Source organism: Platalea leucorodia, assembly GCF_965183815.1.
Source record: "Platalea leucorodia genome assembly, chromosome: 1".
NCBI lineage: Eukaryota > Metazoa > Chordata > Aves > Pelecaniformes > Threskiornithidae > Platalea > Platalea leucorodia.
In genome coordinates this window covers 48,642,530-48,714,618 of record NC_138823.1, presented here as the reverse complement: position 1 = coordinate 48,714,618, position 72,089 = coordinate 48,642,530, and the positions used below count along the sequence as shown (strand labels likewise).

Sequence of the window (72,089 nt, the reverse complement as noted above, 5' to 3'; positions counted from 1 at the left end):
TTCTTCATTGCTGAAGCAATACAAACATGAACTAAAGTAGTAGTGTTTGGGGGTAGTATTTTTGTTAGAATACAGAAATCAGATTTAGGTATACATCCAGCCTCCAAATCACAGTAAGAGGATCTGAACAAACAACAGAGCTGCACTTTGCCTGTATGCTAGATATTACACTGTTCATAGCCTTTTTAACAAGCTTATTTTAGCCAGGAGTAAATAGAAGTTATTTTAAGCAGAAATATCAATGTCAAAATGCAGAAGTGTTTGCATGTTTTTGAAACAATCCCCAAAACCTTGTTTTGTAGTACTCCAACCCAACTGAAACTACATATGCAAGTTTATAGGCGGATTCATTCACAGTGGCATGACTGTATCTTCACCAATCAATGCTTTCCTCCATTTTGAAAATGTGAAATCCACACATATAAATGATGCAAAACTAAAAGCAGTCCATGAAGATAAGCATCCCAGTCTGGCACAGGCATGTGCCTCCAATGACAACACACATGATAAATGTTAAGATGATTACTCTTCCTTCAGGCCTAAAAAATGCACACAACCTGGAAGTGTAGGCTTCTGTGGGAAAGTTAAGTAACATGGCATCTGTGTATTTTCAAAGCACTGCCTGTTTTCGTTTCCCAGCCACCAGCGCTGCCACAAAGGCAGTTAAATAGCACAGCAACAATCTTCTCTTTCAAGAATCTTGTTCTTTAGCTAAAACAAAACAAAAAAAACTTCCAATTATAGAGATTAAACTCTTTCTCTTCTTGTGTAGCATTCCCTACCCCAAAGCCTGCATAATTGAAATTATCTATCAACATCTTTAAGTCTCACTCACAACAAAAGTAATTATGGGAGACAAGAGGAAAGGGTTTTTCATTTTGTTAGTGTTCTTTGGTTTTTTGTGGTTTTGGAGAGGGAAGAATACAAGCAGAAACAAGCTTTTCCTGTTTATTCTCTGAGTTGATAGCAGCCATGTGACTACGGATAGTACAACCCTGAACTGACTAATAATCTCTGTTAAAGAGTCAGATCTATTGGCTCTGTGCCATATGTATGTGGCTATATGGCTTCTGGTAGACTCAGGGCACAAGTCTGCCTATGAATGGCTGAGCAGACATATGTTAAACAGCATTACCTGGTAACATCTGCCATAATAATGAAATCCTGCCTGAAGACCAGCAGTGTCTCCTACAACAGCTGCTCTGATTCTATTCATATAGGAAGGCATTCATGCAGAGAAAAAGGTTACCTGATTTCTTTTACAGGTTGTCAGGGGATAGTAGGTTCCTTTAAGGGGAGCCAAGGACTATAAAAGCTTTATTTCATAAATCCATGCTGGCCCCCTGTAATTAGTTGCCTAGCAGCCTCCACAGCAGATAGTGAGCATCTGGCTCATAAAAGGTTACTTGCTGGTTAGAGCTGATCCTGGAAGGGGAAGCTCTAAGGAAACAGAGCAGGGCAACCTTAAGAAGGGATTCAGTCACTTGCTCCATGAGTAAAGCACAGTTGTAGGATAAAAACAAGGATGTAAGTGCTTGCAGCTAAAATGTACGTTTTTTTGGACAGGAAGCCAGGAAGAAGGTCTTTCTTTTGGTCCTTTGAACTCTTAATTAGTGAGATGCTTAAAAATGAAATTTGGTGACTTTTGTCCCTGCTTCTGGTTAGGATAGGAGGGTCAGTAGCCAGAGAGAGGGAAGTGAAGGCTTCTGGCAAAGGGAAAGCTATTGAACTAGCTGCTCTGGAGGATAGTAGAGCTGCAGCAAATAGAATTTCCTAAGAGATACCTGTAGAGATACACTCTGCATTGACTTCCCAGCTGGGCTCTTGGCTACTCAGGTTGTCTCAAACAACAAACCATTTTGAAGATGTATTTACAAAAATCTATGAATGAAGCCTGCATGGAAAATTTTTTAGCAAAGATCATTCTATTTCTAAAAAACTGTATCCAGATCTTCTAGTTAACAAGCTTCTCAGCCTTTTATCAACTAACACATATTCTTCTGTAGGACAGACACCCTGAATCAGTCTGGCAAGCCTCTTTTTAAATACCTCTGTCTGGGGTGTCTGTATTGCATTAATTATTTATTAACCAGTTTGTTAAAAATCTCTCCGCTCACAAGTTTTTACTTGCTTATGGCTAGCTGCAATGTACTGTTTTACCCCTTAATGAAGAGCAGGTTTTAATCTCCAGGTTCCTGACTTCGGGTTCTGTATAGTGGTTTTTTCTTTCCTCTTAATACTGATCTCTGAGATGTCTGCCTGGAAGCTATGATTACTGAAGCTTTGAGCCAAGAAGCAGACACATGTATATATAAAATGTTAAGTGTGTGTTCAAGTGCTATCTAGTGGGTTCTAGAGGACAGCAGGGAAAATTTGTGGTCTGACACAAACTTATTATTCTGATATCTTTTTCTTCCTACGGTCTTCTCTCTCGCCTTCTTCACCATTAGGTAACACTACAGAGCTAGTAACAGATGAGAACATGGGCAGGTTGGAAGGGGAAAAGAGAGAAAAGGAGTAACGACAATGAAGCAAGAATGAAACAAAGTATATATATATAAAGGAAAAGACCAAGAAATCAGGGTGAAATCAGAGGAAAAGTGAGCTGCTCTAGCCATCTCTTGCTACTAAACTAAGTAATTAGCAAATGAGACTGACCTCCACACCATTCCCCAGGGCTAAGTATTGGGGACAATTCTGTTTTATATCTTTATCAATGATCTCGATGAGGGGATCGAGTGCACCTTCAGTAAGTTTGCAGACAACTCCAAGCTGGGCAGGAGTGTTGATCTGCTGGAGGGTAGGAAGGCCCTGCAGAGTAATCTTGACAGGCTGTATGAGATTCAACTGTATGAGATTCAACAAGGCTCAGTGCTGGGTCCTGCTCTTGGGTCACAACTACCCCATACAACGCTACAGGCTTGGGGAAAGAGTGGCTGGAAAATTGCCCAGCGGAAAAGGACCTGGGGGTGTTGGTTGACAGCTGCCTGAACATGAGCTGGCAATGTGCTCAGGTGATCAAGGTCAACAGCATTCTGGCTTGTGTCAGAAATAGTGTGGCCATCAGGATTAGGGAGGTGATTGTCCCCCTGTACTCAGCACTGGTGAGGCCGCATCTCGAGTACTGGGTTCAGTTTTGGGCCCCTCACTACAAGAAGAACATGGAGGTGCTGGAGCATGTCCAAAGAAGGGCAACGAAGTTGGTGAAGGGTCTAGAGCACAAGTTTTATGAGGAGCGGCTGAGGGAGCTGGTGTTATTTATCCTGGAGAAGAGGAGGCTGAAGGGAGACCATGTCACTTTCTACAACTACCTGAAAGGAGGTCGTAACAAGGTGGGTGTCAGTCTCTTCTGCCAAGTAACAAGTGATAGGACAAGAGGAAATGGCCTCAGGTTGCACCAGGGGAGGTTTAGATTGGATACTAGGAAAAATTTCTTCACCGAAATGGTTGACAAGCATTGGAACAGGCTGCTGAGGGAAGTGGTTGACTCCCCATCCCTGGAGATATTTACAAGACGTGAAGATGTGGTGCTTGAGGACATGGTTTAGTGGTGGACTTGGCAGTGCTAGGTTAATGGTTGGATGTGATGATCTTAAGGGTCTTTTCCAACCTAAATGATTCTATGATTCTATGATTTTTGCTGTTCATATAGTTGCACCCAATGGTGTGATGGAGGGAAAAAACGCTGTGACTGGTTGGTTAATGGTTGGAGGCTGCAGCAAGTTAGAGAGCAATGGTGGGTATCCAGCTGGGGGGGTCCTTCCAGAAAGTGCTCAAAGCAGGCACTACGTACTTGCTTTTGCTCATATTACGAGTTCTAGGACTTGATAGAGGCTAGATAACAAATGCATCTAGCTGTTGCCTCTTATGCTGGTTTTGGCTGGGGTAGAGTTAATTGCCTTCACAGTAGCTAGTGTGAGGCTATGTTTTGGATTTGTGCTGAAAACAGCATTGGTAATACAGGGATTTTTTCATTACTGCTGAGCAGCTCTTACACAGAGTCAAGACCTTTCCTGCTTCTCACACTGCCCCCCCAGCGAGCAGGCTGGGGGTGCACAAGAAGCTGGGAGGGGACACAGCCAGGACAGCTGACCCCAACTGACCAAAGGGATATTCCACACCTTATGACATCATGCTCAGCATATAAAGCTGGGGGAAGAAGAAGGAAGCAAGGTACATTCGGAGTGATGGTTTTTTGTCTTTCCAAGTAACCGTTACGCGTGATGGAGCCCTGCGAGATGGCTGAACACCTGCCTGCTGATGGGAAGTAGTGAATGAATTCCTTGTTTTGCTTTGCTTGTGTGCATGGCTTTTGCTTTACCTATTAAACTGTCTTTATCTCAACCAGCGAGTTTTCTCACTTTTATCCTTCTGACTCTCTCCCCCATTCCACCGGTGGAGGGGGGAAGGGGGGGGAGCGAGTGGCTGTGTGGTGCTTGGTTGCAAGCTGGGGTTAAACCATGACATGGCTTCTTTTTTTCTTTCTTGTTTTTAATTAAAGGCAAATATAATATTTTTAAAAATGGTAGGAATGTTAATAGGCAGAACAGAAGGCATTTGATATAAAAAAAGCTTGATAATCGTTCTCCTTCACTGGTCTTTGAAAACAAGTGATGTGCACCTACATTTTTGCAAATTAAAAGGTTCTATACGCTGGCCTTAGTTCACATTTTGCTTTATTCCCTGAAGTACTGTTTTCTATATGATAATTTTCTTTCCCTGGGAATACATTATTTGACCTGAGATGCATACTCAATAAGGGACAGACAAGAATAAAAAAAGACCAGAAATTCTCAGGCACTTTGAAGGATAAAGGCAGATGTTCACCTATTGGAAGATGTCTGTTATGCTAGTCCTTGCTTATCAGTTGCCTGTAGATGTGTTGTCTTTGTCATCTCTGTGCTTACATTTAATTACTTCTGAACTCCTCAATGTTTATTTATTAAAACACCTAACCTCTTTTTTTAGATCTCCTGTTCAAATTATTTCTTTTAAATTAAGCCTAAGCCATGTTAGTGTTCCAGCATGTTGACCTTTAACTGCCTGCATTAGTGGTAATGAATGCATCAGCATTGCCAGTCACAAGAAACCACTGCTATAGGAGCAGGTAGGCTTCAATTTCCCCCCTGAAACAAGCGAAGTAGGGTGTTGGGGTTTTTTTTAATCAGAATAACAGCAAAAATAGCAGGTCTATAATTATTAGCTGAGAAGTGCTAACTACTATCTTTCCATACCCTTTTCTTCATTTCTTTTGGTTAGCTGTTTACAATAAAATGGTAGTGAAAAATGGCAGCATATGGCGGTGGGCAAGGGAGAGGAAACACAAGTGAGGGAATGTACCAAGACAAAAATAAGTAAAAGTCAAATCTGTGCTGCTGGGTCATTTTCTCTCGTCTCTCTGTGAGGTTAATTAACAGCAAAATATGCCTTACATACACTAATGTGCCCACTGAGTCCCACAGTAAATGATTTTGTCTTCATCTATTAAATTACAGGAATAGCTTGTGTTTCTCAGCCTTGAATTTTAACTGGAGCTGGTGAAACAGAAAAACAAATAAATGGGACTTCAAACTGAGCTTCAAAAGTATTTTGGGTCTTCAAAATATGTGACTTGGTGTACATGTGAGTCAACAATATTATGTTGTAGTACATGATTTTGACTGCAGCTGGAAAAGAGATGACTTGTACTCCCTCTTTTAAATTCTTTAAAAGACCAAATTCTGGGTACCATAAAAAGTTGTTTCCCTGGCCCAACCTGAAAGGGCAACAATGCTTTAATTCCCAAATTCTGTAGCTTTCATTTGTGTTATCTGCTCCATTTAAATAAATTTGTAAATAAATTATTTGGCTTATTACAAGAAAAAATAAAATGGGTTCTGTTTTTAATTTAATTTAAGGGAGCAAGGAGGGGACCATGGCTTTTAGTCTTAAATAGATGTTGTTTCTGCTGTTGACACGTGTCAGTAAAAGCAACAGTTGTGTTGCTGGTAGATGAGCTGCTGTGCTTTGACTAGCAGGTTACAAATAGTATTAGCAGAGTTAGTAAATGCGACATCAAGAGAATCTAGCTACAGCAGAGTACAGTTTGATAGGATGTAGTGCTAAATGCCTGAGAAATGACAGAGCATGCATTCAAGTTCCCAACAGAGTTTGGAACTTTTCTAGCACATACCCTGTAGTAGGATAAGTGCTGGAAAGGAGCACTCTCTTGAATGTGGTGCATAGAGTCTAGTCTCTTTTTTTCTCTCTCTCTCTCACTCCTTCCACCAAAAGGCAGACCATAGAATCATAGAATCATAGAATCGTTAAGGTTGAAAAAGACCTTTAAGATCATCGAGTCCAACCATTAACCTATCACTGCCAAGTCCACCACTAAACCATGTCCTCAAGCACCACATCTACACATCTTTTAAATACCCCCAGGGATGGAGACTCAACCACTTCCCTGGGCAGCATGTTCCAATGCCTGACTACCCTTTCGGTGAAGAAGTTTTTCCTAATATCTAACCTAAACCTCCCCTGGCGCAGCTTGAGGCCATTTCCTTTCGTCCTATCACTTGTTACTAGGGAGAAGAGACTGACACCCACCTCGCTACAACCTCCTTTCAGGTAGTTGTACAGAGCAATAAGGTCTCCCCTCAGCCTCCTCTTCTCCAAACTAAACAACCCCAGCTCCCTCAGCCACTCCTCATAAGACTTGTGCTCTAGACCCTTCACCAACTTCGTTGCCCTTCTTTGGACACGCTCCAGCACCTCCATGTCCTTCTTGTAGTGAGGGGCCCAAAACTGAACCCAGTACTCGAGGTGCGGCCTCACCAGTGCCAAGTACAGGGGCACTATCACCTCCCTGGTCCTGCTGGCCACACTATTCCTGATACAAGCCAGGATGCCATTGGCCCTCTTGGCCACCTGAGCACACTGCTGGCTCATGTTCAGGCAGCTGTCAACCAACACCCCCAGGTCCTTTTCCGCCAGGTAGCTCTCCAGCCACTCCGCCCCCAGCCTGTAGCACTGCATGGGGTTGTTGTGACCCAAGTGCAGGACCCGGCACTTAGCCGTGTTGAATCTCATGCAGTTGGCCCCGGCCCAACGATCCAGCTTGTCCAGGTCCCTCTGCAGGGCCTTCATGCCCTCCAGCAGATCAACACTTCCACCCAACTTGGTGTCACCTGCAAACTTACTGAGGGTGCACTCAATCCCCTCACCCAGATCATCAATGACGATGTTGAACAGGACCGGCCCCACCACGGAGCCCTAGGGAACACCATTCGTGACCAGCCGCCAACAGGATTTGACTCCGTTCACCACCACTCTCTGGGCTCGGCCGTCCAGCCAGTTTTTAACCCAGCGCAGAGTGCACTTATCCAAGCTGTGAGCAGCTAGCTTCTCCAGGGGAATGCTGTGGGAGACAGTGTCAAAGGCCTTACTAAAGTCCAAGTAGGCAACATCCACAGCCTTCCCCTCATCCACTAAGCGGGTCGCCTTGTCATAGAAGGAGACCAGGTTAGTGAAACAGGACCTCCCTTTCATAAACCCATGCTGGCTGAGCCTGATCCCCCGGTTGCCCCACACTTACTGCATAATGGCACTCAAGATGATCTGTTCCATGACCTTCCCCGGCACCGAGGTCAGGCTGACAGGCCTGTAGTTCCCCAGATCCTCCTCCCGACCCTTCTTGTAGAGGGGCATCACATTTGCTAGCTTCCAGTCATCTGGGACCTCCCCGGTTGACCAGGACTGCTGATAAACGATGGAGAATGGCTTGGCAAGCTCCTCTGCCAGCTCCCTCAGTATCCTCGGGTGGATCCCGTCTGGCCCCATAGACTTGTGAGCATTCAGGTGGAGAATCAGGTCGATGACTGCCACCTCTTTGACAACTGGGGCTTCATTCTGCATCCTATCCCCATCTCCCAGCTCAGAGGCCTGAAAACCCGGAGGATGACTAGCTTGACTATTAATGACTGAGGCAAAGAACGCATTAAGTACCTCAGCCTTCTCCTCATCTTTCATGGCAATGTTTCCCTCCGCATCCAACAAAGGATGGAGATTCTCCCTGGCCCTCCTTTTGTCGCTGATATATTTGTAAAAACATTTGATCTTGGAGTGCTTTCTGAAAGAAGCAAATCTAATGTCATTGCCACAAGTCTACCTGTACTTTCTCTCTATAAAACAGATTCTGACTTCAGGGACTATTTGCTAGTTTATGTTGAGCAGTGATGACCATATTTGTTCCTCTGTCTCTTAATTTATGAAATGTATTTGGAACAAAAGAGTTTACAATAAACTTTAGTCTATAATAACCTGTTACCTTCATTACTGTCTTATTTCTTTCTCTATTATGCATGTGTACAGACATAAATGTATGCTATTATCTGGGCATTTGTAAATATTCCTTCTTTACTCATCAACACAAAACTCCCATTAACTTTCTTCCCAGCCTCTGCTTCAGCAGTAACTGGCCTTTTGAGTCAAAATGTTAAGCTGTGTAAAGCAACGTATTTTATGTTCAGCTGTGACCGATGTCTGCAGAATTGGACTCTTGTTTGGTAGTATTTTGTGGCTGTGGTGTTATCTTCAGGTAATTGTTCTAATTGAGGTCTGACTTGATTTACTTATCTGTCCAAAACCACACTATTTTCTGAAGTATTTTATTTCTTAAGAAGAAATCGAACTGCTGAATTCCAGTCTCTCAAATATTGAGAATCTGTGTTTCTGAAACCGGGGGGGGGGGGGGGGGGGGGGCGTTGTTTAACACATGACCAAAGGGTGGAGAGGGCTTCCTACCACTCATCCAGTTCCCACATGTGGAACTGTTATGGACTTGCTCATCACCTGATGCTAAAATAGAGCAGTCCAAAGTGTTCTTAGGACAGGTAGATGTTTTCAGAAAGCAATGATTTGCCAGCATTAGGACAGGTAGATGTTTTCAGAAAGCAATGATTTGCCAGCATTTGCCTTATGCACTTTTCATCTCTATGGCTAAAAAGAGCAGAAATTGGTAGGGAACTTGATCAACCTGATGCCACTGGGGGGCAGTGGGAAAGTCTTTGCTGTGCTACAGCCTCCCTGGGTCAGCAAAAAGGTACAACAGCAAAAGAATAATATGCAATCTTTTAAACCTGAGACTGTTGTCATATAGGAAAATGGGGAGAAAGCCAGATGGCTTTAAATACTGGTCACAGATTCTTGACTATCTTACTTTTCAGCTACTAATATTAATACTAACATATGATAGACTTCAGCATTATGCTTTTGGAGTGTAGTCTATCAAAAGCTGTATTGGAGTCCCATGCTATCACTTGATTTAAGCATAATGAATAATAAAGGCAGATTTTGGCTTGGTCTGACTGATCTATCTGTCTCCTAATGGTGTAGCTGGGTAAGATGAAGACTAAAGGCTAGTTTCACTCCGTGCATGTGATGATTGGACTGATGTAGATTAAATACAACTTTCCACTGGCACAGCTATTGTGATTAGGTGTATGGGCAGGGTGTGATATCCTCATTTCAGTCTATCAAAGTCTCCACCCAGGTTGATTAAGCCATTATGCTTCTTATTTATTTGTGGCAACTTGAGTTGTAACTGTAACCCCTTGCAGAGTAACAAATGTACTGATAGAGCTAATAGCTGCCAGGTAACTCTGAAGAACTAGGCCTTAATTGCCATTCTCTAATGAGGACAGATCTCTGGCGATGGTATATAAGTGTCCATAAAACAAGTAAATGAAAACCAAAACGTGACAGACTTCCCACTTCATTTGGAGCTAGCTTCATTAAAGTTGGTGGACTTGAACTGGAATAAGGCTGATTCTCTTGCTTACACTTTCTTAGCTGTCTGAAATGAATATTTTTGCTGTTCTGAGACAAAATTTCAGGTAAATTACTTCTTTCAGTACTGCTTTAAATACTACTAGCTCTGAACACCTCACTTACCTGTGTCCTTGTACTTTTCAGCAGCTGCAAAGTGGAGAACAACATGCATGCATTGACCTCAGTATCATTGTTTTGCCAAAAAAATATTTTTTTTCTGATTTTCCCTTGAATTTGGACAATATAGTCAAGTAACAGGATTTCTGTCCAGTAGAGCAATATTGCTATGTTTTCTGACTTGTTCAGTAAATTTAATTGGGTGACACTGATTCGTTCTTCCTATTATAAATGTGAGGCATGCTTTTTATTTTTGCTACCAAAATTGTTTAACAAGTAATAGAATGGCAGATTGCAAAAAAAAAAAAAAAAATCCTCTTTAAAAGCATTGATTTTTTTTTTTTTTGTGTGATTTCCCCTTTCACCTCACTACCCTAAAACAAAACCACCTTTTATTGTAAAGGTATGAGTATACATATCCAAACTTACAGACAACTGACCTCTAAAGTGAAATAGGATAGGCAGGAAAAGGTTCTTTATAGAAGAGACATCTAAGTTCTGTTTTATTTTCACATCAGGACATATTTATTTTACAGTTTGTGGGAGTGCCAATAGATATGTTTGTCTTTGCTGCAGAATTGTCTACATCTCTGTAAATAATTTAATTGAGCTGTGAATATTCAGTGATTGAAACCTAATTACTTGGTGGCTTAATTTGAGAACTGCCTGACTGCTCTGGAGTTGCGGGCAATTTAACAATGTAGATAGTACGTGAACATGGAATGTTAAACAGTGACTGGGACAGAGTTAAAAATTAAAAAGTAACTCTTCTACAGTTTAAAAGTACACCACTGACTGGGCTGTTTGTACCATCCAAGGGCTTTATGCAGACAGCTTTATGCATAGTGCTTTCTGAAATATCTATGGGAATATTTTTATACATCATTAAGTAATTGCTTTCCCCTCCCCATAGAATTTTGTAATCATTTTGCTCATAAAGATTAATGATGTAGCACAATGAATCGCATTCACTCCTGTGAGCTTCAGCTTTCATTTTTAATAGCAGGTTAGGTATCATGCAGTTATCTTTCCTATGAGTTTCTTTAAACATTTCCACCAACAGTCTCATTGTTTCTGGAGGGAATGTGAAGACTGTGCTTTTCCTGAAGAGGAATTTCAATCATGTTAAATTGCACGGCATGCAGTGCTTCTGCGGTATGTGTTTCTGACACCTGTAAAATGCAGCCATCATTGAATATTCTTCCTATAGAACTTTAATTCCTGTCGTCTGGGGTCATGACAGATCAAAACTGTTATTCCTATTATATATGATTCTATGCTTCTAGTTTTCATCTGACTTGTAATAAACTCCTAATATGAATGCCTACTGTTAAACTATATATAGAATTAATATTTAGCTGCCCATGAAATAGTATACTTCTAAAGAAGTCTGCATTTTAAATTGTATTCTCATTTTTTAGAAGTGATTTGGCAAAGTTCAAGGAGTGTGGGGGAAGAATTCGTTTGTAAAAAAAATGTGTACCATGTATTCTCCAGTAGAAAGCAAGGGCAATGAGAATAATGGAAAAACAGAAGCACATGAATAAAGGTGATATACAATGCTTGTGTTGTTCATCTATTATTCTATGAACCAGTCATCAATAGTGATGTGGTCAATAGTTTACTAGCAGTTTACTGAGATGAATAAATAAGACTTTCCATTAATTTATCAGTTTATTATCTAAGTTTCTGTTCTATGTTCATATATCTCAAGGAAGATGTGTAACAATTGTCAGAGAATGGGTTTAAGAGCTATCTGGGTTTAATGACAATAAGCTAAAAGGATTTCAAGGTTCTACTCTACTGAGGTAAGTGCTATCATGATAAAAATATTTGTTGAGTTTGGTTTTCTTTTCCTAACTATGTGTTTATATGAGTAAAATGATAACTTTTCACAAGAAGTTCTAATCTTCAATAAATTAACTAAGAGCACAAGGGGAAGCACCCTGCAGTTCAGGCAGGTCTTCAAAGTCAATATGCATTAAGTATGTTAGATTACTGCATAGACCTTGCAAAACAAAACCTGTGAGCTTAGTCCAAACAATTCCTGAAGAAGGAGAGAGACTGACTGTGCTCTGTTGAGAGGTGGCCTCTCCTTATCTGGCATCAAATGACCCCTGAGATGGGTTTTCTGCAATGTCAGAGTTTAGTGCTGCTCTTGGTCTTCCTGTGGCATAACAGGGTTAATTCTTGGGAATGACCATTATAGCCTGATGCAGAAATAGTCAGCCAAGCTACAGATGCAGCAGGAAACGTTTCACTTGTTAAAAAAAAAAAAAAAGAAACAAACACAAAACCAAACCAAAAAAACCTCTACACATATTCTCGATTGGCTGAGGTGGTTTGGTGTTTTCATACTTGTTCTATTATATTGGCAAACCACTGTAATAACACTGCTTAGTTTACACTTTTTCCTTGTTTTTTAGTCTACCAAAAATGTTTTGGCAGTATTCCTAAATCTCTCCCACAATCTGTGCCATGGATATATCTTTCTTCTGCTCATACGTAAGCAATCTGCCAAAATAAAGAGTAAACTCTTTTTACTTTTCACCACATTTCAAATAACTCACAGCATCTCTAGAAGACCATGCCCTCCCAGGAACTTTGACTGCACTACATAAAGAAGACCAGAGCAGATACTTATCTCTGGACCAAGGCTAGCCATTGTGGCACTGCACCTCAGCTAATACTCTGCTCTGAAAGTCTAAGTTTATTCTGATAGATACGTACAGTTTAATTCCTGAACCAATGTCCTTGCTGTGTGTTGAAACAGCTTTGACAGTATATCTTGCAGATTTTTGTGCTGTGATTCAGGTGCTGTATAATGATAATGCCCAGGGGCAGAGTGTGTTTTGGTTTGGTTTGGTTTGGTTTGGTTTGGTTTGGTTTGGTTTGGTTTGGTTTGGTTTGGTTTGGTTTGGTTTAGGCAGCCTGCTATGCCCCTGCTAAGATAGGGGAAAGGCCAGATTTACTCCTCTATTGCAGCCTGATGGGTGGAATCAGTGCTTAAACTTGCCTGATGCAACAAGATCTATACTATTGTATATTTGTAGCCTGATGGGATCTAGCCTTTTCTAGTTGCTACTCCAGGCTGTGTCCACAGGGCAGGACCTCAAAACCTCCTTCTGTTATAGAGCCCTAGAGGCATATAATAGCTTGTGGAATATATTTTTACCAGGAAGGCTTCCTAGGAGCCTACATAGTGCTTGGTCCACACAAGTGTTGTGCTTAGAGTACCCAGCATGGAGGACAGTTGGGTGTTTGCCTTCACCTCACAAAAGGTGCAAAGCCCAGGGAAGGGGTCTAAAGTGGGATAAGACTTCAATCATGACTACCTTTGCTGCTGCTGAGAGGGCACATTCATAATGTGCATCATCTTAAGGACCTAACCTGCATGTATGGAGAGCGAAACCTGTCATACTGATTCACAACAGTCACCACATTGGACAATAGGAAATACAGAAGAACCAGGTATCTGAAACCTGTCCTCCATGGAGTTTCTACAGCCTATGCCTTTCAGCAAAACTTTTTAGACTGGGGCTATTCCGTGCATAGTAAAATAGGGTCAGAGCCCTCAACTCACCTGTAAGGCAGAGGAGAGAATCCTGAACAGTACCCTGAGGACTAGTGTGTAAGCTCCCCAAGGAATGGTGATATTTCACTATCTTATTCAATAAAAAGTATGTAAGCTGTACCTCGATCAAGGATCGAACAACTAATTTTGTTATATTCTCTTACTGCTCTATCTTATCAACATTTCCAGTATTTCACAACACATAGTACAAAAAACACAGACCCCTTGAATCCTGAGATATAAACATCTGTTCATGAAAAAGTTCTCTGCATTCCAGAGAATGTGAATAGCATCTTTTTTTGGTTCTTCCCTCCTTCCTTCCCCCACAAAACTCACTGTGGTGGTATTCATAAGAAACATCTCTGGCACAAAGGGATCCAAACCCTTTTAGGGTGTGCTTGCAAATGTTTTAATCACTTTGTGTTGTAGTTTTCAACTTCAGAGAGAACCTGAGAAGTGCCTTTAATTCAATCTATGATTCCAGTTTTCCCTCCTAGGATTGTCTTCAACCCTGAGGATTTTTTTCAGAAGTTGTGTATATCCAGAGGGTGGCCCCTTCAAACTTACTAGATGCTACAAAATGCAATCCCTTGGCTCCTGAAAACTCTATAAAACAACCTACTGGCCCAGCCATTTTTCCCTAAAAGCACTTTGCAACCCTTGAGGTACACAGAGACAAGATTAAGTGCTTTTTTGCACTGTAAGACTACATAGGAACACAATAACTTTCTAAAGTCTGTCAATATAGTGAACATTCTCTGGGTTTGTTTTTTAAATTTATAAATGCTTTTACAATGGATACCAGTAACGAAGTACTTCAGAAATTCTGCTTTTCCAGGAAGTATTTCTTCAAGTAACCATAAGTCCAATCCAGATAAGGTGCTCTAAGACAACTGTAAAACCCTATTGAAAAGTAGGACAGGGCCAAGGGTTTGTTCTGTGTTTGAGAATGTGGAAGGAAGATGCTGGACATAAAAAATATTGCATATTTCACCTGTTTTTTGAGACAACACATGATAACTTTCCAGTGCTGTTATTGCTGTTATTTAACTCCACCAGCAGCAGTGGGACAGGAGCTGCAAAACAGGGAAGCACAGAGAACCCTGTGCATTCTGTGTCAGGTGGATAACTGAGGGATGAGTATGTGCTGATGTGCTCTAAGCGATACACCTTTTCAGTTATGCAACAAAATGCAGAGTTTTTGAGTGACTAAACAGATTTCTATATTCCCAATGAGCTAAAAGTTGACACCACCAGGTTCAGTGACCCACCACAGCCTGAGTTCGTATGCTGACTCCAGTCAGTAAATGCAGTGTAGGACACTTCAGACTTCCTGCTGATTAGCACTTGTTTCCACCCAGTACCTTGTTCTTTAATTAAGCCCATCTTCTTAAATGTAATGATGTTAGTAATGGTATATCGACAAATGGAGCAGGTGGGGAGAAGTCCAGGTGGCCATTTTTTTAATGGAAATGGTAACTGTGAAAGTGAGTGTGCTACAGGATTCAGTGTTAATAGAATGTGATAAGAGAGAAAAGTATCCTGAAATATGAAATTAACACTTTTATTAGAATCACAGAAAAATTAGGTTGGAAGGGACCTTCAGTGAAAGCAGGGGCAACTTTTAAGTTACATCAGGCTTCTCATTCCAAACATAATTCAAAGTACATCCTGTCAAGACAGTGAAGAAGATTCACATAAGGATTTTTTTTGTTTCTCCAGTGGTCCTGAGGGATCAGTCTATTGCATTCACAAGATCCTTGAGAGTTTTGATCAACTGCTGCTTTAAAATACAGGAGTAAAATGAAGGACACAGATCCAAAGTGTTGCATGCTGTGTTCCTGCTCTCACTTTTCCCTGTGTCTTCTTTCCTTGATGTGCTTCTGCATAGCACAGGGTAGGTAACAAGAAAAGGTAGAGGTGTTCACATAGGGAAACTACAGGTATCTGAAGTTAACCTGAGCTCTTACGTTCTCCATGAAGAGAGAGGCTTATACAGAGCATCAAAGTTGAAATCCTGCCCTGAGTTGTCCTCTGGAACTCTCTGTCTCTACTGAGTAGGAGACTAACTTCCAAATCTAGGCCATTGTCAAAAGTGTGAATGCCTCCCAGGGTGCAAGCTGGTGTCAAGTCAGAATCCCAAAAGGCCTAGGTGGCCTTACTGTCCAGGAGGTCACACAGTTATAGCTGACTTTTTGCATGTTGTCAGTGTCTAACTGCTTGTTTGTGTCTTATCTGGGTAGTGCAAAGATTAGTCAGGTGCATATAGGCAATCTGGCCCGGTACTATAAAGATTATACAGCCCCTTTACACATAGTAAGCTGTTGACTTGAATTTAGTGGAAGGAATGATTTTTCTCCTGCAAAATCATCATTGCTTTCCTCATTGTTTTTTTTCTGATGCTTCTAGTTGTTAAAATACTTAGTCATTCTAACGTGCTTCCCTGCTCTACTCACTTTTCAGCATCTGAGTAAGTGATAAGTGGAAATATCTGATTAAAAAATGTTTCTTAGTTAGGAAAGCATTCTCTTAGGCAATTTTGAAACAGGTTCTGCAGCTCCTCATATGACTTGATGCTTGTACAAACCTGTCCCTCATGTAAGAAGTAATGTCCAAACTGGCTGCAGACTGAGAGCTTCACATCTAGGGGGAACATTGCTCTGGAAAGACTGAGACCTTATTATGTGCTCCCCTCTGTATTTTTGCAACCTCTTTAAAAGGAGGTTCCCAAAGTAATATTTGATGCGATGATACAAGGTAACTTTTTTTGTTTACTTATATTCCCTCAACACTTCCTATGCTTCATTTGACTTGGATCTCACACACACACACACCATGAAGGAACAGTAACTACCTTGACTTCCAATTATTTTTTCCTCACTACCCTTAGACATTTTCATGATAACTCAGCTCTTCCCTAGACTTCTGTTGACTAGCAGAGATTCAGATGGGCTGTTTCCTATTCACATTGTTTTGTGGACCATTGGTTTGGGAAGCAAGTAAGAAGCCTGGTTTCTTTTGTTCTCTACCCCTGAGCATTGTTTTCACAAGCATACAAATAATCGGCTTTCCCATCATCATAGTTGCAATGCAAATCTGTGTACAGATTTAAATTCCATTCATTTATTGCTTTTTTTCTGTAGCGTTATCTTCATGTAAAAGGGAGATTTTCTAGCTATCAGTAAATTCTCTAAAGAGTTTTGAGTAAAGCTCTTCTTGCAGTTTGAATAGCAAGTGACCACTTGTCAGATTTGATGCACATTTGCCTCAGGTAGAGATAGGCAATGGATAAAGCTAGGAATTCTTCTTACTGTCTTACACATTTGATCTACTCTTCCCACTCTTGCAACAGTAGAGTAACACACGTGACTAACTACTGTTTCTTTCCAGTTTAATAGTGATCTGAAGGTCTCTGTTCACAGTTTCAAACACAACATCTTTACATAATACTAATTACTCTTCCACTAGGATTAGAGAACTACAGTCATGCATTTAACAAAATTTAACAAAAGAGGTGCTTAGATATGGCATCTTTTCACTGCTATCTGATGGGCATGAGTGAAAGAAATGTCCACAAAAGGTCCTTGACACAGGCAAAAAAAGAAAGGGAAATACATTCAGCTTACTCTAGGGCTGGCTGACACTAAGCAAACTGTAGACATTGAAGGGGACGCTTCCTACATGTTCAGTAATGGAGTTCCTGCTGTCGGATGAAGGGAATTCGAACCACTTTATTTCTCAAGGGACTGCATTCCCACCTAAGGGCAAGAAAGGAATCCTGTTTGAACATGGAAGCTACACTTAAGAAGTGTTATATGCTAGCATACAGGACTGAGCTGGGGGAGAAATGTTTTTCTTTGAACTTCAACTAACGTTGCATGTGGTGAGATTGTACTTCATAGTCTCTTCATGCATTGTACTTCATCCAAGGCTCCCCAAAGCTTTTGTGAATGCTTGAGTGTATTCCAGCAGATGGATCAGCAGGAGCGATGGAGGTTTTTCTCTAGTTTTGCACTGGCAGGTTTGCCAGACCCTAGGCAGTCTAGGCTGCCTTGAAAGTCCACTGAAGTTGATGGGTCTTGGTTGGTCACTCTCTATCTCCAACAGAAATTCAAGTTATAACATCGATTCAGTTCATTATGATCACTGTCTGTTAATCATCCACAAACATATGTCAAAGGATATTTTAATAGAAATCTTAATTTTCCTTATCACTGCGTTAGCATTAGAACTAACTTTAAACTCTGATATAACTATTATCAATGGATACTATAAGATAATATCTGGCATTTATAGTCACATTTATGCAACAGTAAATGCAATAACATTGCTTGATTAGTCCAAACTATGTGAAATAACTGGAAAAAAGCTTATTAACATACAGTTTGGTTTAAGGTAAAATCACTTAATGGATCTTAAAGTATAAAATGTTTCCTTCACATTAACTCTTTTAATAGCATACAATGCTAAAACATAGTTTTAGAAAAATAGGCAAATTCAGAAACAAGGGATGTCACTTATAGTGTTCTTCAGTGCAGCTATTTCTGTCCTCAATTATTTTTTTCTTTTCTCATTTGCCAGTCTGCAGTTAATCTGTAAAGCGGTGCTGTATATAATCGTTTTTTCCCATTCAAGACATAGATACAATTAATTGTTTAGGTTCTGCTCACAATGTCAGGGGAAAGAAATTTGATACTTTATCCTTCTGAGTGCCATAAATAAATATCATCAGACAGTGAAAAAGAGAACACCAATACTTTTGGGCGTAGAAAAGAATTGAGAAAGCACTTGCTATCACTTTCATTTTTGCTCTGTTCCCTAGTCTTTCCTTTTAACCTGATTGTGCCTGGGATCGCTCTGGGAAGCTAAGCATCTGACGACCTCTGGTTCTTGCCGATAGTCTTTGTAAAAGCCTGCAAAGAATAACGGCACTCTGAAGCACTGCAGCAATGCTGAAACAAGAATTTCTCTTTCTATCTTCATACATACTCCAAAGGATTTTGCAGAGTCTCTTCACAAGCTGTTTTAAGAGATGTCTGCAAAGACCATTGTCTCAGCTTTCCAGAACAGTCCAACATAGCCAGTGAAGGAATGCTATACAGCATTAACAGTATATTTTACTCTCACATACTGTTAGACAATATTTTCGATTAACATTTTTCAGATAATTCCTTTGAGATTTATTCTAATATTTCTTCCCAGTCAGGACAGGAAGAAGTCAGAAACAGTTTTATTTAGAAAAGAGTTTTTTAAAAGGAAAAACACACATGCAGTTTTCTACTCAATTATTTATAAAGTATGTTGGGGTAGTTTTGTATGTTTTGCAAGTAAACATACTTACAGTACAGTGAACCCTCTAACAAAGTATACTGGAAATTTTTTTACAGAACCAGTATGACTGTGACAAGCTTCTTCAAATGATGTTTGATAGCAACATAGATTTTCTTTAAAACTAAGTTTTGGAAGTGTGACTGAAGACGTCAGATATACTCTTATTAGGTATCTTGGGCACAAGAACATGTAGAGAAAGTTTGTGATTATTTTCTTTTCCCCTCCAGTGGTCATTATGAGGATGTCCATAAGTCAAAAATGTAGTATGACTGCTTTTGAGAAGATTTTTCACCTTTTTTCAGAGAAGTCTTACAAATGTCATATTTCTCTTTATTTATAGGTTTTCCTTTAGTATCCTATGTCTAAGGTACCTCAGAAGAGGTAATGATGCAAAGTTCAGATATTTATATGCTTTTGCCAACTTCTAGTCTGTAGAGCTGTCAAAATAGCTTATTTTTAACAAAAACAAGCCTGCAGTATCAATATTATCAGTTCCACCTTGTTTGTATTAGATTGCTGGTGAATACATTTTTTTAAAACAAATTTTATGATCACAGATTAATTAGGTTGGAAGGGATCTCTGAATGCTATCTGTTCCAACCCCTACTTAAAGCCGGTCAAATCAGATCAGATTGCTTAGGGTGGTATCCAGTCGCACCTTGAACATCTTTAAGATTCCCAGCCTCTCTGGGCACCCTCATGTTTGACCACCCTCATGAGTTGTTTTTTCTTTTATCTTTTAAATAATAATAATAAAAAACAATCAGAATTTCCTGTTCTCCAATTTGTGTCCATTGCATCTTGTTTTATCACTGTGCACCTCCAATAAAAGTCTGAAAGCATCTTCTCTGTATCCTCTGATCAGGTAATTATAATGTCCTTCCTTAGAACTCCATATAGAAAGGCATTCATGAAAATTGCCAATAAAAATAATATGCACTGCTCATTGTTGACCAATTTTTAAATGAATTGGTCATCCCTGAAAACAATATTGTGTAGGCAAAAATATACAGGCTGCATAAATTCCAATTATTTCATCAGCTGATTTATTCATTCTCTGTTACTTTGCGAAAAATAAAAAAAAAAAAAGTAAGTAATCAGCTAGAATTCATAAAGCTTTCAAAGCTTTATGAAATCTAAATTCATTAGATGATTTATTCCTAGGAAATAATTTAGCCACTTTGACTTATAATGGAGCTTGAAGTGGGGAAAACAGTATCCTCCTAACAAAAATCAGACAGATTGGTTCCTAATTACCATGTTATATGTTCCAGAGCCGTGTAGTCTTTTGGGTTTTGTCTGTGTTTTATTCTGAGAAGAGACATCCATATAAAACAGCTGCAGCTCCAAAAGGACTTTCAGTGGTAAATTGATTTGATTGATTCAAATTTGATTACATACTGGAAACACATTTAGTTCAAGTTAAGCACATTAGCACACATTAGCTAGAATAAAATTCCAATTTCTTCTTTGTTATTCATTAATGGAACTTAATGACTCCAACAAAACATTAATGAAGAAAAAATATTGGCTTGCATAATTCATTTCGAAAAATTAATTAATTGTTATATTAAGGGCAGCCAACTCCATATAGTAATTACTGAAGCTTTGGTGGGGAATTACTTCATGATATTTGTTTTACAAGCTGTTGTTTACTCCTTTCATTTCACATTGATTTCGTTATGCAGATAGTATATTTTTCTTGCAGAAGGAAATTAAACACACTTTGAAATGATGATTGTAACTAAGTATTTACAATTGATAGGATGACTGCATTTTTACACTCAGGCTGTTAGCATGATGTTTGCTATGTTCAGCATCTATTGGAAAGATGAGAAAATTTGTCTAGACATAATATAGGAAGTCAGGAAAGACCTTTGCAAGAGTTAATTTACCAGTTCCAGTGGACGACAGAAATAGTCACTTTGGCTCAGCTGTAGCTTTCTAATAAGTAGAAAATAACTTCGGGGCCATATTTTCTTTTTGCTAAGTTCCATTAAGAAATATGTGAGAACTTCCCATAAGATCTTAATATTAAGACAATGAAGGCATCTTCTAGAAACATTTTTTTTGCTTTTGTTCACATATTACTTGACAGCTACCAACAGAAATTTTGTTTCAATGGACCTAAAACTTTAGGTAGAGATAGATGTAAATTAAGTCAGAAGTCCCTACAAGAGTCAGGTAGTAAGAGTTGCAGTCCAACCCCCTTTCCCTTACACATGTTTTAATCCTGTGGATTTGTTGGATCTGATGGAAGACCAAATCCAATGCAGGTATTTACAGGTGAGACATTGTAGTGGTTTTTTTTTTTTGGCTCCTAGCATCCAGAACTATGGACCAATCAAGGTTTTGGTCTGCTACTTACCCACATCAGGATATTGTCAAAGTACACTGCCGCTTTCATATGTGCCATGGGTCAAAGTTTCCTTAGCATGAAAATCAGATCATCATGGAAAGAAAGGGAAGGAGGAGACTGGTGTGTCAAGGGTACTGGGGCTTGCCCTAAATCCCAGAAGAGGGAAGTGTTGTGAGGTTCCCGTATCCATCCATCCATCCATCCCTGGATGGTTCCAGCATCCATCCCAACCATTGTGGTATGTAAACAAAACACCCCATAAGGGGGTCCAAAAATGTAAGCTAGACCAAGCCAACAGAAATGCTGCACAGAAATTTTTTCTCTCCTTTTTGTTCTTGGTTAGGCACACAGCTCCTTTTACTTTATGTTCAAGGCAGATCAGTTTCAGTGGAAGGAAAGCATGAGCCAAGAAACCTTTCAGTAGGGCACTTGTCAGTGGGAGATGTGGACTGAGCCGATGAAGGCACTCCTGTTCCCCAGGTGAGAATTCTGTGCTACTTCTTCACGCAACAACTAGGTTTTTGGAGAAGGCAGACATTTATGCAGGGAGCATAAGTGCTCCTCTCGGGATCCTGGGTCTATTCTGTAAACAAGGCAAATAGAAGCTCAGTATGCAATTTTTACTTTTAAAGGAGTCTTGCTACTTTACTGGAGCTAACCCTTAGCTGATAAAATTAATTTTTAATTGAAACCTGACGTGAAAGTGATTTTATGTTAAATAGCAGCCGGTATCATTCAGCAGTCTTGTTGACAGCAAAAGAAAGTTTGCCTGGAGGGGTGCAGTTGACTGGAGCCAAGTGTCACTTACCTAATAATGGACGGTCAAGAAGAAAAAAAAAATAAAAAATACCAACACAGCACTTCCTTTAAGTGTTTCCCCAAGGGCAGTAGGATTTTTTTTTTGTTCTGTTTTGTTTTGTTTTGTTTTGTTTACTTCCCTGGAAAAGAAATGTTCTTTTATCAGTGTTAGGTGAAAGGGAAATGTGTGAGTGAAAATATTACAGACTTCTAACCAGACTCCCAGAAGTGCCGGTTCATTGAGCACTTGGAAGACTCTGCAGGCTCTAGATGTAAAGTGGAACCATATGTCATCATATTGATAAAATGGTACAAAATAAATCAGAGTTTTGTTCTGTAGTTGGCTTCTCATTGCTGCTTAGAAGTTTGGGGGTTTTAATGAACAGTGCTTGGCTATTTAATTATTGCTTTAATAGGAAACCATTTATTGCTTATACGTCTTTTGGCATTTCGATCACAGCCCACACAACATGTATAGTTTCGGTTTTCTTTTTTTCCACTTAAGAAATTAATTTTAGCAACTCCTGTTGCCTAACCAGCAAAGAAACTTCCTGACCACAGGAGATATGACCCGAAGCTTACTGTAATTTATGTGATCTTCTCACTTGCATTTAGTAGGATTTGCATTAAATTTTCTACTTAGCAATATGCATGGAACATAGTAAGATAGAAAACAGATACCGGAGATGTGTTAGTTTAGGTGGTCACAGTTGGAGTGAATTGCTAAAATCCTCTAGAAATAGTTTTCTTAAGTGGCTGTTTTTCTACAAATATGAAGTCCTCTCATTTTACTACTGAGGCATGAGGCAAACCACTGTCGGCAATTCTCTGTTGTGGTTTGGGGGGGCCAAGAGAGGACTTTTTTCCAATTTCTCCTATGATAACAGTGAAAAAGACATATTGTTTACATAAACTGAGGTAGAAAGTGAAACTCTACTACCTAGTAAAGAGAGAAGTTTCCTTCATCATAGGTGAAAAAATGATGATTAGTAGAAGACTTAAACTTTCTTTTCATTAGCTTCTTGTCACTAGTATATAAGACACTTTCTAGCGAGGCTGAGAATGACCCACAATATCAAAGAAGCAGTGGCTTCTGTGACTTTTACCAGTTGGCAAGGGTTGCCCAGCATCACAGGCTGGATTTTCTGCTGCTTTTGCAAGCAAAGGACAAAACCAGGAAAGAATTTGAAGAAAACTCCAAAGCACTACAGAGGATTCAGGTCTTCAGTCTCTCTCCTGACAGGCAGTGCTGGGTCAGCAGCAAATGGAAGGGGAAGAAATAAATGGTGGAAAACAGACGATTTTTTTTTTTTTCATTTTCAATGAATGAACACCTAACATGCCACATGATGGCAGCACAGGCTGCAAAATGCAAAGGAGTTGCTGTACACAGTAACCGGGACAAACAGAGACGATAGATAAACTAATGTTGAATCTCCTGTCTTGCAATGACTTCTGAAGGGTAAGGTATCGCTGAACACAACCGGTTGCAAAGTGGAAGCCTGAGCTTTTCCTGTACACTACTTAGGTGTATTGAGAGCACTTTTCCAATAGAGACCCTCTTCTTGAGATTGTAGGGGTATTTCTGCTCAGAATTATAAGTAGTTATCATCTCTAGTGACCTTCTTTTACTTTCTACCACCCCAAATTTCTTTACGTGCTTTCTTTAAACAGTAATTCCTTAAGCTCAAGCTGCACTTGCTGCACTCTGGGACCTGCTCCACCTGCACAAGCTTCAGGTTACGGCTTAGCAGGGCAGGGCATACTTGAAGACAGGAACTGGTTCTAGCAGAAATATTTGCTTTACACATACAGCTGTCTCTGGCACCATCTCAAAAAATTCAGGTTGCGAAAGGAAAAGCAAAATGAACCACAGGAAGGAAAATAGGCTGTAATTTCTTTACCTGATTGAAGGTGGGCTTGGGAGCTGCGGTAGAGAAGGGTTGACTTTGAAAGCTGAGCAAGGTGCCCTTCTCTGCTGCCTTTTTAACCTCCCTTTTGTTTTTTTGGCTTCCTTTCTGTCCAAGCTTAATCCTGACCGTCTGATGTTATGCTCCCTTTTCATCTGTCGATGATAAAGAAGTGTATAGTAGACAAACACGCTGTAAATGAAAATATGAAAACCATAATGCTTGCAAACTGCAGTAGCAGTCTAGAAACAAAAACAGGTAAATCACTTTATCTGGATATGGGATAGTGGTGCCTTTTAATTCTGTTTCATCCTAAAATGATTTGTGGAAGATTTTTGCAGTTTAAGAGTTACTGCAGTGTTTAGTCTGCATTTAACTTGTTTGCAGTAGCCCAGGCTGCAGTTTTGGGTTGGAACAGTTATTTTAACCTCTCGCTTTACTGCCATCGTATGCTGCCATCCTGAGGCCAATTCTCGCAGCGCACATTAAACGGTGCAAGCTACCGCCTGGCTGCGTCGGGCTGCACAAACGCTGTGCTTCACTGCTTAGTCAAATATAACTCCAGATCGCCATGTAAGACTATTTAAAATCATTGCAATTTCAGAGGTAGCTCAAGATAATTTTTTATTTTCATTCCAAGTAGGTAAATCAAAATTCATTTTTAATAAGCATACAAGTTTCTATTGTACTTTCAGTTTGTATTTTTGGTTTGAAATCGTGCTAATTACTCGTTTTACAATTGAAGACTAATTTGATGTTCTCCTTCACTAGATGCATATAATTCTGACTGATACAATTATTCTTTGCCTTTTGTGGATCATAGATTATCTGTCTGCAAGTGGTGTATAACCTATAACCTGTTATCTTTGAGTCCTAAATGCTGTCCTAGAATTCGAGGGATGAGTATGTTATCTTCATAGCTGCGCACTATTCCCAATGTATGTTTTGGTCATAAGAAAAAAGCCCTGAAATGAAACTTAATATTAAACTTAAGCAATGAAATATGGAGGGAGGGAAACCGGGAAGATAAGTTTTTATGATTACTCAAAAAGCTTAAATACTTAACTGAACTAGTAAGAACCTTTGTAGGTTCTTTCCTTTGTGAATCTACATGAAGTATCTTCCTCATCTCCTTTCATTGATTGAGTCATGGAGAGTGCTGAACCTATTTTATCACATTTTTTTCATGGAAATGATCATCTAGGTACTCATTCTTGCACTTTCTCTCCTTCTTTTTTTTCCCCGTTTCTCAAGGAAGGCAGTTGAGAATTTCCCTGGGTAGCAAGAGAGTCTCACAATTTTCTTCCACAGCCCACCATGGCAGAACTGGTGAAAGACTGGTTGTAAGATTCAACATTAGTTTATCATCTTCTGTGTTTGTCCTGATTACTGTATACAGCAACTCCTGGCAGGAGATTTGCTCCTCTGTTCAACCATGGATTCCTGTGTGTCAGGGAGACCCTCTGCTTTGGCCTGATAGGCAGAATGGAAGTCAAAATGTCACCTGAGTCATGTTATAGATTGGACTAGTAGTTAGTGTAGTCCTGTACCATGTTTCTAAAATCGACTGCAAACATTTTAAATGATGAAGCATAAAACTCATTATTAGCAACAAAATTGTTTTCAACTACTGTTGATCTTATAGTCTGAAACATGATAGCTTTAACTGTTGTCTCTGCCATCCTCCCTACTGGAACTGCAGCATTTTCTTCTTTGTGTATAACATTAAATGCTTTAGAATTCATTGCATAAGAGTTAGCCTGTCTTCATGTGTCCTACTGCAATATTTAAGATCAGTGGATATGTTTAGGATGGAGCTCTACTGAAAAGAAGGACAGGATGGAGCTTTAGGACATGCACTTCTGCAGGAGGATCCAAGTTTCCCAGGCTCTCTTTCAATCAGTCTGAAATAGCTGCTGTCAGGATCTTCAATAAACACTCAAAAAGCTCAGCTAAACTTGTTCCCAGGGGTTTGACAGCTGGGGAGAGGGAAATGCAGGAGTAGAAAGTTGCGGGACGGGAGAAAGAAAACTTCCAAGCTCTCCATACTAACTGCTGTGAAGTACATTGAGCTGTAAAATTGATTCAGTATCTTTATGCTGTGATTTTAAGTTAACGAAGAATACATACGGCCTGTAGCTAGATGCTCTTTTTAGTGCTTCTACAGGCACAAATACATTAAATATGGAATGCTAATGGTTTTCTGCAGGGGTTTCTTTGGGAAAACTTGAAGGGCTAGGCCCAGTGGAAGTCACTTCTGGAAATACTACATCCTCTTTAAGCATGAATTGGTATGAGTGTTTTTTATCTCTGTAAGTACATGCAGCTAGATTTGCATTAATAATTTTTTTTCTTTAAAGCAAATTTGTGATTTGTTCCAATTCTTGCCTGCAGAAGATTACTTAGGTAATCAATTGAGAAGTGAGCTTGGAGAAAAACAGCTTGTAACAGATTTGTGAGAATATTATAATTAAGATATTAATGGCTTGTTGAAACTTGTATAATTATGAAAATCAATGCAGTAAAGACACTCAGTTATAATATATGAATATTAGGAAAAGAGAAGTACAGATTAACTCAACGGAAATACAGAAAAATTCCGTCTCTTTAAAGTAACATGAAATAAATTAAAAAACATGAAGTTTGTGAATAAATAAGTGTTTTACAAAAACTATAATTATCATTTTGAGAAAAAAAAGTCATGTTCTCCATTGTAAGATGAAAGCAAATATTTATACTTCTATGAGTACACAAGAGAAACAGTGCAAAAAATAGCACCATATGATAGCAGTCAGGTGGAATACTGCCGTGCTGTTACATCTGTTGACTGGAGAAGCAGCCAACTGTGTTAGGCAGTGTTGTACATCTGATAATGCTGTCCTTCACCTTTCAATCAAACACTTCAATGGTTCACTTCTGTCATGGTTTAACCCCGGTAGGCAGCTAACACAGCCACTCGTTCATTGCCCCCCCGGGTGGGATGAGGGAGAGAATCAGACGGGTAAAAGTGAGAAAACTCATGGGTTGAGATAAGGTCAGTTTAATAGGGAATGCAAAAGCTGCATGCACAAGCACAGCAAAGTAGGGAGTTCATTCACTCTATCCCATCAGCAGGCAGGTGTTCAGCCATCTCCAGGAAAGCAGGGCTCCATCACGCGTAACGGTTACTTGGGAAGACAAAAAACCATCACTCCGAATGTACCCTGCTTCCTTCTTCCTCCTCCAGCTTTTATTGCTGAGCAGACATCATATGGTATGGAATATCCCTTTGGTCAGTTGGGGTCAGCTGTCCCAGCTGTGTCCCCTCCAATCTTTTTGTGCACCCCCAGCCTGCTCACTGCCAAGGCAGTGTGAGAAGGAGAAAAGGCCTTGACACTGTGTAAGCTCAGTAATAACTAAAACAGCCCTAACTTGTCAACACTATTTTCATCACAAATCCTAACCATAGCACCACACAAGCACCATACTCCAGCCAAAACCAGTACAAGTTCTTTAGAATATACACTGTGTAGGCTCTTCTAGTTTGCTATCTGCTTGTATAGATTAGGCACAGTGAACCTCTGACCTATGAGTCTTACTTGGTGTAACTTGAGACACTGAAGTCTTTGGCTACAAGGCTGATACCAGCCCTCTTGCAAGAATAAAGGATTGAGGTAAAGAAAAATATCTGCTGCAATCTAAAGAGCATAAACACTGTTTCTCCAGCACGTAGCAGCATTATACTTTTTTACTCTCAACCTTCATTTTGGTGGTATGAGTTCCTTTCTAATGTTTTTCATGCAAATGCAATAGTTTAGACTAATACCTTGGCAAAAGAGGTTGTCTCAGCCAGAAAAAAATAATAAATCCAGTTATTGAATAGATTGTAGAAAAGTTACACTAAGTTAAAATGTGGAATTGGACAAAGGGCTCCTTCTGTCTGTCTTAAAGCACTTCATTGTGTTATCAGCTGCGTATTTAGCTAAAGGTGAGCAACTTAGGTGGCTGAAGAAATATATAACTAAATCAGCATGTGTTGCCAGCTAAGAAAATGGGTTTAAAAGTAAGGAGCAGGAGGTAAGAGTCACCTAAATTATTATAAGAAATGAACTCCAAAATCCCAAACCATCTAAGGAGACCCATCTGCCCAGAGGTGCTACTGACTGATTATACCCAGAGGACTATGACAGTGTTTCTCCACTCTAAGTCCCCAAGTTTCTCTCCATGTAAGTTCTCTGTCTGGACAGAAAAGCTTTATACTATACAATTGCTCACTACCCGCCGACCAATGCCCAGCTCGTCCCCGAGCAGTGATCACTGCCCCCCGGCCAACTCCCCCAGCTTATATACTGAACATGACGCCATATGGTATGGCATAGCCCTTTGGCCAGTCTGGGTCAGCTGTCCCGGCTGTGCCCCCTCCCAGCTTCTTGTGCACCTGGCAGAGCATGGGAAGCTGAAAAGTCCTTGACTAGTGCAAGCACTACTTAGCAACAACTAAAACATCAGTGTGTTATCAACATTATTCCCATACTAAATCCAAACCACAGCACTGTACTAGCTACTAGGAAGAAAATTAACTCTATCACAGCTGAAACCAGGACGCCCTGCAAAAAGCTCTTCACCCACAGCCAAGAGAGGAACTGACACCTGCCTGGTCTGTGACAGGATATGTGCTCTGCACCCAGCAAAGTAGCTTCTGGTGCTTTACCCTCCTGTTTTTACTGATGCAGATTCATTGGGAATTAGCCCAAGAGATGAACGCTGCAAGTCTGAAAGGGCACAAAACTTAAAGAAGTACTGTCAGCTTGCTCTTCCCTGCATTTTTATCTTAGATAGCAGTGGAGTCTATGCACTCTATCCTGGTTGACTTTTCCTGTGAACCTCAAGGGTTACTACTTATACCCAAGAGGCATTTTTGCCATCGTTTCTTTCACTTCTAGTCTGCATTTCCTCTGACAGCTACTATACCACAATATTATTATTTCACATAGGAGCATCATAAAGCATTTGGGAATGCGCTTGATATGAACAGCAGTGGAAAAAAGTGGTATACCAGTTCCATCTGCATAGCACTGTGCAGACAAATAGGAACAGATCTGTAGAGCAAACCAATTGATGTTGAGGAACAGTGTCCATACTTCATGTGTTTCAGAGGAATTTATACTCAACTATGGCTATAGCTGATCCCATGGGCTGTGAGTTCCTGTGTGTTTCACTCTTCAAGGTGAGGGGCAAAAACAGGATAATGAAAAAGAAGATACAATGGAAGAACAAAGAACTTTCACAAGCAAGAAACAGAGATTATGTTGATGACGTGTGCCTAAGTAAGCTAAAATAAAGATCCACCCCCCAGCTTCTGAACTCCTGCTTCCAGGCGTTCCCTGATCATGTTTGTAGTTTGGTGTTCTGTAACAGGTTATTCACTTTGAAGAGTTTAATCATGCTTATAGTTTAATCTTCCTTTCAAATACAATTTTCTGACAGTTGTGTTGGCCCAGTTGCCTCACAGGGCATTGTATTTTAATGTTACTTTCCAGGAGAGTAAACTAAAGAGTCTTATGTCTTTTGGCAAAATTAGCTTTACTGAGTGTCTCATGTGGCAGGAGTCAGCTTTAGTTGCTCAACATCTCTCTTCTTCTATTGCATTTATGTTTGATCTTGTCCGTCACTGAGTCATTGTTGCGGGAAATTTTGCAATCCTTGTTCTTTGAGAATTTTTATTATCATAGTAATTTTGTTGAGAGTCAATTAAATCATGTTGGTAAGACATGTTTGGACAGTAAGAGGAGACTGCCTTGTAGCAGCAGAGCAATACTCAGTAGCAGTGTCAAATCACATCAAATAGCAAACCTCATGAACAGATATATGAATTTCAGCTTACTTTTTACAGCAGGTTGCATGATCAAAATAGACACTAAGAAGGAAGTTGATGTAAATCATATATTTGTACATCTGCTGATGGACGTATAGGTGGAAGCAATACTTTTAACAATATTTGTCTCCTCTTTCTCTTCTCTCCTCTTCTCTCAGAAATTTTATTCATTGAGCGACTAGAAATTTCAGCATTTTGAAGGGGTTGCTGGAATACATGTTGTCTCTGTTCATTTCCTCTCATAGCCTTTCTCTTTCCTGTGTTTGCCTGGAAGGGAAAGGAGAATTTGATGCAAATCTCAAAGACAAACAAATCAGAAATACCATTTTGAGAAATGGAAAATGTTCATTTCAGAACATCAGGAGATGAAAATGGTATTCGTTCTGTAAATGTGAAGAATTACTTTCTCAGTGCATTAAAATTGTAACGATTTTTTATATAAGCTCAAAGATCTGGTTGGTGCAATACTTAAACATTTTTTTTTTGAAAATTGGCTTGAAAATTGTTTTGAACAACTCATATTCATACAGCCATTATCCACATTTAAGCTAACTAGTTTTGATATTTGCCTTCTGCCTTGATCTTAACTACTTTTAATATTCTCTTCATTCTTAGTATGATGCTATCAGTTGTCCCAGATTCTACACCTACTATGTCATCAAAAGTTTTCTGTGCTTCACTAGCAAGATGTTCACCAGTTCCTGCACAGCTATAGACTTACTATTTGATCCAGACAAACAAATCCTGTTTTCCTTGTGCATTTGAGTTTCACAGCCTGGGGTGCATATGACCTTGAATTAAATAATATCAACAAATTTGTTACTTGGTGTTTTCATAATATTAAACCTGTCTTCATTCTGCTTTTACTGCAACGAAGTTGCCTTTCCATGTGGAGTGCCGCAGATAAATATGGTAGCTGTTGCTGAAGGCAACTAGGAAAACATTATATCCTTATGTATCTCTAAATTTAGTGAAATTTGATAAGAAGTCCATGAAGAACTTCATGCAATATTAATTTAGGGATGGCTTCTTACTGTGTCAGACAGAAGAGAGGTTTATAGCAGATCCCAGATCTCACATTCCTTTGACAAGCTGCTGGGTCATACAATCCCTGCATTGGGCAAAAACGTCCCAGTCATTGGAGCAGTGTCTATGTTGACATTTTGCTCTAGAGCATTTTGAAGTGAATGCCCCAGTCATCCTCACTTACTGCATGCCAGTGCAGTTCTCAGACCAGTTTTGGTACCAGCAAACTGTATTTGTTTAGGAGGAAACTCAATCAAAAGCTCTGCTCTGTGTGTTCATCAGACAAACACACTCATTACCCCTAAGGAAGACGTAAAGCTTCAGCCAGTGAACAGCCCTTTGAATAGCCTCTAATCACAGGAAAGGGACATTCAGGTCAGAGAACCAAGCTAAATCTTGACTGAGGCCACCTGACATTGCCCTAACCATCTTTGGTGTATAAGTAGAGGCCTTGGCACCAAGTGCTTTAGTGTACTGATCCAGTCTTGGTGTGCCAGATGATTGTTTGCTAATGTAAAAATAGCCCGAGACTCCTATAGCCCTTCTGGATTAGTCTTTGGGGCTCTGGTTGCCCTTTCATGGAGTGTGCAGGGAGATTCTGGAAAACCCACCTTGTGCTACCAATTTCCAGCACTACCTTGTAATGGCCGAGCTGCTGGATTTTAAATGATATTTAAAAAGGGAGTGATTGCTCCCTTGTAACCATACAGATCTATGCAGATGACAAGGCATTTCCAAACTCAGTTTTTAATCCACTTCAGTCTTGTATTGCAGTAATTAACTTATTCCACATTTTACTTGTGCAAGAATGTTTCAGTTTACTTTCAGTAAAAGAGTAAACCATGGTTTCAAAGTTAGGTCTGTTCTCATGATACTTATTGATTAATGTTCTTTCTAACTCATTCTCTCTAAAACAGATTCATAGAATCATAGAATGGTTTAGGTTGGAAGGGATCTTAAAGATTATCTAGTTCCAACTCCCCTGCCATGGCCAGAGACATGTTTCACTAGACCAGGTTGCTCAAAGCCCCATCCAACCATGGTTTGTATGCAGATGCTTATTAAGTCATAAATGTTGAATGATTTGCGCATTTTTTGTTTCAGTGTCCATCACAGCGCAGGCCATAGAGAGGAAATACTCTACATAGCCTGGGATGGATGTGCTGACCATGGGTCTGTTATTCTAATGTCGAAAAGTGTCAACTAATACTTCCTTTTTTTATCTGAATTTACATACATCATAGTACATTTACACTCTATCATTCTACCGACGGCTAAATAATAGCCCCTTTCTTGTTGACTGCTTTTTGCAGTTTCTCTTTCTACCTTATTCATGTTCCTATCATTAATGAAACCAGCTTTCAGTCATAGCTGTGGTCCTTGTCAACAGTGACTGTGCAGCACTAATAGCTTCATGCATAAATAGCAAGGAAGGGAGTATTCTGTCAGTCAGGTCTGTCAGTCTGTACCCACAAATCTTTATGTATATAAATGTGTGTGAAACTGATAGCCACTCTCTGACACCTTGCCACAGGTCTGCAGTCAAAAACATAACTGCTGCTTCCAGGATCAGCTGATTACACAGGTTATCTCCTGCTTAAATCAAACCATGCTTTTCAGCTGCAATAACAACTAATCAAACTGTAGTTTATTTTATTACAACACCTACCCTGCTTTGACCAATTAAACCACCTCTTATCGTTCAAGCAGAAGTAACTGCCCTGGAACTGCTTAACTGTCTGACAGCTTGCAAGGTTCATCCTCACTGTTAAAATCACATCAAACAGATTCTTCATTCCGTCTACATATTTTCCTCTTTTTTTACATATATATTCTTGTGTGCATGTATATCTCCCCCAAAAAAGAAGGCGTTTAAAGGTCTAGAAAATGAGTTCCAAAATTTGTATTTGTCAGAAGCATGGCATCGCAGTTTACTCCAGCAAACTGTCACAGAAGAAGTTAGGGTCAAATGGTATGCAGAAGTGAGTTCCAGCCTTTCTGTAACTGTATCAAATTTCAGAAAATTTGTAGTGCTGCATTTCTGGAAGGCATGTATTGCATCGCTGGCTGGACTCTCCTCTTCCCTGCAAACCCACTTCCAGAAATACAATGCAGAGCAGAGCAGACCTGGCACATTCTCCCAGGCTTGGTACCTCCCATGACACCTGCCCGTAGCTCAGCAGCAAGGCCTGCCTCACCAGGGTGCAGAGCTTAGAACAGTGTAGAGACCTGCACCCTTGCTACAGGGAAGGATGCAAGAAATTAGACAGATATTGCTGCCAGAAACTCTCATTCCTGCCAACAGGTTGCACTTGAGTAAGAGTTTCAGTTGGCCTGTCCTCTCACACGCTTCCTATTTGAATGGGTGAATACTACAAAAGGAGTACTGAGAGCAAAAGTCAGTTTTTTTAAGTGGGGTACTTAGAAAGAAATGCGCATTCTTCCAAAAGCAGTGGCTCAGAGATCTTTCACATTATGTATTATACCTTATTCTGATACATGAAAATGAAGCAGCAAAAGAGGATGTCAATGCAAACATCTAACAGAAATCAGAATAGTCTTTGGCAAAATGAAATAATTTTGATAAGACTGGTGAGGAAGATAGACTTTCATCAGTCAGTGTTTACACCTGACTTCATTCAAAGATAAGTGAGCCTTACAGTGAACAAAAAGGGCACAACTATTTCTAACATTTTCCTATCACCATTTTTCTGGTAAGAGTGAACCAGGCTTTCTTTTTTCCTGGTAATCACATTACAGAGCAGTGTGATCCATGCTATGCTGTCACCAGTACACACACAAATGAGACAGCTATCCTAGGAAAAAAAATCATTATCTAAAACATTGCTAGTTAGAGAAAAAGTTTTGGGTTTTTTGTCCTGAATCTATACTGCACACTAGGCTTAATATTTTGTCGAACAAGTTTTTTCTCCCATACAATTTCTGTAAGATAGATAAAAACTAATAAAGCTAATACCACAGAGGTTATGATTGTCTGCAGCGCTACCTCACATAATGGTATGATCTTTGAATTTTCATTTTGATATTGTTATTTATTTCCTTCATAATTTTTAAGTGTAAAATATTATAAGTTGTGTAAATGCTTACTGGCTGTTAAAAGCATGGTGAATCTGGAGTTCTAGCTATCATCTCCTTAATTCAAGTTGTGAGGAAACAACTAAAATTTTACTATCGGTAACATATACAGACATTGATAGTCAGCGAAGGCTCTTTTGTGTTACTACAGAATTCAGCAGTAGCATGAGAAAACCATGTATCCTTTCATAATTATCTAAAGGCTTCCTGTATTTGCTTTATGTTAGTGTTATTTGTTTAACTTCTCCCCTTTAGTTTTGTTACTGATGTAGTGACTGCTTCACCTATGTACAAAACAAAACCCAAGTTATAAGGTGATCTTAAAACCATGATGGCAAGGAAAAAGTGCCAACTGCCTTTGTGTTCTAGAGCACAGGTGGAGCATAAAATCTCATCATATACTCTTTGATCTGGTCAAATTATAGCCTTAAAGTGGGAGGAAAGAGATGGGTCTTTATGGGCCTATTTGATCTGTTTAAACTTTTATGTGATAAGTCTGTAGTGGTTTGGTTGTAGTTACGGGATGGCTTAATTATAGTTTGACCCAGCAAAGCTACCTGTATTTAAAGAGTTGCACAATGCTTCCTTGTTTGCCCAAGACTACTTTCAATCTACTCATAATGATTTCAAAAGATTAAGATAGCATTGAAAATCAAAGTTGTTGGGCATCAGGTGGAGGTTGATATTTTTCTTGACATCATATTTACCTTTAGCTCAAAGATATAATGCTTTCTTAGAAGGCGAAAAAAATAAAATAAAACCCACACACACCCACACACAACTTACCTGTTCAAAAGTTCCGCTGTCTCTAGCTTTTTAAATAAAAGCTTGACTACTTCCCAGGGATTACTCTACTGTCAGGTATATGTGTATTGGTATTCTTGGGAAAAACATGGTCATGACTGTCACACTTGATCAAATCACAAGTCTGATTTGCACTTTGCAGATAACTCCTTAGTGTCTGTTGGCTCATATGCAAAGGATGACCTTTCTGAAGTGTGTTTCATCTAAGAATCTTTGAGGCTGGCAAAGGCTGTCCTTTCAGTTGTCACTGTAACCATGGGCCTTGTAACTGAAATTAGATACATGGGTGAGATTTGTTTGACCAAATAGAGACCTTTATCTTCAGATTAAATGAATCATTACCTAAAACTCCATTGTCTAAATCATTGCTAACTATAAATTCACTGCAGGATGATTACCTCATTTGTAGATGTCTACATTTTTAGATGCTTATGCCAAGTTACTTGCTTTTTCCTTACATACTCTGTACTGCCTCTCCTGGTGTGCAGACAGCCCACTCAGATGCAGATGACACAGGAGCTGAAGTGGAACAAGAGAGGGTAAATTGCAACAAAGATGTTTGTCATGGAAAAAAAGAAAAGAAAAATAGACCTTTTGGGAGGTAAGAGATGATACCAGTATTTACCCAGGGACATGTCCTGGGGCCAGGGCTGAGAACAAAGAAAGCAAAGGGGAAGAGAGAACTAGGGTAAGAGAGGGATCTGGAGGCTTAGAGCTAAAGAGGACAAGTCCTGAAGTAGTGTGAAGAGGCTGGGCTCAGAGAACAGAACAAATTGCTCTGGAGTTGCTTGAACATAAGGAATGTTGGTTCTCCAGGCTCCTCCAAAACATATGAAGCTAGTACTTTGGGGCTGCAGATTTCTTCAAGGTACTTGCTGATGGAAAGTATTGCATACAGAGTTTTCAATGTGCTCCAGCCAAAAGAAGACTCTAGATGTTTGAAAACTGTGCAAAACAATGTATCACTTCTGTAGATCTCCTTGCTTAGATTTGCTGATCATCAGTATTACCTGGGCAACTTTTGACCTAGCAAATCTGATTTTTATACATAACATATTTTTACTGTCTCAGATTTATCTGAAGACATTACAGAGGTTTGAATGAATATTTGTATCGTTCCACTTAAAGTGGATATATACTGAAGGGTAATAATTGATGAATATTTGGGTGGGACTCAACAATACTTCATGGGAAAGCACACACTGTCCTCTAAGAAAGATAAATCTACTAATGTTGTAAGGCCAAAACAAAAACCATGGCAAACAATGATAGATTTCATGGTAGTCTATATTCAGTATAAGTAACTCTGTTAGACAGGTTGGTGCCCTTCTCATCTTAAGTACATTTCTGTTCTACTAACACAGTCCTTTTAATCTAAAAAGCTTGCCTTAGATGCATTCAGAAGGCACTGAGTGGGATTAAAAGAGCAAGAACGGTGCCTTGTGTAATAGCCTTCTGATAAAAGAATGCTTTGCCCCCTTGCTCTCCCCCTGGGAAAACACCTAAAACCAGGAAAAAAGCAAGATCAAGGGGAGGCTTTGAATCCCCATTTTCATCATGATGCTTAAGTACAGCCTCAACTTGAGGTTGACTGAGGTTGAGGTGACTCAACTAATTTTCAGGCCTTTTTTCTCTCCCCTCCCACCAGTTTCTTCCCAGCTCAGCTGCCCCAGCTCTCAGCACTGGGGATGTAACAGCCCTCCATCTCATGGATATGGCCAGCACACAAATGCTGAGCTCGGCCGTCTGACACCTGCTGCTCGATGAGGCAGCATGGAGTGCCAGGGCACACGGACCCCCTCCACGCTGCCTGTGTGCCTGCACTCCTCCTCCCCTTGCAGGCCCCAGAGCATCAGATAACACAGGGCTGGAAGGAGTGGCACCCTTTGCATGAGCTATAGCTGAAACACATCAACTGCCTGAACATTGATGGCAGGTGAATATTGAGACAGGTTCACGGCCCTCAAAGCTGAGGAGGAACACGGTGTGCTGTCAAGAGAAGCATGTGGGCCGCCTGACCCTGAGCCACGCAGAAGCACCAGGAGGATGCATTGAGTGACAGCAGTGGGCAATTCCCTGCTGCAAGGGACGGACACACCCATCTGCCAACCCGACCTGTCGTCTAGAGAAGTTTGCTGCTTGCCAACTGAGAGCTTATGGGTAAGGATTAAAGAGCACGGGTGAATAAAGACCGATATGGGTGACAAGGTAGAAAGTGCCTGCTTATGGGCCCCCTGACCAGGAAGAACAAGTGGATGAGGCCTTCCTATGGACAGCTAGAAGTAGCCTCCTGTTTATGGGCACTGGTCCTCATGGGGCACTTCAACCACCCTGATATCTGCTGGAGGGGCAACAGAGAAGGGCATAAGCAATCCAGGAGGTTCCTGGAGACCATCGATGACAACTTCCTGACACAAGTGATAGAGGAGCAAGGGACATACTCTGCTGGACTTCATACTCAGCAACAAAGAGGGGCTTATCAGGGATGTGAAAGTCAAAGGCAGCCTTGGCTGCCATGACCATAAAATAAGTGGAGCTCAGGATCCTGAGTGGACGGAGCAGGGCAAAAAGCAAGATCACAATGCTGCACTTCAGGAGAGCAGACTTTGGCCTCTTCAAATATCTGCTTGGTGGAGTCCCATGGGATAAGGACCTGAAGGAAAGAGGGTCCTAGAAAGCTGGATGATATTCAAGGATCACCTCCTCCAAGCTCAAGAGAGTTCCCTCTCAATGAATGTGACATCAGGCAAAAATGCCAGGAGGCCTGCATGGATGAACAAGGAGCTCCTGGGAAAAAATTAAGCACAAAAAGCATACAGAAGGTGGAAGCAAGGACAGATAATGCGGGAGGAGTACAGAAACAATGTCTGAGCATCCAGGGATGCAGTTACGAAAGCCAAAGCCCAAATGGAAATTAATCTGGCCAGGGTTGTCAAAGACAAGAGGGGTTTCTGTAAGTATATAGATGACAAAAGAAAGACTAGGGAAAACGGGGGCCCATTGCTCAATGAGATGGGGACCTGGTTACACAGGACATGGAAAAGGCTGCAGTACTGAATGCCACCTTTGCCTCAGTCTTTACTAGCAAGACTGATCTTCAGGAATCCCAGGTCCCAGAGACCAGGGGGAAAGGCTGGAGCAAGGAACATGTACCCTTGGTGGAAGAGGATCAGGTCACGGAATACTTAGGCAAACAGGACATACATAAGTCCATGGGCCCTGATGGGATGCACCACAAGTGCTGAGGGAGCTGGCAGATGTCATTGCCAGGCCACTCTCAACAATCTTTAATCGATCGTGGCAACTGGGAGAAGTGCCCAAGGACTGGAGGAAAGCAAATGTCACTCCTGTCTTCAAGAAGGGCAAGAAGGAGGACCCAGGGAACTACAGGCCTGTCAGCCTCGCCTCAGTCCCTGGGAAAGTGATGGATCAGCTAATCCTGGAAACCATTTTTCAGGTACATGAACAACAAGAAAATCATTGGGAGTAGTCAAGCATGGCTTCACCAAGGGGAAGTCATGCTTGACAAACTTGATAAACATCTACAATGAAAAAACTGGCCTGGTGGGTGAGGAGAGAGCAGTGGATATATTATACCTGGAATTCAGTAAGGCCTTTGACACTGTCTCCCATGAGATCCTCAAAGACAAGCTGTTGATGTACAGGCTGGATGAGCAAACAGTGAGGTGGATTGAAAACTGGCTGAAAGGCCAGGCCAAGAGGGTGGTGATCAGCAGCACAAAGTCTAGTTGGAGGACAGTAAGTAGTGGTATACCTCAGGGGTCGATACTGGGTCGAGTCCTGTTTAACATCTTCATTAATGATCTGGATGATGGGGTACAGTGTACCCTCAGCAAGCCTGCTGATGACACAAAACCAGAATAAGTAGCTGATATGCCAGAGGGACCTCAACAGGCTGGAGAAACAGAAGAAACAGGCTGGGCCAAGAGGAACCTCATGAAGTTCAACAAGGGGAAGTGCAAAGTCCTGCACCTGGGGAAGAACAACCCCATGCACTAGTATATGCTGGGAGCCATCCAGCTGGAAAGCAGCGTGGAAGAAAAGGACCTGGGGGTCCTGCTGGACACCAGGTTGAACATGAGCTAACAATGTGCCTTTGCCTCAAAGGAGGCTAATGGCATCCTAGGCTGCATTGGGAGGAGTGTTGTCACCAAGTTGAGGGAGGTGATCCTTCCCTGCTACTCAGCACTGGTGAGGCCACACCTGGAGTACTGTGTCCAGTTCTGGGCTCCTCAGTACAAGACAGACACGGGCATACTGAAAAGACACCAATGAAGGGCCATGAAAATGAAAGGACTAGAGCATCCATCCTGTGAGGAAAGGCTGAGGCAAGTGGGACTGTTTAGCCTGGAGAAGAGAAGGCTCAAGGGGCATCTTAATAATAAATACCTGAAGGGTATAGAGGACAGAGCCAAGCTCTTTTCAGTGGAGCCCAGTGACAGGACAAAAGCCAATAGGCACAAACTGAAACACAGGAGGCACCATCTGAAGACCAAGAAACATGTTTTTACTGTGAAGGTGACTGAACAGTGGAATAGGCTTCTCAGAGAGATTGTAGAGTCTCCATCCTTGGAGATACTCAAAAGCCATCTGGTCCTGGACAACCAGCTGTAGATGGTCCTCCTTGATCAGGGAGGTTGGACTAGATGACCTCCAGAGGTCCCTTCCAACCTCAGCCATTCCGAGATTTTACCTCTTCCCTTGAAGCCAGATAACCGAAACTGATATTCCACTGGTCCCTCAATCATAGTATCACAGGGATAATACAATTCATACAATACTAATATCCTGCAGCTTTATGACTGTCAAACATGTCAAAGTTTGGGTTACTTGCTGTCATTGGTTTTCCTTAAGAGGTTTTGAAAGTAGGCGCTGTGTTTTTTTTACAATTTATCAGGGAGATGACAGAGTAATGCTTTGTACTTCTAAGCTCTTGAATTCATCAAGTGTTCTGTGATCATTTTAGAAGCACTAAGGAAGCCCCACAGACAACTGGCCAACTTGTGCTATAAAACTTCAGCTAGAACTCACCACTGTTCATGCTGCAAGGACAAGTACTACTAAAACACCTCAATTAAAATTTAAAAATCCAATCCCCTTCAGAAATAGGCATGCTTATCTTCATAAACTAGTTCATGTACAAGAAATAAACAGTTTTTGTAGTTCCTTTTATTTTTCAAAAAATTTATTACTCACTGTTGTACAAAATATACCTAAAGCATGATGTTAAGATAATGTTGACACAACTAGATAGTTTGCAAATTACCTAGTTGAAGAGAGCAAATCTTCACAATTTTTAAGGTGATTCAAGACAGTAACAATGAGTGAATTACACATTTTGAAATATTTTCATTTGTAAGCTTTGCACAAATGTTATTTGGTACTTAGTATCTGTAAACCTTAATGCTTTGTATAAAGTTTTCATCCACATGATTAAAAGATACAATGAAAATAATGTTCTACAGTTCATTTTTTAAAGCATCTCAATTACCTTTCTACTCTTGGTTTTACAGAAATAGCTGGTTCAGTTCAGAACTTTAATTTTTAAAAGAGACAAACAAGTAGTGATTCCAAATTTGTGCTTTGTTTAAAAATGGACAAAAAATGCAAGTAACTAATTATCTATGTTTGTTGAAATGTAAAAGAAAAAAATTAAAACATTTTTAAGGTAAATTAAGACTAGAAAACATTATTTTGATTTCAATAAGTTATTATTTTAACTCCAGAGTGGAAAGTTGGCAACCATCTACCTAAAATAGCCAACGCTAATTCAATTAAAGCTCATCCAAATTTGGTCTATTCTTTGAGAGCAGTACTACTGTTATATTTCATGAGGAAAGAAACCGTATTTCCAGAGGTTTCTCTACGCCACCCCCCAAGTAATTTTCAAAAGAGTGCATTCTGTTATTTATCCTAGGTCCTTCTGAACTATAGAATGTTTATATAATTTTTAAAAAAAAAAAACAAAACAACCCCAAACAAACATTAAAAGGGGGTGGAGGGAGAAGACATTAACATTACCTTAAAAAGTGTATATCCAATAACTAAAGATAAAGATGGAAGACACAAAGAAGCAAGGAAATCACTGTGGGACAGATCTTCACCTGGCATAAAGTTGGCATAGCTCCACTGGCATCAGCAGAGCTATCCTGACTTACATCAGCCACAGATCTGCCTATCCAGGTACACCAGAACTCATTTATGTCAGAGATAAAGAGGAGCAGTGTTCAGAAGAGTACTGTTAGCATGCGTTTTTAAAATCAGTAAGTTCATAACACCTTGGTTCTCATCTAGTATTTTGCTGCTGTTGACTGTTGCTCTTAGCACTGGCAGTGTATCTAGTTCAGGATGAATTCATCACCACTTTCAAATAATACACTAAAATACATTTAACACTGGTCTATGAAGTTATTAACCACAGCTAGTTCTTATCAGAAATATTCTGAAGCCCATTTACAGTGTAAAACAGAAGGTTTTAAAAGTACTATTTTATAACTTTGGTAAGTTTTTATACTGTTATGGGTTTTCACTGACCATAATCTGTGTGGAATGAACTGCAACCACTGGAAGTCAGCAGCAGTTGTGCACTGAAATTTAGAGCAGCATGACTCTCGTTACTAAAAATTCCTTTTACAGATCATTAGCTACGGTAAATTTTTGAAAATATCTCCCTAAGGTATATGTTTACAGAGCAAGTCCTAAAAGCAGAATTATAGCAACAGAAATAAGTAATTGCACAAGTTTCTCTTTCTCATGGGCAGGAAGACATTCTTTTAAGACACAAGAGAATTCCCAGAGTGCAGAGGACAGGTTACTTAACCAGGAGTGCAAATATTAAAAGCATATAAAACCTGGGAAGCAGAGGCTGAATTGCAGAAATAGCTTATGGCAGCATTCAGGTCTCACTACTGTCACCTGCCAAAGGTATTTCAGACTGTTGTGTATGTATATACACACACACACACAGAGCGTATATATACACTATATAAAGTGTATATGTATGCTTAATCTAGTCAATTAACAAATGGGATTCAGATGATTTCTGCCAGAGATCTGTGTAAATGCTTACCTCTACAACTACCACGTAATAACACTCAAAACAGACAGTTTATCCCAGTGTAATTTTGCATCTCAAATAAAGCCATTTCTAAAACACATTATTAATGCAGTGTATGCTCAGTCCATTTGAGCTGTATCTTCTGTCAAGTTCTACTTACAGAAAGAAACAGTTTAATGAAGTCCATAACAAGGCAAATAAAAAGGTAGTGGTAGCTATGCTGGACAAAAACTCTTGGCAATGTTTATCATTTCTGCAATGATACTATGTTAAAACTCACAAGAAACTGAGGTACAAACTTATGTCATGAGATTTGTCTTGCATTCCTTTGAAGTATGATAGTTAACCTTATTTCCTGATTTTTTTTTTTTTTAATCTTTTATTTCCTTAAAAGAAAAATATATACTCGCATACAATGCTAATACCCTATGTGGTGATGCCATAAATCCCTTAGGATAGCAACTTTGATGGGTGGTAACCCATTAGGAGAAAAATATATTTTTGAATATTATTTTACATATATACAATATATATATATTTAATTTTCAATCAAAATATAAAGTTTTCTAATGTATTCATCAGTATTTTTTTATGTGAAAAATGAAAAAGTTTTTTGTATCTCAGTTTGTATAAGTTAAAAATTAACAAGGTATTTGATATCCACCAGTAATGTTTTTTTATTTCTACAGAATTAAAAGAAAACAAAGAAACAGTGAGTTAAAAAGCTTTCCGTCTCCAAAGCCAAATACAATAAAATTTTGAAGCTGAATAGTTAATTAAAAGGACAACACCAAGTTTTGCATTTGAAGTAACCACAAAGAATAGGAAATGTAATCTAAGTAGAAACTAGCATTACTATATTAACATAATCTAAAGAAAAAGTATTTTAATCCCTTATTTTTGATGGAATGTGTCTAGCAGAGATAAAAAAAAATTGTTGCATATTTGAAGTAAGAGTTACTTACACTCTCACCAGTCTACATTAATTTCGATAAACCTCTCCCCCCCTCAATTCCAAAATACCTAATATCACAAAAGTACGACAGCCGCTTATTTACAGTTTTTTTCAGCACAGTGAAAGGCACATTTATCTTTTTACGCATGTTTCTGCTAATGTCCTAAACTTGGGTTCCAGCTGATCTAAGAAGTCAAGTGCCTCTTCTTCGTGCTGATCACTGCAGCAGCCTACAGAGCCAGCCAAGGATCCTTTTCCTTCATAGTTATATGAAAGGAGATAATCTTCAGAATGCTTCTGTTCTTCATCCTGTCTGCATAGGTGCACCTTCTGCATAGGAAGAGAACACACCTTATTATTTTCTTAAATTGTTATCCTAAACATATTGCATAAAAATAATTTCTTTTGATTTACCTTTCATTGATTAATTTTTAATCAGAGTGTGTCCTCTAATGGATTCCTACATACAAAAAATGCACATGATTGGTCTATATCATTAAGACTACAAAAAATAAGTATTTAATAAAGAAATCATTTCTACTAATCATGTATGTAACAATAAAAGAAGAACCACCTGTTTAAATAACCTGTCAAGCAACTAAAACCCACTCAAAATTAAAAGACTGATTTACACATAACTAGTTAGGCAAGTAGTGAGAGTTTTTGATCTCCAAAGCATGGAGTAACTACATTTCTAATGCTGCACATTCATTCCTGCACCATTGCTAAGGTAAGTATCAGTTTTACATTATTACAAAGCAAACAGTTAGAATTAAAGCAAACAGACATTGTCAGAAAAAATTAAAAAAGCTTGAGTAAAGTAATTACGCTAAATGAGTAAATATTCTAAATGAAAAATAGCATACTGCCTATACTTTAAGCCAAGAAAAGAAAGCCATTTACACTTATGTCTAAAACATGTAAAGGATGAGTTTTTCAAAAAGGCAATGTTCCAAAGGGGAGGCAGGGAAGCAAAGGAGAGGAAAAACGAAACAAAATCAAAAACAGAAAGCCACCTTTCTAGCACAAATACATGCCTTCCTTGGAAAGTATGCATATATTGATCATAATTTACACTCAAAAAAAAAAAGAAAAACAAAAAAAAAAAAACCAGTTTCAGAATACTTACTTCACCTAAACGAGGATGTGTGAAATTATGCCATTCTGAGTAGGAGTATCTACATGTATCCATCATAGCCTGTCCTCCTCCTTCTTTGACAGATCCCAGAGTCTGATGTCCGCCTCCCTTGACTGATTCCAAGGTCTGCCCTCTTCCTTTTACCATTTCAAATGTTTGTTGATCTCCTGTTTTTATTCCATATCCTCCTTGATCACTTGTATTTTGTAGAGGAATTATATTGTGATCCTAAAAAAAGATGCAGCAGTGGGGATATCCTTACTTACTTTTTTTTTTTTTTTTAATTCAAAAGATGAAACAGCAATCAGCAAGTGTCAATACTGAAAACTGAAAAGTGTCCAGCTTTGCACTGTGACATTTTGAACAAAAAGCCGCCCTTGGCACTTAGGGTATAAGGATCAGTAAGTGGTTTTTGGAAAGGATACTACGACAAGAGGGGGGGGGGGGGGGGGGGGAAATCCGTATTTAAATATGATATGAGATCCAAAACCTGAATCTTTATCCCAATGAAAGCTGTACTATAATCCATATGCTAGTTTCTTAAATTATCATGTAAACATTTGGTTTTCAAAGTCAACAACCTGTAACCCATTAAGCCAGATATACAGTCATATGCATAAGTTTCATTCCATTTCTTCACACATTAAGTCTGTATACTGAGTGAAATATCGAAAAACTAGTATGGGATCACAAATTAAAAACTACATTATCAGTTTATAACGGCACTACATTATGCTTTACAGGCAATGAGAAATTTGACACTTGTCACCATTAGGATTTCTTGGTTTTCAAGGTGAAGTAAACTCAATGGTTTTTAAAGTAATCTCCTTTTCTTGAGGAGGGTGAAGAAAAGGGGTGAGGGACAGAGGAGAAGGGGAAGAGTCTGAAGAGCTAAGTCCTTGTGTATGAACACAGTCCTGGGCTGGACAAAGTTCATGGTAGACTGAATCTTTTAAAAGTTTAGATGCCAAAAACAGGAACATATTTCATGACCATGGACTGTTCAATTATATTTTTTCCACTGGCTCAAAAATCAACTGTATTTCGGGTGATTTTTCAGTGGAAGGGCAGAAATTGCACCTGTGATCTATAATGACTATCCACTAAATTTAAAAATCCTTCTCCAAGGAAAAGCAATAATGTTTTTGCATAAACACACATTGAACATAGGCAAAATAGTAAATTTCCATCTAATCTCATTGTTGAAAATGAATGAAGTGATTAAAATGTTTGTCTGTAAGTCCCAACCAAACAGTTAAAGTCTGGAAGAATTATAAGCAGCTGGGCTAACAACCACAGGATACGTTTAAATATGTATGGTACTACCAACTCTGCCTAAAGTAAGAATTTTCAAATTCTTGTTAAATATCAAAGCACATCTAATGATCCCTGCGTTTATTGCTTATTTCCTTTAATAAGTCACTTGCCTGCAGGTGATCCTGTTCTCAAACTGAAATGCTATGGATATCTTAATTATGTGTTTCTACATTGAAGTAAATAGACAACTTACCATCACTTCTTCTCCTGGAGCTTCTGTATTTGAAATGATTAAGTTGTGATTGGCACAATCATCAGTCACGTGCCTGTGCATTACCCCAGAGCCACAGCAGCCACAAATTGTAATCAGGATTACTATGGAAAGGAAATAAGTGAGGAAGATACTATGAACTTTACCTCATAATGGTATCTACTTATGTTTGATAATTAATTTTGTTGTATTAGTCTTTTTAAATGCCTAAACATCAATTATGGTTTAAAAAAATTATTTCTTTCTAAAAATGCCCATACTCAAAACTGTACACATATACATTTTTTCCAACAGTACCTGGAGTTTTCACTACACTGTTGAACTATTTCATTCTTCTAAAATTCACCTTGGTTTCCCCGAAAGAAATGCAAGCATCCCTTATGAAAACACTGTGACTGCAAAATTTCACAGTAATAAAAAATTAAGACGAAATCCAGGTGAAAAATCACGTCTTATGCCTACAACAAGGTTGTAGATAAGACATTTTTCATGTATGAATACGCAGATGTCAAATTATGTCATAAGGAACTAATATGCAAGCTAAAGGTCCCAATACCAGAAAATTCTGCTTCACAGAAAAGGTCACCAAAACCCTGGAGGGCTTCAAGCATTATGTTGCAGAACAATCTTACTTAATTCCTTGTATTGGGCTTATTCCTCCTATAATAATAATAATAATTTGTGTTGTCATGGAGACTCAGCCAGAAATCACTTTGTATAAAAGAATCATGAGCAACTAATATCTCTCCTAAACAAAGGACTAAACATTTCATTCGAGAACCACTCTTTCCTTCTGAAGTTGATAGCTTAAAAATAAAGAAGCCCATGAGAAATAGAGCAGTTCTGCCTAACTGCCCACTGAGCAATCTGATCTCTGAACATATAAACTTCTGTGGAAATTGGCCAAGAGCCACTTTCAAGCTCATGTAGCTTCTGCAGCTATCAGCTGTCAGCAAGATCTGCATCAGTGGTTCCAGCGAGTCGCCTCCTGATGCTGACAGATGGGAAGAAGACATCCATGACAGCACTGAGTAGAAGATACACAGAGTAAAACCTAGCCACCATAAAATAATGGGTCTGTCTGGGAGGAATGCAGTCAAGGGGTAGCGACAAAAAGCTAGCTGATGTTTCACACAGTCCCCCTACTGAGCATCCCCACATCTGAAAGTTCCACCTCTAGGCTATATCACGAATTTGGGTACCTGCCCTGTTTAGATAAAACATGGATCTATCTAATCTTCAAAACATGTGCAGGTCCCAGTGTTCTATCTACCTGAGTAAGAACAGCTAGCTGAGACTGAACAGGGGCATGACAGATTGATCATTACCAGAAAAAATGGAAAAGAAAGAAAAAAACGCCAAACTCTGAAGTGTTTCTTACTGTAGCATGTCCTCTGGTTATTTTTAAAGATGTTATTAGTCAGACTATGTCTGATTCTGGTAAAAAAAATTACCTGGCTTTGCTATTACGTGTCACTGTCACCACCTCACTGGTTAACAGCAGTATCAATCTGTTTGTTAGTCTTTGGGCAACTCCAGTAACACAACATGTATTCAACGGTTTGGTCTGTTGCAGAAGTATCCAACCTGTCCTTCAACACTATGCTGGCTCTTGTAAAATTCCTTGTTCAATCCAACGTCTCACATACTCCATGTATTAATCCATGACACAAGAAAGGTCATGAAAAGTTCTAGGAAATTGATTTCAGCATTCCTACCAACAGGAATGTGCATCCCAAGACCAGCACTAAACTCACAAACAAACTACGCTATACTCGCCTCAAGACAAGATCTGATAAGCACTACAAATCCTACCTTCTTTCGGTTCAAGTGCTGAATGCAGTTTTTTTGGCCTTGCTAACATGAACACAGAGAACATCTTACATAAAATGTACTTAAAAGAATGAACAGAAATCCACACACAGTAACTACAGGACAAGATGAGAGCAAGAAGCCTGTGATACCAATACAAATAGAGCAGGTACATTAAGTCAGTGATGAGGGCTATACAACTGCCTAAATAAAAAAAAGAAATGTTTTAATCAAGTTTGAATCAGGTTCTCTCAGCTAATTTTCAAATTTAGCATTTTGCACTTCATGTTAAAAAAACAAGTGTACTTACACAGCAATAATAGTGATCCTAAGATCATTGCAAGGATGGCCCATACACCAAGAGTAACATTTCCAGCAGCACCGGCACGGGTCGGGCTACCACATTCAGTTGGAGTAACACAATCACAGAAGTTAACTGTTATGTGGTTCTCTCCTGCCTTTCCTCCGTTATCAATCACACTTATAGGAATATTGTATATTCCAAATGGAATATCACCCTTCGGTGAAAGGTACACAGAATTATCTGTAAAAAAAGACAAAATCAGATCTAGTGTTAACAATACCTGAAATTCTGTTGTCACAAACATGACCGTAATCACAATCTTCCCTTCTGTTACAGCTGTACTGCTACTAGATCCACATTAGCTAGTTTAAAGGTAGCTTAAATGTGTTGACATAAAACTACATCTTGGAAGGATTTATACTTTCAGTACCTTTTAAATGTTAGAATTGAAAAAGCAAACCTTACACAGCCTTCTGACAACATATCATTTGAAACTCTGAAGCTGATTCAGTTCATTATAGTAAATGACGCTATTTGGGCTTACTAGTAAAAACCGTTAACTGAACTGACATTTATTAAAAGGACTTCTGGTAGTGTGATTAGACTAATTAGTCGTAAACTTAATTTACACCTTTTCCACTCTTTAGCTCTATTGCTATATTCAGTGGGAATAGCTATAACCAGTGGGAAAGAAAACTCATTTAGTCTGCTGCCCTGCTTAGTGGCAATGATTAGTGACCACGGGTTTTAAAGGGGAAAAGAAATCATTTGTAAAAAATATGTACAAGTAGACACTGATGTACATAACGGTTGCTTGATGAAGTATATGAAACTACATGTAGCATCTAAAGTCTTTTTTTTCAATTTGCCTAATATAAACCTTTAAACTTTTACATGTCTTTGCTCTCAGACTTTGCAGTCTTTTGCCTTTCATTAGTGAATATTTGCCCGAACACTTCAGAATCAAACCCGTTTCAGGCTAATTCACGACAACATAGTAGCAAACCTATGTGCTGCTCTTGTTGCCATCATACTCTTGTTCTCCTGTACAGCAAATAAAACTGAGGAACCGCTAGAGATCATCAGGGCTACCTTGTTAGCCCCACTGACTACACCAATTCCAAACATACATTCATCCAATCTATTCTTACAGTCCACCCAAGGGAGAGGTAGCAAAGCCTCCTCTGGCAACCTGCAGCTAAGTGAGGAGGAGGAAGTCTTAACATACCGTTGTGTTGAGTTATCTTCCACAAGGAAGCCAAGCTACGGTCAGTTATGCGATATACGAAGGGTGAGCTGTAAGGAGACTCATCACCATCCTCTGCAGTAAGGCAGATCGGTTTTCTGTCTCTGCACATTATATAGTCAGTTTTAGAGATTCGTGGGTAATTCTTGTTCCCAGGCTGGATGACAACCTGAATTGTTCCAGTGCCTGTTTTGCCATCTACGAGATAAAAATAACTACTTTTAGAACTTACTTCTAACATTTACATATTTATTTCTAGTCCAAACTTTCACAATAAAATATCATCAACTGTAATATCCAAGTTTAGAAGTAAGGTGGAAAGCAGCTGCTGATTTAGCCAAAAAGAGAGGGACTTCTCACAGCTCTCTCAGCTGCTTCTCTTCGCTTGGCTAGATGTAGAATGGATCAACAGCTCCCAAAGCTCCATATTCTGCATGTGCAATACATTTTGTTGAGCGTATGTGTCATGTGGGGGCAGATACTGTTCTAACAGAAGAATGAGAGGAGAAAGAGCCCATAAATCAGGCGTAAAGGATGCAAAGCCAAACTGAGAGTCTAAAGCAGAAAGTGAAGGTCTCCAGCTTTTTTACTTCTGGAAGGAGAAAATAAATTACACCTTCCTTACCCTCACTTGCCCTGGGAACATGAACACTTTCAGAAACAGCAGGCTTCTGTCTTCTTCATTCTAAGTCACCATGCAGTAGCAGGATTTGGCAGTGACACACACTATGTCACCGAAGTCTACATGCAAGAAGTGAATGAGCTCTCCCTCCTAATTACATTTTTTCCAATACAGGAATGGTCAATGCTTGTATATGCATTCCAGTCAAATTACATCAAGTCTACTTTTTAAAACTTTCTCTAGAGATACCTGATTGCAGATGCATATATCATGGTTACTTTATATGCAACAAAAGTTCTAAACAATCTAAATTCATATTATTTACATTTAATTTTAATATGCAAGCTTTGGACAGAGTTAGAGTTTTTAGCTGTAAAGCAGCTTCCAAAGGTCTGCTCTTTACTCCCACTGATGTTTAAGCACATAAGGGCTCAAACTAAATCCTGCCATTGGATTTAGAAAGGCAGTCCATTTTTCCTTTTTAATGTAAAATACATATTTTAGAATTAAAAGCATGACCCATAAGCCTAACATTTCTCTTTGATAATCCATTTGCTACTTTTAGCATTTGGGAAGCAAAAGGTGTATTTAATCTTCTTGGCTAGATGATGTTGAGGCAAAACTACATCTTTTTCTACAATAAATGCATATACCCAAATTAATCAGAAAGAATAGATGATCACTCATATTAAATCTGACCAAAACCTGTTTTAGAGCGAGAATCTGAGTGTACAACCCTTGCTTTACAATCAGAGTAATTTGTAAGAGCTCATCACCTGAGCAACACAGTGTGAACACTGTTACAGAACCTAGATGACTGAGAACAAGAGTAAGAGCACAGTAACATACAGCAATGAATACAGCTATTCTTAGAGGTCTTTTTAAATTAAGGGTTTCCAAAAGCAAGACACCAAGAAGTCACACAGAGGAGGAAATAGTAGGAGTTGCAAGGTCAACAACTTTTTTTTTTTTCGAGAAGTTCTCTCTCTCTACCTTCTCTGTGGTCGACTTCACGGCTGCCAGGTGCTATCACTTAAAAAAAAGAGTCAGGAAATAAAAGGAATACAATCCACAGGAAAATCTCTCAAGCTAAACTTAACAAAGGATTTTAAATGGGAGAAGATAACTTTTGAAAACATTGAGAATTTGCCCCGATTTCTTAAATGGTGTATAATATTCCCAAAGCATTTGATAGAGCTATCCCAAAGACAAGACAATGGACTAGGTGGGCCTCTGGTCTGAACCAGTACAGCTGTCCCCACACTAAATTTGCACACAAACATCTGTTATAGACCACAAAGAATACTGACAATATTTAGTACTCACTTCTGTCTATTGCAAGGACTGTGATATTGCATTGACCTCGTCTCATTTCTCCTACATCTCGGTCCAAGACTTTAATGGTTCTGACCTCACCCGATTTTTCATCTATGTTGATCCAATTACACTGGCCAGGTGGTATCCGGTAGCTGTCAAGAATCATTTGTCTGTTTAGTTAAAGATCTCAAATATACATACACATGTATATGTACGTACATACATATATAGATACATGTATTCATATACATTCACGTGTGCGCACACACACACACACACACACACATATATACAGCGTCAACAACTCTTTCCCCCTTCCCGTATCCCATCCATGCTGCACTCCAAATAAACTAGTAGATATCATTGTTTCATACCATATGCCTTCACTATTTCCAGTTTCTGGATCTTCTGCTAGGTATCTCCCAATAATCGTCCCAATGTCCTCGCATTCTTTAACATCTATGCGTAAGTGACAGGGTTTAAACACTGGCCCCTCATCCACATCCAGGATATGCACTGTAACAGAGCTGGTGCTCTGGGAAAGTTGTTGTGAATGTGGTGCTAGCATGTAGGGTGCCTCATTGTTGACTGCAATCACAAGGATCCTTTGCTTGGCGCTTTCATAGTCCAGTCCCTGTAACAAAGGTGGGGTGTTGTTTTTTTTCCTTCGAACCAATACAAAACTTGTTATTGCTTTCACTGCCCAATTATGAAATAGATAAAACTGTACCACATTTATTTACAAAAGAAGTCAGCTATCCTTGTGGAACATCCAGCTGGAGACACAGTAAAGGGACATGATTTAAAAAAAAAAAGTTAAGTTCTAAGTTAATCAAAGAAAAGAACCTGAGGAATTACCCCCAATAAGGAAAGCAGCACCACTGTAAAATTTTACATTAATACTCTGATAGTCAATTACTAATTGAACTGAGATAAGAATTAAATGCAGTGGGGGATTTTCTCCTCCCATATCTAGCTGGCCATTTTTTTAAGTTATGTATATTTCCTTTCCAGGACAAATCAATCACGCTTCTTGCTAGCACCTACATTTACTTCCTCGTAAGACTTCACCCATTGCAAATACATCTGAACTTGTGGGGCTGATCAGTAAGTATTACCATTTATTCTTCAGACGCCTTCTCCAAGGTCATTGTACGCCTTTAATAGAGCTATTTATATCCTGAAGTCATAATACTCTCTAGTCTACTACAGCATTACCCTAAACATAAGAATTTTCAACTGGGTTAGTGTACCAGGGACATAGCTTTAGAAATGGCTCTAATGATTACCAGCAACAAAAAAACATAATAAATAAAAAAACAAATTTAACTGGCATCTCTACGCATATGATTTACATCTTCAAATTTTAATATTAATCTTCTCTGCTCCTTAGAAGTTACCTGTTATTGCAGTTTTAACAGATAATGAAAGAGGCATTAAGAGGCAAAGGGACATGCTGGAGTACAGGTACAATGGTCCTTCTACCTCACATCTGTAAAGTACTGGGTATAACAAGTAACAAAACTAACACATAGTCTTATGTGTATGTGGACTCCCTCACACCCCAGAAAAGCAAACCTGAAGTCACTATCCTGCAAAATAAAACCTGGGGAGTTTTATGCTGAGTTAGGAAGTTTAATCAACTCCCAGAGAGAACAAAACTGGAGGAGGTGCTCATCCCTCCCCTCCTTTGCCACACTCTCATTTCTGTTAAAAACCTAGCCATGAAGCATTCCTCAGTTACATCTAAACAACTCCAACTGTGGAACCAGGCAAAAGCACCAAGCTCTTCTGAAATGACAAACTAAAGGGAATTCCTTGAATTCTGTGTGCACAAAATGGAGGAGTAGTCTGAAAGATGAGTTTTGTAGGTTAGGTACCACACATGAGCCTCATTTGCAGTGCATTATGCAATCTGCTCTAGAAGAGAGTTCAGATCGGAAAGAAAGCATGATTGGCCTGATAGTTACAGATATTCTTTGAATAAAAATGAGTTCTAGATTATTGGTTTTAAAAGCAACACCTGAAGACACAAAAATTTTCCTCTAGCAGCTCCATTTTTACTTACCTTAACAACACACAGTATTCCTTCATTTGTGTTTTTGTCTGTTGTAATTTCAAAGGACCGATCATCATTTCCTTTTATAATTTCATACACTGCTCCCGAGCCAGGTGAACCAGGTTCATCAAGGTCAATAACAGAAATTCTCAGTATTTCTACATTCACTCTGTTTTCCTCCACTCGCGTTTCATACTTGGAGCATCCAAAAAAAAAAAATCAATTTAAATCAAAGAATACTGTTCCTCAATGCAGGACTGAAGAACACTATATTTAAATAAGACTACTTAAATGCAAGGGGTCAATTTACCAAGCCACTGTAATGATTTATTTTGTTTTCATGCATTAGCATATTTCCTCCACTCAGCTGAAATCACAGCTCCTTCATACACTCAAACTATCACTGACATAATTAAGTCTAGAATTTTCCTTCCAGGAAAGGTAAATGAGCACAGTTCCCCTGTGATCAAGCTGAGCATTAGAAGCATTGGAGTAAATTAAAAAAATAGATATAAACAAACCACAAGAACTTGAAGAAAAGCCAAGAAGGGTGAAATACATCTCTACTTGGATGGCAAAGGATGAAAGGATTTTACCGATTTTTCTAATTTTTTTATCTTTTTATGAGCTGTGTTATTCTGTACAAGCTCAAGAAGCACAGATAAGAGTTATTCTGAATTAATATTACCGATGATGTTCTACAGTAGTGAGTGGAAAGGATAAGGTACATGTATTCCTCATGGATAATGAATTATTTTTCATAAATTTTGTATTACAAAATCTCCTGTGGTATTTGAGCGGTATACACGGCTATTGAGACATACTCTCTGTCCTGAATAATTGAGATGGCTGCAATAAGCAAAGACTTCAGGCTGACTTATAGCTATTGGTGACCAAGAAGTCGTTTAAATAATACTTTTGTAGAAGAAAAAAAAAGTTGGAAAAGCATAGAAAATCTCAGTGAAAATCCTTGCATCTACTTCACTGACACTAACATTTTCATTTGCAACACAGAAGCAGCCAAAAGCTGGTCAAATGGTAACGAAGTCATGACAATGCTTAGGAGTGAATCTGTCCCCTCCCTCAAAACGGTTAAATTAAGGGATTTCTAAGACTATCCATTGCAGCAGAAGTGAACGGATGAGTCATGTCAGCTTTCTCCCAAGGACATAAGGCAAATGACTCAAAACAACTAATATACCAATAGGTCTAATTATCAAACAGCACAACAACCAACAGGGCATTATCAAATGTCTATATTGGCATTAATTGTCTTAGGGCATTAGGCTTCATATTTGAGGGACTGCCCATAAGGAAATTAGAAAGGGGATAGCTGGGTTTTTTTTTTACCTTTTTACAGACATTTCATATATGAATACTCACTTGCATCTGTTTAAAGGATGGTGCATTGTCATTTGTATCTCCGATGCAAATGACAGCTGTTCCTGTACTGCACAAACCAAAAGGCTGACCTGCCATATCTCTCACTTCAACTAACAAAGTGTATCTGGATACCATCTGAAAAGATGAATAAAAGCATAAAGAAGTTCGCTTCTCATTTTTTTAATCACATAGTTATACACAAGAGTAGAACTTGAGTAGAACCTGAGAGTAGAACTAGAGTACTTTACTCCCATTCCCCAACTCTGCTCTAAATTCAGTGCTCCCCTATAAAATGAGGCAATTAGCTTTGGGGCTTTTTCCCTATAGTTCCAAAAGGAAAACAAGTAAAATATTTTTCAGTGGCTAAGCAGCACTGAGTTCAGCATCTGTTAGTAATGTGTACGCTATATCCCATATCAAATAAAGCTTCTCACAACTTCAGCTTTATTTTCCAATACCTGAAGTTTTGGAAGATGCAAATGATGCATTTTCATCTGCTATCTATGTCTCCCCTTTGGAGCAGCAGAGTGTTCCCTTAGGTTTCCAGCTCGTAAAGTGTTTCAGTGCATGTCTCTTACTTCAGTGAGGATGACCAGAAATGGTGCTGCAATTAGCCTTTGTTTGGGCTATACATAACAAGGCAATGCCTGCCATTTGGCACAATCTGGGAAGGAGTCAGTGCCCTTATCAGTTCCAAGGGGATCACTGATAAGCAGCCCAGTTAAATCCCTGCCTTGAGTCACAACAGCAGAAGGCTTTTTTTAGCCTTATTAATACCTGAACAACCCAGGGAAGGGGGACCAGGGTGGGGGGGGGGTACACGGGACTGGGTACAAACCCAGGGCATTTGTAAATCAAGACAGTAAGTCCAGTTCTGAATGCCTGGAAGTAGCATCAGGTTTCTCAAGTGGAGGAAAGAAATCTCCTGTTCAACTTCATAAGTTTCTTTAAAAAGACAGGTAGCGGACTCATTTTTCAAGGTTTCCTTCCCTCAGTAGTCACTGTGATTGTTTCCTTAGTAGGCACAGTGATGCTCACAGTCACTGCATTTTTCTCTTGCTAAAGAAGCTGAGCAGTGTACCTGCAAGTGCACAATTTTGCAACTGGAAACTCTGGAAAGCTTTGGGAGCTCCTTACACAGGGAAACAAAAAAAGGATAACAGAAATTATTTATCTGGCGATTCCTGTGCCAGCAATTCAGAGTTAAGAAGCTATCTGTGTGCCCTAGATGACAGCTAAAGATGCTTCAGGAAAGATCACCTCTCTATCCAGCTGCGGTGATGATACAGTAATGACACCTGTGTCACCATGTAAAGAAAATACTGGGGGTACTGGTGGATCTTGTGACACAATGCGGTATTTCAATTTAGTATGCAGAGTGAAAGGCTCATCTCTGTCCTCTGCAATCATTTTTCCAACAAGTACACCTGTGAACACAATAAAACAATTTTTAGTTCCAGAAAAATCTGTAAATAATCAAAAATTATTTGAACAGGTATTTCTATTTTAGATACATGAAAATAGCTATTTGGTCATTTAGCTCTAAATGAAAATAATATTGAAAACACAGTAAACAGTAGTGAAAATACATTAACAGTGTAAAATTACCTATTTTAATCCTCTGGCTACTTTTTCTCCTTCTTAGACAAGGTTGTAATTATTGCAGCTGTCACAAAGTATAATCAAAAGAAACACTAAAAGTTTAGATTTCAGTTAGTGGTTTTGACAGTGACTTCTAATTGAGCATCCCAAACACAGCTGAAGAGGAGTTGCCAGGGGGGATGAGGGGGAGGTTCGGTGCTTTCTGACATGGTTCAAACTGCAGCACTGCCTCTCAGGGAGCGCTGCTGTACTTCCTTCCTATAGCCCAAGTGGTTTTGCAACTTCACTCTAAATCAGTAACTCACCCAGTAAGAAGCAGAACAGCTCAGAGAATGAAATGCAACTGGTGTTTTGGGGTGAAGGGGAAGACACTTCGCTTCTTTTTTGTGAAGCAAGTTAGACTTTCCCCACTCTGTACCCCTAGCCTAGGAGACGAGAGAGGAATGGCAAACCATGGCTTCTGCATTCCTTATTCTCTGGGGTCCACCTTTCTCCCTGCTTTTGTCCTCTGTTACACAGATACATGAAGTCAGTAATGGGCAAATCCCTGCCTTTTACAGGTATGGGCAGAAGCAAGACTTTCTCCCCCCCCTCCCTACCCCAGGAGAAGTCCTACCTTAATTTATCAGCTGGGACAAACACTGCAAGCTTAATCAAAGACATTTTACACCTTAGAACACCACTGATTTAGTTGTTTAGGAAACTAACCTGTTAAAAACTGCTGTTATGTCAATCAAAACATTTTATGGAAACAGGTGATTTTGGATAAAATTAAAAGAATAATGTTCCGAAGTTCTTACACCATTTTAGGAACACTCACTGAATCATCTCAGCTTTTAAAAACTTCTTTTTTATGCAATACTTTTCACTGTGACTGAGATGGCATTTTGGAACTTCTAATCATTAAGAAATCTTTAGCTGCTCTTTGCAAATTCAGCCTTTGCTGTAAAGAAATACTCTTTCGGAAATCCCACGGAAATTTATTAAAAGGCAGGATTACACCTAGTCATACTGGTACGTAACTGAGCTGAGTAGTGGTAACTGTGTTCACTGATTTAAAACAATTCTTACCAGGTTTGGAATTTTCAAGGACAGAAAACTCAAAAAGGTCCTGTGTAAAATATGGAGCATTATCATTATCATCCTCTATCCTGATTGTATGCACAAGTGGTACCTCTGGTGAATAACCATCTGGAGTGGTTGCAAAGCAAATGATCTGTAAGACATAAAGTCAGTAAATAGCTTCATGCTTAAGCAACGTGAAGTATTATTACACTTCTGGTTCAATGGAGGAGTCAATAAAATGAAACACAGCATGCCAAGCATACTCTTCTCAAGACCACGCTCTTCAGCCACATGGAAGGGGAAATGACTGGTATCTTACGATGACAGCAACACAAAACCTTTAAATGCTTTCCAGTCTTTCCCCTTTCCATTCCTTGCACTGTGAATATGTAAATCTCTTTCTTTCCGCCCCCCCACCCCAACTCTGTCAAACACTTTTGCCAAGTCTCTTAAACACATTTTTTCCAGGTGTCTATGAGGCAATCTCAGCCTTACAAAAAGTTTAGATGTAAATATTGCTGTTTAGAACAAAATCAAGAATGACAGCAAAACTATTTGCCCATTACAACATGACCTAATAAAATGCAGTAATAGGTACTGCGAATTACCTAACTATTTAGAAGCTGTTTGTTTCTACTAACTGCCTTCTTACACTTCTTAGCCAGTAGAGAGAGCAGTCTACCTTGTTAACAAAATACCGAAACTGAACAGCTTGAGAAAGAGAGGCTCAAAAAAACACAGCCAGAGTTTCTCATGATTTTGTTTTTATGCAGACCTTTTCAACCTTCCCTGAAAAACTTTGGGATAACTTCAAACTCTTCCCAAAAGTGATGCAAATCCAATAGCTCACTACATTTATGCTGTAATTAGAGTCTAAGTAGTGAAAAGCAAAACTACTCTCAAGATCTAGATGACCAGCTATTTCTGCTATGTCTGCTCCCCATTTCCCCTGTAACCCAGCTTTCAAATATATGCATGACAGAAAAAAAAAGATTTAATTATATTTACACAATTTAGGCCTGTACCTGAAAGCTTGGATATTGTTCACGGTCTACTGCACGAGTAGCAAAGATATTTCCAGTTTCTCTTTCTATGTAAAACAAACCCTTTGGATCTTGATCAATTCCCGGTCCACTTGCAGAATAATAAATGGTGTAGTTCTGAGCTGTGTCTGACTGGACCTATAAAGAACGTGTTTTTAAGCCCAAGGAAAAACAGCAGCATCATTCTATTACATTTTTCCCCCTTTTCATGATCATATTTAGCACAAGCAGGAACTTTAAAAAAAAAAAAAAAAACAAAACAAAACAAAAACAAAACTTGATCTACTTCTTTAGCAGCTTAAACTTCACAGAATAGGAGAACAGCTTGCCACGTAACTGCCTTCCTTTATAATTTGCGTACATGAGAAGGGGTAGTTAATTCAAACTCAGAAATATTTAGGACTACTGAACAATTAAAGAAATGACAGTGTGCATAGAAAAAAAACTATTTTGAAATCTAATCTCTCTAGAATACTGAACATATAAGGCACATTCAGATACAGACAGCTTATTATTTCTGTCCCTTTTCAAGGGATTTTGGTTTTAGTGCACTCATTGAGAGTGCGGTTTGCAACTAGAGAAGAAAAAAAAAAAAAAGGAGGCAGGAAAGGAGGCAGGAAAGGAGGAAGACCACCTAGAGTATAGTCCAGAGATACGCCAATTCAGATAGCCTCTCTGCATCTCATTACAAGCACCAAGGAGGTAACATTAGCAGTTATCTATTTATAAACACTCCTCCCCAAATACCTTCCTTACCTACTGAACACCAGAAGTTAGGAAGGTAAGATCAGTAGAATGATTGCTCTGCACAGACTCTGTTATTACACTTGTCTCTACACATCTGCTACCAGCCACTCTGTAATCTAGTGAAGGCTAGATGGATCTATGATAACTTTAGTTCTTGCATTTCTCTTTCACGCCTACCTGTTTTCTTACAGTAAGTACTTTTCCTAATAATATAGGCCATACTCTGTCTTCAATGCTACAAGTAAACACCTCGAGCTCCAGAAAGGATGTAGACAAGCACGTAAGATTTCCCCCACTCTGTGTCTACAAAAATCTTTTTGTAGGCAACATTTTGTAGGGGTTGGTTTGTTGTTTTTTTAGTTACACGCTTTAGTGATTTCCAGGCCAAAGAGCTCTCTTCTGATAGCATGCCTCTCTCCTTTTTACAACTTTTGCACGTTTCAAGTTCATCCCAACAACTATGATCACAAGTTATTTCAGCTACAATATCACAAGATACAGAATGAACAGGACAGAACAAGACAGAGGAATAACAGCTGGAATGGCACCAGTAGGGAATACAAGAGAGCTCAATTTTGTTCTTTTATCATAGAAGTCACACACAAAACTAGCCTGTGTCACAAAATTAGGATCTGTATAAAATATACCTGCTGAATTTGTAGTGGAAAAGGTCCCAGTGCGTTCTCTATCATAACAGATGGAATAGGGCCCCACCTTCTTTTGGTTCGCTTGAGAACTGTATCTCTAGCATGCCTGGTCTTCTGTGTCTGGGTCTAGAGATAGAGAGAGGTAAGCATATACTCATATATTCTTAACTGTATATATTTTTGCTTAACTGCTATCCTGTGTTTCCATCTTTTTTCACTCTGCTCCAGTTTTCCCACTGACCATTTGTTTTTCCAAGGTCTCTGTTTCTGATTACACCTGTGATAGTATTCCAAGAGTTTTTTCATTCATTGTAATACTTTCCACAAATAAAATCTGCTTTGATTCCTCAGACGTGGCTTTTAAGATTCTTGACATTCCTGATTAAGCTCCTTGCTAGCATCCATTTCAGAAAGGAAGCCTGCTGACTGGCTTACTACACAGTAATCAACAACTGCTAAATAAAAATACACTCTACACCAGAGTGCTTTGCCTGATTATTTGAATTCCAAAATTCAACTACAGTTATCCAGCATGAAGCTGTACTCTGTAAAACAGTATTTCAAATAAGTATCGTATCTTAAATTAGAAGCTCACCCTTTTTTCTTCTTCCACCAAGCTAACATGTATTTTCTTTTGTACATGTTCTTGAATGTCTTTAAGTAATATGGTAAAGGTCTTTTTCTCAGCAGACAAAGAAACAGCAGATGTTGTGTACACAGAACCATCCTCTAGAATTTTGAAGTTCCCATCACTGGAACTGATAATCTCTGCAGACTGAAGGCATTCTTTCAAATCAACTGTAAGAAAAAATTTTCAGACAATAACTGAAACAGCGAAACAATAACATCCCTCGCAAAACAAGAAAACATCCCCTAAGTAAAAATAAAATTTACTGACACATGGAGTCTTCAAAAATTTGGTTATTCAGTATTTAAGCATCACAAATGCAGATTCTAGAACCCATTTATGCACTCAGATTTGACCAAGTTTACATGAATTCCCACTCTTGTGTTCGTAAGTGTTTCCTAAAGGACATGGGTGTTTCATGGATATCTTTCAACAAGACACTGTTGCACTGGTAAAATTATTGAAGCATTGGAGATGACCTAATACATTTAAAAGCAAAAAACATTGTAGACATGCTCATTATTGGATCAGTAGCTATTACATTTGCCTTGTGCTCCATGCCCCACAAAATCAGTGAAGATGATTAATTAACACAAATGCCCAAGGGAGATATTACATCTTAGGAGTTTTGCCCTCAGGAGGAAAGCACTGACTGGTACTATGTGATTTAACAGTCTTGGGAGGACAAAGGCCTTTAAATTATGAGGCAGACAGATGGGAGAGATACAGACTAACTCTAGAACAAACGATTGGCAATTTTTTAATATGCACATGATAGAATCCCATGCAGTTTATAGGAAGTACCAGGTAAGTTGAGTGTACTTCTCAGGTATTTTTTACTGCATTTGCTATCACATGTGGCTAAAATAAACTTTAATACATTTCAATAAACTTGGTTCATCTGTGAGTAATTCAGCACTACAACTGGAAAAAAAGCAAAATCAGGATAATCATAATGAACTGCAGTAGGACCACAGCACTAAGCAAGAACAATCTGGCACCCCGAAAAAGATGAAGGCCAGAGACCTAAATTCTAGACAAATGACCCTTGCAAAGTACAACAGGTGTCAGCGTCATGTCCTCAAAATCAAAACTTTTCAATACTCCTTCAGTGATACCATAGTGGATGGCACCTTGCTCTATGAAAGCTGATTGCAAAATTGCCAGGGTAGAGTAGATTCAGAATTTCACCCCATATATGTAGATTATATTTTTCCATAAACTAAATTTCATTTCTCTTTCAAGAATACAAGAACAGATGGGAAGCATAATTTTAAATATGACGTGATTTCTTCCTTCCTCTTCTTAAGTCTTTCTTTTAACTGCTCAATTAAACATTTCCTAGACTTTCTATAGCACTGCAGCAGTGACCCCTTTCCCTTGTCAATCTGTACAATGAAAATTTAGTATTGAAGAGAATATCATTGCCTCGCTTAAAGGTGTCTCATACTGCTGCATATTACAGCACTGCATTTCCAAAAATAACAGACCGGAGATTTTGTTTCTGATGGTTATGTGAGTCAACATTACATTCAGTTAGCCATAGCTTTGTGGGATCTTTTTTCTTTACAGCCTCTTGTACACATTGCTTAAGTCAGAAATATAAAAAAATCTTACAACAACCAGGAAAATCCTGACTCATTTTATTGTCATGGTATGGTCCTTGTATGTATGCAAAATATATTACACTTTCTCAATAAATTTTTAACTAATGTCATTCAAGCTATAGAGCTTTTGTAAATGTTTAGGGAAAAAAAAGTTTAAGTTCAATGTTACGCAATTTCTTTCATAGCACTGTAATAACATGAAGTTTTGTTTTCATAGAAATCATTTATTTACACAGAAATGCTAAAGTCTCTGCGAACATGCTAAATACTTAAAAAGCTGTAGCAACCTTTCATTTTAAAATTTAACAGTAAGGTCAATGAACTTTCATTTTTAAAGCTAGATTTTCTGAGCACTTGTATTGTGATGAACTACCAATCCACTTTATTTGTTCCTTCTGTAGGAATGTGGATTAGGACTGCAGATTGGGAGCATACTCCTCTGTTGTCCTAGGACTCCCACAGGGCACCTCCAGTCTCAGGCAGCACAGAACCCTGTAGCAGCTCCTATGCCACACCTTGAAAAGCTGCCTTTCAAAGACCGGCCTGAAAAAAAGGAGTGGGGTGTTTTCTGGTCTCCCCTATTCTTCTCAGTCACCTGCACACTGCCCTAAACCAAGACAGACTGTCCAGGCAGACAGAAGCACTCTCCCAAACAAATGTGCATGCAGGACACCTTTGCAACTCCTCTCCTTGCATGCCCTGAATGCCCCAGCACTGCTGAGAAGTCACATCCCTGTTACACAGAGCAGCAGCTTCTGGGTGCTTTGCTTGTGTGGGTTTTGTTTTCTTTTTTTTTTTTTTTCTTTTCCATTATCCAAATGACTGTTGTCTTCATACGAGTCTGTGGGTTATGGGTGCACTTTGTAATATTAAGCCACTTATTTAAATACTAAGCCCTGGACTCCAAATTTTGAAACCATTAAACTCTGCCATTCTCGTTTTAAAATAAATACTAAAAGCTGACAATAGGTGTTTACGCCAAAGTCAAATGGATGCACGGAGCCAGTGTTCAAATCCATAACAAACATAGGGCGTATCCTTCATAAAAAGGCTGATCCAGCTGTTTAACTGGCTGTTCAGTCATCCATTCATTCCATTTAAAAAGTTTCCTTCACTGTTAACAGCATCTCCAGCAAAGGTGCAATGTTGCATTGTTAAAATAGGCATCTCGCAGTTTCTCACCTCTGCCAATTAACGTGTCAGCCTCTAGTTCAGAAGGAACATGAAAAATTACTTTCTTGCAAGCTTCACAGCACAAACTCAGTACCTAGAAAACAAATTAAGAAATCAGGAAAAAAAATTACATGCTATTTTGAATAATAACTACAGTTACTGAAGCTGCCTTTGGTTTGTTTGTTTGTTAAGACAAGCCAGTGAAAACACACAGAAAGCACTCTTCAGACAAGTAATATGCAGCATAGCATGTAAAGTTTCAAACTGGAAACAAGATCTGACTGCTGCTCCTGGATCTGTCCATGGCTTGTGTTTTTTTTCTAAAACCACGGCAGCACTGACATCTACAGCGAGAGTTCCCTTTGACTAGAAGATTTCACCTACACTATCGTTTAGTAGTAGAAAGACAAAATACAGCTTCACAGTGCACTCCCTGCAATAGCATTCTTGGCCAATTCAGATCCGAGGTCTCTCGGATTGTTATTAATAAGTATTAAGGTTCAACCCGTCAAAACTCAGTTTGGTAGAACTGTGGTGATGCTTAACATTAAAGGGACAAGTGTCTCATTAAAACCACATGACGACACTTGCACTTACATATCACTTTGCATCTTCAAAGTACATTCTCAACAAACTAATTAAATCTAGCTTCAGCAATTAGATATGACATAAATAAAACGCTGTGTATCACAGCAGTCCACTCCCATATAACCAGTTACAAAATGGGGTCCTCCTCAAAATTCAAATGAGCAGTAGATAACAAGACCTTTTTATTAAAAGAATCCTATGGAGGTACAATGATTTTCCTCAGCACAGAACAATTTAGTCCTGACCTCAGATTATATATATCTGTGTGTGTACCTCTCTCTCTCTCGCCCAGTTTTTACCCAGATGTTTAAAATTGTAATCCAAAAATCACACAGACAATTAAACAAAGAAATAGAGAAACGTAAATAAATGTATTCAACCTTCTAAGTACATTTATTCTTTCAGGATGAAAGTATAGCGAAAAGGAAAGTCATCTTTATTTTGCACATACCTTTAGGATTAAAGGTATAAAACAGTAAATAGCTAAGGAAAATTCTGAAAATTACTTGTGATTCTTAAGAAAATATTTAAATAAAAATACTTTAAAATCTTTAAGACATTAGAAACTTTTAGAAAAACTATGATCAGCTAAAAAAAAGTTGAAATGTGGAATTTAATCATTGCATTAAAGCAATTTAAATGCTGTGTCAGCATCATAAAGGTTCTTCATACTGTTTGTTATATATATATATATACAGATAAAAAAAAACGTATGTATAAAACAATTTAGACACCCCTGCTTATGTATTACTACGCACTTTCCTTATTAACAGATACTTAATAAAACCCTTTCTCCTGACAGACGTATTAATTTTTAAGTTATTAAAATCACACCATCTTGCTACATTCTTCTAAGATATTTTAAGAATCAATGACATCTAATTTTGAAATAGTAATTCCAAGCTAGTCTGATGTTAGCACAAATAACTATTGAAAAGTTAAAAAATGTAAATATGGCAGTTATTCGTGGATATCAAGATATAAGGAAACACTGGGTAAAAATAAGCTGTGATGTCCTTCCACTTTACACAAAGAAGACACTTCAGCGTTTCTTGAGCTTAGGTGTTGGTTTTTTTCTACTTGACAGAGTAATTCCTTTTATTTTTTTTAATTAGGTGTATGAGTAAACTCGCTTGGGTTTCTTTGGGTTTCATTATGAATATCCTAGCAAAGGCAGACACACATAATGTCTGGAATAGTAACACTTCCATTAAAATGTACATATCTAATGAACATGAAAATCATAAATTCAGCGCTTTGGCACTACCGAGTATTTTTCTTCCAAGCTCGAACGACCATCTGTCCTCTTTGTGAACGCAATGATAACAGGGAAGAAAGAGGGTAAGAAAGAAGGTAAGAAAGAAAAGACAAATTATTTTCACTCATCCACCAAGGAAGGAAAAAAAAAAAAAAAAAAAAACAAAAAAGAGAGATAACTCTCCCGCTCTCCCCGACCACGGCCTTTCTGTGGCTGATAATTATGCACAAATACAGTAAATTGAAGGTAAAGGAAATCGCTGCAATTGTTCAATGCACAGCTAACTCTTCCAGAGGAGCTTAACACGCTCCACACGCACAACCCTTCCCATGGAAAAGCGACAACCGGGGGGAGGGGGGGGCAGAGAGGGGATATTTAAAGAAAAGGAACTGCAGTTTAACTTTTTCTATGAATAACCAGAAGTAGCATTAACGACGAGCTCATGTGTCCACCGCATAACCTCACACTCCAAAAGCCACCCGACCACCAATCCGAAAGCTAACCGACCGACTAACCGGTTTCCTCCCTTCGCCCAAGCCCCCTCCCCCCAGTTGCGGCACCCCGAGATGCGCCCCCGGGCCGCGCAGCCACCGCGCTCCCCTGCGCGGGGCGCGGACTGCCGGCCGCTCCTTGCGCCCGCGCCCTCGCAAGCGCCCCGCCGAGGGGAAAGCTTATTGGGAATAAAGAGACGCAGATGAACCTCTCCAAAGTTTCTCCTCTGCGCTGCGCACCCGCGGTGAAGCAAGTAACAGCGCGGAGAGAAAACTCCGCGGCACGGCCAGGTGCGTGAGCGGGCTGCGCGGCCGCGCACCGCCGCCGGCCCGCTCCGCTCCGCTCCCCCCCGCGCCCACCCACTCACCCCCCTCACTCACCAGGAGGCCGAGGACGAGGCGGGGGGCTGCGGGGGCCATGGTGCGCGGGGGTACGCGGGAAGCGGGGAGCCGCCGCCGGCGGTGCTGCCGCGACGAGCGAGCGAGTGCGCGGTGGCGGAGGAGGCGGCGTGTCTCCGCGGCAGGCCGTCTCCTTCTGTCCCCTCCTGTCTGCCAGCGGAGCCGGCCGATGGGGAGGGTGGGACCGCGCGCAGCAGCGGCGACTTTAATTACTTTTTTTTTTTTTCTCCCCCCCCCCCTTTTGAGTAATGCCTGTCCCGGGCACGGCGCTGGGACACCCCGCCCGCCTGGCCCGGCCCGGCCCGGCCCTGCCCGCCCACCTCCGCGGCTGAGGCGCTGGCCGTCCCCTCCCTGCGCTGCCCCGCCCCGCCCCGCCCCGCCGCGGCGCCGGCTGTGCGCGGAGCGGTGCGGGGGGACGCCCCGGGAGGCACAGCCCCCCCCGGGGAGGCTCAGCCCCCCCTCGGCCCCGGCCGCCCCGCCGCGGCCGCCCTCCGGCGCTGCGCGGGGCGCAAGGCGCGCAGGGAGCGCGCAGGATCCGCGTACGCGGGTCCCGTCCCGGTGGGGCGGTGTCAGGCGCCGGCCGCCATCGCGCACGCCCGGTCGGGTCGGGTCGGGTCGGGTCGGGTCGGGAGGAGAGAATGCGCCAGGGCGGCTGGAGGAGTGGGGGTGGCTACCGGGAGCGAAAGCTTGGGCTCTTCGGCCGGATTTCTTTTTTTGGGGGGGTGGTTCTTTTTTGTTTCAGGCCGCATGGGCTCACCTGTGTCTCCTCGCCGTGCGGGTTTCAGAGTGGCTTCAAAAGCAGAAATAATAATAAGAAACCCAGAAATGTGGTTGCACACGCAGGAGGCGGGCTTTCCAAGGAAGCACCTTGCAATTGAAGACCTCGGCCTGACCGGCGAACGGTGTTTCTGTTACAGGCTACTAGATACAGGAATTTTTTTCGCTCTTTGCCTCAAAACCAATTATTACTGCTGTGTAACTTTTTTTAATCTGCCAATCATAAAGCACATCAAAAAGGAGTGGATTGGTAGATACATTTCAATGTTTGTTTACATTCAAACACACCGTTAAGAAGCAAAAATTATAAAAACTCTTACACAGCCTTTGCACCTTACAGTTTCTCACTCTTTCGGAATAATAAGAAGGATCAATGACCTGGTTGCGTGGCATTCACTTACTCCTTGACGTCACCAATGTTGTGGGTGGCAAGAAGATAGAAGGGAAGCAACCATGAAACCCATTGTAGTGGGATGCTTGTGCGTTTGGGCATGAGAGATGCTGGAACAACTGAAACAGCAGACATGTCCCCCTCTAGTTGTACAGGCAATCCATAGGGCACGCACTACTTAAGGCCCAGTGTGCTGGGCAAGCAAGAGGTGGATTGCAGGAGTTCCTTGGGCATAGGGCACTGTGATAACCTGCGATAACCTGCGATAACCTGTGATAACCTGTGATAACGTTCACAGCTGTGCACTGCAGTACCCCGTGGCACGTTGGTGTTGCAGGTTGGCTCTGCTGATGGTTGCACCATACACATACTACATTGCACCAGCCTCCATCATACAGACTTGGTAGGAGCAGAGGAAAAATGGCTGAAATGTTTTATTTTTTTGTTTCAACTAGTAAGGCCCGATTTGTCCTAAAGAGCAACCTCGTATCCCTTAGCTTCACCTGGCGTGTCCCACCTCAGGTGTTCACATGAGCACGTGGCGAGAGCCCACAGCCCCCTGCAGTCCCCTGCAGCTGTACCCGGCCCTTCACTTTTCCATAGTGGGTTTCGCAGCTAGGTGAGAAAGCACAGCACAGGGCCTAATTTCTAAATATTTTAATTCATTATGCTCCGTTCAAGTAACTGTGGACATAGAAAGCGAATGAATTTGTCTGGACCTGCAATCATTTCCAAATGTAATAACCGGGAATACTAACCTTGTGGTCAGAACTTCATTTTTTGAGCTTTTTAATTGTTTGTTTAGTGTCAGTGTGGGACAAACCCACATCTGTCAGAATAGGTGCCTAGAGTCAGTTGATCCAGACTGTCTATTCCAAAGCCCTAATTAACAATCTTAAAACTCTGGCCTGGCTTCGTACCACTCATGTTTTCCTCCTCCTACATGCCATTCAGCGCTTGCAGTAACACACTGGACCCCTACACTGAACATGAAGCTCCTTCTGTGGTTGTGAGAAGTCTATAGGGTTCAAGGGGAGACTAGGCAAATACTGGCAGGAGAGATAGAGGCAGGAATAGCAATGGGGTCATGGTACCCTCAGCCCAAGGCTGTTGGAAGTGTCATAGCTGGCAGCCTTGTTCTTACTTTTCCTGGGCATCAGCTTATGGCCACAGCTGGAGAAAGCACACTGGGCCGGATAGGCCGTTGGGTCTGACCCAACATAGTTGGCTGCTCATGTGCTCCTGTGCTTCTGTGAGCTTCTCCCAGAAAACCTGGAGCCTTCCTTAGTGTCAGTAACATCAAAGTTGCTCTGCTGTTCAAAAACCCAGTTGGAAATTCCACCTGAGTGAGTAAATGCCTTTTTGTCGCAGCACTTTTTAGAGTCATTCACGCCGCCTTCATCACCAGGAAGCATTTGTGCAGTAGTGAGGTATTTGAAAATGGGCTGGCCTGCCCATCAGAAGAGTTATGTTGTGTAACTGCAGTAAATCCCTGCCCTATTTGCTATGTATCCGTGAGCTTATGGACACATTTCAAGGCTTTTGTTTGAACGTCAAGAATCTCTCCTAGCTGGAGCTCTGAATTAACTTTCTTCCTTTGCAGTGCTTTTGACCATGGGCGTGCATGGATATGCTTATATTTAAAGTTCCCGTGAGTGCGTTCTCAGGGCTAGAATGAAGGAACAGGAATGTGAGGGGAAAAGCAATCCTTTGTTTCATGCTACTTTGGGCACAAAGACCCTACAAATGTGCACAACGGAGTCACATTATTGCAGAAAGAATCCTCCAACAGTGTTAAGTCAAACGGACAGCATTATGCATCAGAGATGTGGAAAAAAAAAATTAAAAGTTAGTTGTAGTTTGGTTAGCTTGGAGCCCACTTACTATATGGGATTATTAAAGCATAGGCTCAGTGAGCACATGAATACACATGAAATATTGGAGAAGAATTAATGTGAATTTTGTAGCAGGAAGTTGTATCTCACAAATCAACTGCAGTGTAATGCTGTCCTCAATAAGCATATTGTTAAGTTTCACCTAATCAGTGCAGGAGAGTTCAAAAAGTTTGATAAAGCCCATGACCAAAGAAATCCTATTGAAAATTGCAATAGGAGGAGAGATTTTACCATGATCATAGGTGGTTTAAAATGGGGGAAAGAAGAATGATGGAAGTTCTGCTGTAGGGGAGCTTGACAGCTGGAACCTGCCCATATATTCATAAAAGATGTGTGAGAGGAGATTAATAGTAACACAATAACAGTGGAGAATTAGGCATATTCATGGCAGCCAAATCTAAGGCTGACTACCCAAAGTTACAAAAGAATATTACTGTATTGAGTGAATGGGTGATAAATTGTCAACTGAAATTTTAAATTAATATAATAATGGAAAGATTAACTGAAGTGATAAGAACAGAATGACAGGCTCTAGCCTTGCTGTTGCCTCACTGAGAATAGATTTGGCATAGTTCTCTGGGAATACCATGAGCTCAGTGACCAGTGTCAATCAAAGGGAAATAAAACAGCACTAATTATTTGGAAAAAAACAACATAAACCTCTTTATGTTTAATTTTACATATTCTCTGTAACCACAGGTACCTTCATGTATTAAAACCAGTTTGCAATTCTGTTAACCCATTTCATAGAAGGAGTAGTAGAAACAAAAATGGTACAAAAAAGCAACAAGAAAAGATTGTAGTTGTGAAGACTAAGTGGAGCAGGATTCTTGAGCTTGGAAAAAAGGAGTGGTATGGTAGAGGTCTACACAATTGGTAATGATACAGAGAAGATGAGTTGGGAAGGACTGCTTACTGTTTCTCATAATCCAAGTACCAGAATAATTAGACCACGGATATTAAAAGCAGTGCCACCTTTGGTGCAGAAAGTTGTAAAAAGCTTATTGTTGGAAGCTGGCAGGGTATATGACAGGAAGGAACACTCACTATTTTCTGATTTCTACTCTTGTTCTCTAAAAATCGGCTAGTTTCTACTGCTGAGGGCAGCAGAATATTGAGCTAGAAGAACAAACCAGTTCTTACTGCTTCCTTAGGTAGTTCAGAGTACTTTCCTGGCTGGCTGTGCTTAACTCCTCACAACATGTGGAGCAATGTAACACCGACAAAGGATTGGGAAAACATGGAGACCACTTTTCCCTGTGCAACGGGATGGTGCAACCTTTGCTAGTCAAGTAACCAAGAACCTGCAGACAGATGTTTATATTGGAAGCGTCCTTGGACATGAAATTTCCCTCCTTGGTAGGCCACCTCAGAAGACAGAGGCCCAGCACATACTTTGGTCAGGGGTTTCTCTTACTGTGCATTGTTAATAAAATGTGCTAAATGTTCTTAATTTAGGTCAGGCATACTGATTACCTTAAGGGTGCCTGAACAATAAACAACAATGACCCTAACTGAGAAACTAATTAGCTTTGAAAATTTGGCTTTCTTAATCATCAAAGAAGATAGGATAAAGCGCATCTTTAATTTAGAGGATAATTATTATCAGTGGTCTGAAGCTTTACACATTACTCATTCCCACACGAGGGTTGGATTGACTAAGACTCTAGAGCCTATAGCCTCATGCTTTTGCACTTCTCTTTTTCTCATAACAAAATGCAAGCATACTCTGAAATTTAAGATGAAATCTCCGATTTTGAAATTGCTTTCATTTAAGCATTTGCCTAAATTTTAAGTTAGATCAGTTTTACATCTTTGCATTTTACAGAATAATAAAATACACCTTCTCTGCTTAAGCTAGCTTTTCTTGTTTGTGCTTAGTAATTCTCATTATTATTCTTATATGAAAAACCACTATTTGCCTAGCAAAAGGTGCACTTTTCATGATCTGAGTGTACCTGTTGTCATCACAGCAGATCTTGATTTTCGTGTGCTTTTTTGGAACCGGGAAATAATCAGATGTTTCATTGTGCTGTTTCAGACAAATGCTAGATAATTTATTTCTTTGCCATTTAAATATATATACCTCCAGATCTTTATATAAAAAGATCTTTTTAGAAATTGATACATTTTATTAAATAGTTTTTGTTTTAATAAAATCAGATTAAATAGAGATAATGAATGTTTAAGTTAAATTGAAATAATTTATTTAATATTGCATGGGCGTATTTAACACCTGGATAAAAAAAAGTCTCTTCAGGTGAAATTCCAGGAAAATAGTGGCTGCCATGTCAGTTTATTTGATCAGTTTATTTGGAAGTGAGGAACCAGAATATTCTAACTCTAAGTGACAATGAAGGAGATATTAAAGTTTTTCTTGCCATGTTCAGGCCAGAACCAAGAACAAAAGGAAGCAAGGAGCTCATGTTAAAAGTAGCTTCTTCAAAATTAGATCAAAAACTTGGTTCAAAACAAAAGAATTTAAGAGGAGGTGGTTGGTGATGAAGTGTCATAAACTAACCTAATGCAGAAAATTCAGCAGTAGGAGTCAAAATATATCTTGTAAACAAGAAATTCAGTGCAGCTTTTTTGTGTGTTTAACAAGTTCCTCTAAATGCTGCTGTTTCCTCTTCTGATGTGAGCAATGATGGAGAAAGATCTACCATAGGCAATGCAATCTAGGCAGTCAAGTGGTAATTATGATAAGAACTAATGGTATTTATAACCAACTAATCTTCACAATTACCAAAGTATAAGTATTTGTTTTCTCGAAGTGTACACACTCAGTCCTGAATTACAGGAAAAAGCATAAAGAGCTTTCAGTGCAGAAGCCCCTCACAGTAAAGGTTACTGTTGTTTCTCAGAAAATCTTAAGTCATTACTCGGGGGCATTTGAAAAGCAAGTGGAATCTTAAAAATTATTAGGAAAGGAAGAGAGGATGCAAAAGAGAAAACACAATCATGCCACTGTGTAAATCCACGGATTTACACTGTCAATACTGCATGCTGGTCCAGTCATCTCAGAAAACACCTACAGGAGGCAGAGAAGCTATCACGAATATGGAAATAAAAATGAGTGGTTTTCATATAATGAAACTAAATAGTATCAGCAATGGAAAACAGTGGGTAGAAGGTCAGATGTGTGAGGAAAAGGACTATGACAGAGATTTGCAATGTAACAAGTGACATATAGAGAAAAACAGAAAATGTTTAGTCAGTTTCTTGCAAGCTGAGAATTCAGAACGTATCAAAGGAAATGATCAGGCAATAGAGATAAAACAATAAAAAGCAAGCACTTTTATTTGTACAGTAAATAGTCAAATGGTGCCACTCAGTGCTGTCATATTACTGAGGACAGAGGCATAAATACGTCAGAAAAAGGATAAGAAAAAGATAACACAGGGTGTGCTCATCAGTGGTTGCTAGAAACATGGGTCTGAATCCTTGACTTTGGAAGTCCCTAAATACTGATTGGCAGAGTTGGAGAGTATACAGGGAAAAGATCATGCCACACATGCTTTGCTGCTTACACTTTTTCCCTAAACATCAGTTACTGTCTGCTGTGAGAGATAGGATTAATTTAATGGACCTTCAACAGGACATGGTAAAGCAGTTTAATTTTATTCTCCTCTCATAAAGTCTGTCTGTTGAATTTTC

At 39.7% G+C, this 72,089-nt stretch overlaps 1 protein-coding gene across 1 annotated transcript; it reads right to left on the bottom strand.

The window, feature by feature from the left end:
* Positions 1-42,844: 42,844 nt before the first annotated feature.
* LOC309590035 (desmocollin-2-like) lies at positions 42,845-65,390 on the bottom strand (the record flags this gene model as incomplete). The annotated part of the gene is made up of 16 exons (XM_082310911.1): positions 42,845-43,042; positions 43,842-44,078; positions 45,361-45,482; positions 47,501-47,734; positions 48,723-48,938; positions 50,689-50,831; positions 51,054-51,313; positions 52,748-52,933; positions 54,122-54,256; positions 55,382-55,548; positions 56,795-56,939; positions 57,814-57,969; positions 59,226-59,351; positions 59,821-60,023; positions 62,643-62,727; positions 65,352-65,390. The coding sequence occupies 16 exons, from the start codon at positions 65,388-65,390 to the stop codon at positions 42,845-42,847; spliced, it is 2,652 nt and encodes an 883-aa protein (XP_082167037.1).
* Between the last annotated feature and the right edge of the window lie 6,699 nt (positions 65,391-72,089).